Source organism: Silurus aristotelis (genome assembly GCF_946808225.1).
Source record: "Silurus aristotelis genome assembly, chromosome: 5".
Lineage (NCBI taxonomy): Eukaryota > Metazoa > Chordata > Actinopteri > Siluriformes > Siluridae > Silurus > Silurus aristotelis.
The window spans coordinates 27566131-27638219 of NC_139578.1; the positions used below are offsets into that span (position 1 = coordinate 27566131).

The 72089-nt window shown below is 37.5% G+C and overlaps 1 protein-coding gene and 1 long non-coding RNA gene across 5 annotated transcripts; both read right to left on the minus strand.

Annotated features, from left to right (window-relative positions):
- Positions 1–502: 502 nt before the first annotated feature.
- Positions 503–56839, minus strand: LOC310726845 (oxysterol-binding protein-related protein 1). Of its 4 annotated transcripts, none has more exons than XM_083542844.1 (16): positions 56670–56838; positions 52857–52942; positions 52714–52788; positions 52514–52625; positions 52342–52427; positions 52121–52265; positions 48119–48186; positions 47962–48006; positions 47613–47686; positions 45631–45694; positions 44044–44148; positions 41937–42074; positions 40563–40641; positions 40062–40159; positions 21361–21529; positions 19044–19205 (listed from the first exon to the last, which is right to left on the minus strand). In XM_083542844.1, the coding sequence occupies exons 1-16, from the start codon at positions 56689–56691 to the stop codon at positions 19171–19173; spliced, it is 1401 nt and encodes a 466-aa protein (XP_083398970.1). In that variant the 5' UTR covers positions 56692–56838; the 3' UTR covers positions 19044–19170. The 4 variants fall into 4 exon arrangements, with proteins under 4 accessions (XP_083398971.1, XP_083398973.1, XP_083398970.1 ...); XM_083542846.1 differs by lacking the exon at positions 19044–19205 and adding an exon at positions 34398–34468 and having other exon boundaries at positions 21375–21529; positions 56670–56839; XM_083542845.1 differs by lacking the exons at positions 40062–40159; positions 40563–40641; positions 41937–42074; ... (9 more) ...; positions 52857–52942; positions 56670–56838 and adding exons at positions 503–1109; positions 2996–3086; positions 3974–4097; ... (7 more) ...; positions 16091–16166; positions 34398–34889 and having other exon boundaries at positions 19038–19205.
- On the minus strand, positions 27252–28051 carry LOC310726938. Its single transcript, XR_014533888.1, has 2 exons — positions 27955–28051; positions 27252–27906 (listed from the first exon to the last, which is right to left on the minus strand). It is a non-coding gene; the product is annotated as an uncharacterized lncRNA (long non-coding RNA).
- Positions 56840–72089: the final 15250 nt, after the last annotated feature.

The following is a 72089-nucleotide window of genomic DNA, read 5'->3' on the forward strand; positions in this document are numbered from 1 at the left end:
TGTAAATATTGTTACGCTGCCATTTAAGAAACTGCAGCTAACCGGTTAATTTCGATTTCCCAGAATGAATCAATAGAGCTACAAAAAAGGTTATCCATTGCATAGTTATACAAATTTGTGCTTTTAGTTTAAATTTATTGTGTCTGAGAAACAGATAAATTAATGATAAAGATTGGATTTGTATATATATATATATGTAACTCTGAAATGGTTCTTTTTTGTGTGTGAACTTGCAGGGTTGGAAAATGGCCTTCGTATCTGTCACTTGGTTTAAAAATATCTGGATTTCACTCATAAATCATCAGCAAATAAAAAAAAAAAAAAATTAATCATAATGATTTTCCTGATTGGTCCATTTACAAACTTAATAAGCCTTCCATTATTTATACGTTCACATTGTTCTCATTAAGCACAAACAATGAACCACAAGATACAATTAAATAAATAAATAATATTTATACAAACAATACCCCATTTTAAACCTAAAACTGGGCTGAAGAGATTTTCTTTTTAATCTGTTTAGTTGAGGATTAAGGACTAAGTGTAGCCCACATCTGCAAACTCACCATAACATTTTTTTTTTTAATTCACAACAGATTTAATATGCTACAGAGATTATGAGGTAAATTGTAGTCACCTAAAGAAGACTAGGCTTGTTTCAAGTCTTTGACAGATAATCATCTATATCCTATTTCTATTTACAAGTTACCTCGCTACATCTACCTATGAAATCGAAAAACTCGATAGAATAATCTATATAAATCATTTTAAGTTTGCAATGCAAGTCTCTGGACAAAACAAAGTTCACCTCACACACTGCATTATTTAGGAATAACTGCCATGTTCCACCTCCTCATGCTTGAGTGTTGATATGACGGTGGTGAACATAAAACCAGCTTGTGGCTGCGTAAATAATTGACACTCGGCATGAATTGAAGTAAATAGTGAACATGCATGGTTTCTCTGCAGCAGTCCCTTTTCAGGGCAGAGGTTCAAGCGTTGGAGATTAGTATATGTCAGGTAGTTGGGAGTAGTTCCTGCTCCAGTAGCCCCCAGTGTAAAGCCAGTCTTGTCCTCCATTGTGTGGGTTTGCACCTTGATGGAACCACCTATGGGAATTAAAATGAGATGCTGATTTTCATAGAAATGTGTGTTTAAGGCTTTTTTGATTTGCCAAATATTCTTGCATGCTGAATTGCACATACAGATAAAGAGAAAGATGGGAAAAAAACACACTATTATTGTAGCTCCTTCATAAACCACTTGGCGGTGCTGCTAAACAGCAGGCACATAGATGGCTGTAGAAGTAGACCTACAGTAGGTGTCATCAGCGCAAATGAAAATTCTCAAAAAGACTGACGTAAACTGTTTAACACTAGGGAAAGTCTGGTAAAATCTCAAACATTCTACAATTCACAAACTCTAGCAACATTTACCAACTCTAGCAATGTCCTCGAACTCTAGTCAAGTTTTGGAATTCTAGTTTGATGCTCACTTTAGAAAAGTTGCTCAATTTTACTAGGAACTCACAAACTCTAGCAACATCCACAAAATCAGAAAAAATTCTCAACGTTCTAAAGTTCTCAACATCTATCAAAAGTTCCAAACGCTAGTTAGATTTTCTTTTAAATGTCTTAAAAGATTAAAAATCTGTCATAGTTCACAAAGTCAATCAAAAACAATTATATATTAATCAACTTCAAAACTTCAAACTTCAGCACAGTTCTCAGGTCAAACTCTGGTTCTCAAGTTCTAATTGAGTTCTTAAACTCTGGCAAATTGTCCAAATCCAAGAAAGTTATCAAATTTAGTTACAATTACAGATCCTAGAAAGACGTTGTTAAACTTTAGTTAAGATTCACAAATTCTAGCAACCTTTACAAAATTCTCAAACAGTAAAAAGTACTCTAGCCAAGTTTTCAATCTATAGCAATGTTGTATAACTCTAGTTAAATAATTGACAACTCCAAAATTCTTAGTCAAAGTTCCCAAAATCTAGTAGAATTGAAAAAAGTAATAAATAAAACTGATGACTCAAATTCCATATAGTTTTGTAAAAATATAAAACTATAAATGTCAGGTAGAATTCACTTTTAAAGTTTTAAAATTACAGTAAAATCCTTAGCAAACTGGTCAAAATAAAGCAAAGTGCAAAATTGAAAGGAAAAAGTTAAGCAAAGTGCTCAAACTCCAGTAAACTCTAGTAAATTGTTCTAATTAAGTTCTGAAATCCCAAATCCCAAACACACCTGGTTCAATTTGATTTAATAAATGATCACATTGACAATGGAGTTTGAGAACTCAGCTTTAATGATACAGTAATTATCAGGTCTAAAGCCTGGAAATGAAGAGAACATCAAACACACTGCTGAGGAGCTCAAACCTGGGGCCGAGGGACGGGCTTTATATTTGAAGCATTAAAAAAAATAAATAACAAAAACGTTAACGCATGTTTATTAATTATTAAAATCACATGTCAGTGAAACGCAGCTGGAAAACACAACATTAACCAGTGAAAAATTCACGTTCATATTACAGTAATATTTAAATTTTAAACAAACAAATGTGTACATAATCCTATTTATAAATGTATATCCTTATTATTAATTCAATAGCAGCCATAGTTTGCATACTGGACTCTTTTTAATGGGTAAATAGAGTGGAGAGTTCAATCACAATCTGGTTATTGTAGGAATAAAACCCCATTGAAATAAATTCAATGATGTCTTCCTTTTGACCAAATACAATTTTATGGATTAATATCTTCAATTGTTGGAATTTTTACCTCAAATCTCTATCAGTGGTAAAAATCTCAAGCTGGAGCATATAATATATTTAGCAAAAAAGGCTTACACAGTTATTCTGGAAGGATAAATGGCTTAAGCAACAAATCAGCTTACAACGCTGTTGTACAGAGTAAGCAGTGAATCATGGATGTGATTTAAGCGAAACACAGCTCGGGGGGGTTTATAGCACGGTCTGATAGAACACTAACCTCGTCTTCCACTCATCGTTGGATTTGGAGCGGTTTTTCCTCGCCACTCTCTGTTTTTCCTCCACTCTCTTTTTCTCAGCGCTGGCCAAATCTGAAAGCATGGAGAAATCATTTGCAGGGTGCGGATTTAAGCCCTATTGATTTTGATCCCAATTAAAAAAACAGCTAGAGTGACTGTTTCTCTGTAATTATAGTGAAGGGAATGTTAATTTTTTTTCAACAAATATTAGGAAATTATTTTCTTTAGCAATAAATTTTGTGTAAAATGAATCATTCTTTTTGCAATGTCACAATGAACACACAAATCAATATCCCCAGATACATCATTCATACTTATTATAGAGGGTAAAACTCATTTTATAGCCTAGTAACAAAGGCATTGCAAACCAAAAAACAGTATAATCGATTAAATCTATGCAATTAGATGCTTCTAGATGATAGCAGATGAAACCAAACGTAAATGAGATAATTGTATTATACCATATACAGTATACCTCATTTTTTATCCTCACTTGGTGCTATTCCTTTTTATTTTATTAATTTTTTCCTTTTGATCATTTTATTCAAACTATGTAAAAATCTCAGCTTATGTTATGCCCTAGACTACTGTATAAAATAAAGCACTGTTTTAGCACTATGCCGGTTTTCAGATCTACACTACTGTATCTGAACTGTGTGTAAAACACTATTGTGCTCTTTATTTCCTATATTATTTATAAATATAGTATATGCAAGTCTTGAAGCTTGTATAGTACAGCATTATGCTAGCTTTTTTTTACACGGTCTGAGTTCATATACAGTATACGCTGGTCCTAAGTTGTATTTGTTGGTTGATGTTCTAGTGATATATAATCTATATAATAATTCCCCAGCAGCAGGCACCATTCTCTTTAATACTTTTACAGTAAAAAAAATAAACTGGTCCTGGAAGCTTGTTTTGTTTTATCATTAGTTGATTTTTAGTGTGAAAGATTTTACCAATGTCTCCGTTCTCCTGAGCACGAATATCAGGCCGAAAGCGACAGTCTGTAATGGGGAGATTCTGCTTCATGTCTTCCTCCAGCTCATTCAGTTGCATAGCGAATTTTGAGAAGGCATAGTACTGAAAGAATGTAGCATAAATCGTCATAAAGCAGGTTTACATAGTCAATGCTGTGGTTCAGTTGTTCAATCTTAGGTCATTATGATATCTTGGATGATTTACTCTGACCTTATCAAAACATTTTCAGGATTATAACACTAATCCCATATCTTTCTCTGTCTAGACATTTTTAAATGATCGTAATGGCTATTTTTTAATATTCAATTATTGAATTATCAAATTTAGATTAAATTAGGTAAATACATTGATCATTCATTAATAATTATTAAATTATTACATTTAAATAAGCAAAAATTAACAATAATTGCTAGATGTCAATCAAAGTAGAAAACTTGACAGTAACACTAGTAAATAAATAAATGAATTAAATTAATCAATAAATCTAAAGCCAGAAATAATCTAAAATAATTTTACTGTATATATACTAAAATGCTTAGGCTGCATAAAGGCAAAAAAGAAAAACTGACCAGAGACCAGAAGTTATATTACATGAACTAAAACATGTGGGAATTAACAATTTTATAATAATAACGTACTTTTATAATAAGCTGAAAAGATTATGAACACTATTAGAGTTTTCCACTGTATTTCAGTACCTGAGCTGAGTTTTCCGGTCTTGGTGATATCCTCCAGATGAGTTCGCTGCCGGGGATGACCTGCACGGTCTCGGCCTCAGGAGGAGGCATCTCCTCAGCCTCCTCATCCACACTGCTCTAAAGTGGGGCAATGAAACCAATGGCAAATATTTAACTCCAGCTGTATGACTTTTTAAAACATTTTTAATTCATTATTGGAATAAAGTGTGGAAAAAATATATTGAGGGTAAATGTAATCCTATCCCCATGTCAAAAAATTAAGTATTAAATAATACATTTCATATTAAGACTATGCTTTAATATTTAAGTCAAAAATACATGGTTTGCGTCTTTACCTAGTTTTCCGACCTAAATCTATTCACTCCACACACTTCTACAAAGTCACTTTGGTTCTATTACAAATATTTCATACAAATAAATATACAAATAAGGCATTTTGGTTGTCAATAATACATCTTGAGAGTCCAATAAAATTAACCACATATCACAAACCCTCACCTGCTTGCTGACTTTCTTTTCCTCAACATTTTTCTTATCGGCTTTTTTGTGGAGGTCAAACGTAGCCGGGTCCACGGCGTACAGGCATTCAGTCCACTTGCCATAAATGGCACAGATTTTCTTTTTGCTGCAAAAAATATGCATCTTAATGTCATATGTGTATTGTAAAGGCATGTTGTAAAATCTATTTTAGTTAATAGGCATCATAATTGTTTTAATTGAAGCTAAAAGTGAGTGAAGACTGCTTGGGGAGAATTTAAATTCATTTACAATGAGCAGCAATTACAGTGTTCACAGAATTTAGAATTTTAACAAATTCAAAAAATTTAAAATTGACACTTTTAAAGATATTTTAAATATATGATTTCCATGGGAATTGTAAACTCCAAAGGTTTAACAAGTAGATCTGTAAAATACTGTATATGAGGAAAAAATCTCAAAAAGCTATTTGGATACAATTGCACCACTCTTATATTCTTAATCCTGATTGGCCAGAAAGTGTTGATTAATTTTCTATAACAGCAGCACTGATAGTAGTTCTTGTTCTTATATTCATTTTCTAAATTGTTGACAATTCTGTAGTTAACACTTATTCAGAGGGACCTGTATGATTTACATCAGCTATAAACAAGATTTAAACAACAGAAAGCAACTTGCTTTGTGTACATTCCATTATATTAAGTATAATTCAGAAAAGATTATGGCAAATTGATATAAATTAATATATTATAAATAATAATGTCAAATAAATAATAATTAATAATTAAATAAATATGAAGTATTAATATAAAATAAAATACAAATAATAAAAACAGTTAGAAATATAAAAAAAAGGACTGATATATATAAGGTTACACACAATTTATTTTTATATGTAATGTAAACAAACAATTTTTTTAAAAAGATTATTAAAAGACTGGGCTAAAACACAATTGTAATATTTCACCTTTTATCAAGTATGTAACCCTCCACTTTGTGCAGTTCTTTGCCAAAAAGGCCACATGACTTGAAAGTCAGGCAGCACCTTTCACCAGTTCTGTCAAAAGTCAAACAAAATATATTTTGCTTCTGGTGAAAAAGATCATATTGTACAAAAAGCCAACATTTTCATAGAAAAACCATCTTAAGAAATGTACTAACTTAAACCCCATGAGGTTTGGTGATAATTACACCAATAGGCCGAGCATTATCAGCTCTTCTGAAAGGTGTCTGGTTTCCTAATCGCACTGACATGAATTCTATTAAAGTAAATCATTCCTGTAATGAGTTTCTGTAACCTTGCATGCCCTTACTTATGGTTAATGACCTCCACATTGCCGTATTGTTCGATCCACAGCTGACCCACTATGATGTTATGGACACAGCATGTAGGATTGGTCCAAGTGTATGCTTCCTTTTGTCTGGGCACAGAAGAAATTGTATTGAACAGTTATTTTATTAATTCATTGTGTATTGGATCCACTGATTATGAAGAAAGCAGTTAGCAAAGTACCAAAAATGCCCAAATCTCCACCTACCTTTTAAGTCTACAGTCAATAAACCAATCATTCAGTGGCACATCCAAATATAAATAAAATGCATAAATAAAATCACTTGAACTTACTTGGGGAGCTCCAGAGTGATGATTCCACGAGGCTCAGCCTCCACACTTTTTCCCCAGAACTTCAGTTTGGGGTAGATGGAGCCATGAAACACGAAGTCATCATTTAGGCCTTCGGCATGGAATGCGCTAACGGGTGGGTGGTGGCTCACCTGCTCTGACATCCAACGAAAGCCCAGATCATCTCTGATATAAGCAGATAAACAGTAGAAGATAAACAAGGCTGGAAAATCAGAAACCTTCATACTACAATAAAGTGCCATCTAGATTTCAGAGATTTCATATTTAAAACCAAACAAATGATAACTATAAGGCTGGTATCCATGACATCAGCTAAATGGCAAAATAGATATGGGATATTAGGAAGTCGAGTCAAGAATGACCAGGTTCAACCAAATTAATTAACATATTTATTCGCCAAAAAGAAGCACCAAAGTAAGACTTTCTGCTCTATTTTTATATTCTTGTTTAAAAAAGGAAGGTATCCATCTGTCCATTGTACAATTTTCTGAAAACCCTTTCTATACTTACACTACAGGTAGAAGAACTGGGTTACCAATGTTTGTCAACCTTTTCAGCGCTTGTTCCCATTTCCCTGGGACACAAATTTGTTTTAATTTCAAGGGCAGGCACTCTAATTCAATGTCCTACCTTTTGTCTTATCCCTAGTGCCATAGATGTTTCATCTCCTCTCATGGCCACTGGCATTGGATAGTGCAGAATCTGTCTGATTGCCTACTTCCTTTATTTCCAAATAAATAAGATGACAATGCCTAGGACACAAACTGCAGCACTATGGCTCTCAGGGGACTCAGAGAAAGCTCTCTAACAACAAAGCAGGTCACACAGTCCACCGCATGAGGATATATTCACTGAGAATGCTACCCCAGCACTCCAGCATGTGCCGGATGTTATTAAGCTTGCCAATTAGACTCAGACAAGCCACCATGAGTAGTATCAGTGTCTGCCGAGGACACTCAAAGCAACCATAGGTGGTATCATTGTCCACTGTGGATGCTTTGACTGATTATATCAGATGCATCAGTGATCTCTTAAACCTTTTTGGCCATTCCAGAAATGCACTTCGACAACAAATGCTATTGATTAAAATGTTTTCTTGTTTCACTAAAACAAACTTAGGTTTTTGCCAGTTTTCTGTCATGAACACTTGCTGATCCTCTGAGACAATGTTGTGATAGTCAGCTATAAATTAGCTGTATAAGCTGTGTGACTTTGTCTGCTTGGAGAAACTCTTTGGGAAGGTCTTTAATCTATCAATGACTGGGCTCGGTCAGAGAATTATTGTACATCTGCTGTGGCTGCTCAGTGGTGGATGGATATGGTCTCAAAAATCGACAAACATACAATGGATTGGTGGAAAGATGGAAACCCAAATTTTAAATAGGTTTGACAAGATAAAGGTGGCAAGATTGGTCACTTTTCCCCAGTGGCAAGTCTACACATTGCCAGTTGTGGTTTCCCCCTAAAAGACTTTGAGAGTCTTCTGGGACAGGTTGACCTGGCACGCCACAAATTTTAAGCTTCAGCTAGGATTCTAGTCGATCCTTCTTGAATGCTTGCTTAGGAAGCAAAATAAACAGGAAGATTTATCACCCTCAGTCAAGTCACCTGTGGTCCCTGGTCAGCTGAGAAATGTAAATTGCCTCACAATTATTACAATGAGTTCAAGAGATTTGGAAAGCTCTGATGTATTGAGCTTGCCATGTATTATTGGAATAACCTGCTTGCCAAATGATAATTTACTTTTTGTTGCTCAGAATCATCAGTGGTTGTGAAGTTCTCCTCGATCTTTAGCTTGATAAGTCAAATCAAGTCAAGAAGTTTTATTGTCATATCAACCATATATAGCTGATGCAGTACACCATTTTATCTGTAATTTTGAATCAATAAGACCATATAACTGTTGAACCATCAGAATCTTCTTTGATGTACTTTATGAGCCTATCTGGAACTAATCGGTTTTTTCAGACCAGCTGTATATTTTCTACTTCCCATTTTTCTTATTTTAAGGTGCAAATCTCCAAGAAGTCTATTCTCCAGATTTGATGAGGTCAATTTCAGGTTTGAGGCTTGAGTGCAGTGGTCATCTCCAAACACCTTTCAAGACAGTCCCAAGATTCTATTTGTTAGCATTAATGTATATGTACACAAAACCTGGTGGTCAAAATTAGATTGCAGGGTATATAGTTTGCACCTGCAGTTCTATTAACCCTATAAAACCCTATACACCTTCCTAGACTCCACAGTAGTCTCACAATCAATTTGTAAAAAGTTAAATTAGGATTTTTTTTCAAGACATACAGTCAAAATGTATATTTTTTCACATTATATAAAAGAAATCCCAAAATATTTTTGCTTATTTTAATTCTAGACTAGACTTTTAATTCAAGACTAGAGAGAAGATTTTATATGTGTTTCAGATCTGACAAAAGTAATGTATGAAATCTCATCAACATTGAAATATTCTCTCCATTGTGCAATAAAAAATAAATAAATATGTGCAATACCACTTTTTTGTATTTATTTTTTGTATTTTTGCACAATGATAAAAACAAATAAATAAAAATATATATATATTTATATAAGAATGTGCAATACCACTTTTTAATCTTGTCTCGTTTTATTAAATTTTGTATTGTATATTATTTATCTTTTATATAAAAAAAATTGTGCAACTGAAAACTTCTGCCACCAAAACAAATTCCTTGAAAGTGCAAACATTCTTGGCATTAAAGCTCTTTCTGATTCTGATTCTGATTCTAATTGAAAAAAGGAAATTGTAATCGAATGCTTCAAAGTCATATGCAGTGAAATCAGTATAATATTTTTGGATATTTCTACCAGCTCTTTACTTCTAATGATGAACTACATCATATCCCCCCACTGAAATGTATTCCATGTACAGATTAGTAAAACTCTTTAGCACTCACCTGATTAGCTCATATGTTTCTCCCAGGAGTGGGTTAAAGGGCTTTCCAGTCCTCTCCCACTGTGATGCCACAGCAGAAACCGCAAATGCAGCAACACACTGTTCGACACAAAGAAACATTACTATACTGTTCTCATTACCTAACACACCTCGAAAATGGTTGTAAATATTTGAACACTACAATAATCTTTCGATACACATTCATTAACTGCAGACACGCAGCTGTCGTTATTATGCATCATCATTTGGTGCCCTTCATAAAAAATTTACAGCAGTTCTAGCAGTGTTTTATTACACTATCCAATTTTTTTTCAATATAACAGTCATGCATCCAGATATGAGTTTGATGTCAAGACTTTTTCTTTGCTTACGTTTTGTTCATTTTATGTTGGTGCTGTTGTGACAAAACTAAACATTTGTCAGGTAACTACCAGATGAAAACTACATTTCCCATCAGATATCATGCCCTTAAAATATGGATACACAGGACTCCAACTCTCAATACACACTTGCATGCATACAATCATGTACACATTTCTCCAAATGTTCATGTTTACACCCACAGATTAAAAGACTCACAAAGACTTATATCTATGGCATTAGGCAGACGCCCTTATCAAGAGCGACCTACATTCATCTCATTCATACATCTGAGCAACTATGGAGTTAAAGGGCCCTGCTCAGGGGCCCAAGAGTGGCAGATTGATGTGTTTGGGATGTGAGCTTTGGATCCAAAGTTCATTCAGCTCACGGCAAAATAATGAGTTCAGTTGACTTTATACTCTGGCGTTTACCAAGCCCTTGTTTTGTCCTTAGTCTTCCCAGTTTTTGTTCTCGTTTCAGTTGTTCATGTTTATATTGTTGTTTTGTCCAAATTATGTTGTTTGCTGATCAACTGACCCTCCTTTGTTTTACACTTACAATATTTGGACTACGTCATCTAAACCTGCATTCGCCAATTTCCTCATAACATCACAACAATGAACAGATTTCAAGGGTTTGTTCTAGATTTAAACAAATTCATTTTAGATTTTGTTTAAGCAGGAATTGTTTACTTCAATATTTAAATTCTGCCATTTGATTCAAGTCTATGAGAACAGCATTAGCCTCTGCAAGAAAGACAATATTTAGGCTTAACACACTTGTTGTTATGCGATTACAAAAAAATAATCAACAATATGTGCAACTTGCAGCAGTCATTTTTTATTATTACTAAAAAAAGACAGACTTTGGTCCTTTTATAGTTACATTTAGAATTGACGAACATCCAGGAGCTAGGAAATTCCAATTATCTTTTGCTATAAGATCTGTCCTTTCTTTCTATTTTTTTTTCTTGAACTTTGTAAGATTGAAAAAACCAACACATTCAAGATATGAACAATAACATTTACTTTAAATAACAAATTCTTTAGATTATGTGGAGTGTCCAGCATAAACGACGTGTCCTTGTTTAAATGGTAGGAATAGAAACGACATTATATTATATTAAAACAAGTGTTTTGAGTTAACCCTCGTGTTTGTTTCGCAGCTGGAAACAATTAAATATTAAAATTTTGATTAGTCAGAGGTGGTTTATGTTCTGAGAAACCCTTTTCCAGAAGCCATTTGTCTAAAAAAACAGCTGCTTTCCTGCCATTACCTTCATTCTATGGATGGAGTCTGTGGAAGCATTGGCTTGGTGGATGAGATATGTGTGCTCCATGTATTCTGTAAGGCGCTGCAGGAAACTCAGAGGCTCATTGAAGATGACAGGCATGGCGATTTTAGACAGTTCCTAAGAGAACAAAAAATATATATGTATCAATATTTTCAGAATACCTTGTGCTTTAAATTTACTTTGTGATTGGATTCAATCTGGCATGTTGATAAAGAATAATAATAATATAATAATAATAAAAACAATCTGTTATTTTAGAAAACTTTATAAACAGACAGCAGGTATGACTCATGTCTCTGCCTATAAATAGAACAAATTGCAGAATTGTGTCCAAACCGCAGCCAATTATCAATAACTACAATCTAAACTAACCTTGTTTTGTTTCACTGTGCACTGTACTGTACATGGCTGAAATGACAGTAAAAGCCGGATGTGACTTAATACTGTAAATAATCACTACAATACATAAACATTTACAGACAAAAAAGATTACTTTTTTTTATATATATAATTCTTAATGATTACAAACACGGCTGAAGGGAGGAAAACTCTATGCAGAGTTAACCCACAGAACTCTGCTCGACCAGACAACCTCCTGGCAGAGTGCTCAGGCAATGTGCAGAACAGCTAGCAGATGTCTTCACCGACATCTTTAACATCTACCTGAGCAGCGCCGTTGTTCCTACATGCTTTAAGACAATTACCATTGTCCCCCGTGACAAAAAAGTCTACAGCCTTCTGCCTCAATGACTATCGTCCCGTTGCACTCACACCCATCATAATAAAGTGCTTCCAGAGGCTTGTCATGAGGCACATCAAGACCCAGCGACCACCCTCGGTATTATCCAAACTGCTCCACGGATGATGCCATTGCCACGACCCTCCATCTGGCCCTCACCCACCTGGACAATAAGGACACATACAAACGAATGCTGTTCATAGACTCGATTAAGCATTCAACACAATCATCCCTCAGCACCTGATTGAAAAGTTGAGCCTACTGGGCCTAAACATCTCCCTCTGCAACTGGATCCTGGACTTCCTGACTGGGAGACCTCAGCCAGTCCGGATCGGAACAGCATATCCAGCACCAACACACTAAGCAATGGGGCCCCTCAGGGCTGTGTGCTCAGCCCATTGCAGGTGGGTATCATCAGCATTAACAACGAGTCAGCTTACAGAGAGGAGGTGCAACATTTAACAACCTGGTGTAGAGCCAACAACCAGTCTCTAAACATTGACAAAACCAAAGAGATGGTTGTCAATTTTAAGAGAGCAAAGAGCGGCCATTGTTTACTGATCATTGATGGATCCTCCATAGAGATTGTTAAAATCGCAAAATTCCTTTGTATTCATCTGGTGGAGAACTTTAAACTGGTCACTCAACACCAGCTCCATCAACAAGAAAGTCTAGCAGTGTCTCTACATTTTGAGAAGACTGAGGAAAGCTCAACCTCTTCCCCATCCTGACCATGTTCTACAGAAGGACTTTTGAGACACTTTTTAAAACCACTGCCTGGTTTGGAAACTGCACCGTCTCGGATCGCAAGACCCTACAGAGGATAGTAAGGACGGCCAAGAAGATCATCAGAGTCTCTCTCCCCTCTATCACCAACATTTACATCACACGCTGAATCCGCAAAGCCAACAGCATTGTGGACAACCCCACACACCCCTCACAAACACTCTTTACTCTACTATCATCAGGTAAGAGGTTCTGAAGCATTCAGGCCTTAAATCCAGACTGTGAAAACCCTCAAGCCATCAGGTTCCTCAACACACAACTGTATCGAACTCACATACACTCAACTGTGTGTTACTTAAATTTTACAACCTGAACTCAAACACACACTCAATACTCATTTCGATTTACACACATCCATGTATTAAGCACCACCCATATTATATTATTATAACTGTTTCCATGCTGTTTTGCACCTCTACTTGACTGCTGCTGTTGCTGGTTTGCACAACATTTTGTGTTTACATTTTGTGTTTATTTACAATACACTCTTGTAGTGTATACAGTTCTCTTTTGCACATTGTATAGTATAACATTATATAGTGGGTTCACTGGTGGTGCTATTTTGTTTTTTTGTGTATCTGTCCTACACAGTCTTGTGTTGTCTGTTTGCACTGTCTTTTGTCTGCACTGTTTGCACACAGTTGCACCAGGGTTCTGGAGAACGTTGTCTCATTTTACAGTGTACTGCATCAGCTTTATATGTTTGAAATGACAAAAAAAGCTTCTCGACTTGACTTGTTTTGTATCATAGAATAAAAAGGAAAACATGTATAAGCCAAAGATACACAATGTAATAATTATTTAGATAAATGCATTAAACCTAAAGTGCTCATAACAGCCAGTGTCACATTTCCTATATTTGCATACTGAACTCTAATTGGCTCAAATATTTCATGATGCAATAACACCTGCCTATTCTATTCAATACTGAGATTTTCAATTGACGTTTTAGCTCCTATTTTTTAAAAGTACACAAACCACCCACTCGAATGAACTACCCTGAAAGAACTAAATGGAATGTGGCAAAAATCTTGTGGACACCTGACCATCACCCACTTATTTGTGCTTCAAGAAGTGGTAGCTTAGCAGTTAAAGCTCTGGGGTACTGATTAAAAGGTCAGGGGTTTACGCCCCAGTATCACCAACCTGCCAATCTCTGTGCTTCAGAGGCGCTACAGTATATCATTGCTAACCCTGCACTCTGTCCCCAGCTTCCTAACATCACTGGGATATCCGAAGAAAGATTTTTACTGTGCTGTAATGTAGACATGACACGTTTAACTACCCCCCCCCCCCTTTTTTTATTGCCCACAAAAATACAATGTCCTTGTATGAAGTAGAGTTTGTCTTATGGTTTGTGCACAAAGCAAGCTCCATGAACACAAGGTGTATTAGGGTTAGAGTGGAAAATGTAAATGTCCTGCACAGAACATTGTCCTCATCCCCAATAAACACCTATTGAACTGGAACACTGGCTGCACCCCAACATCATCACCAAAACTTGCCAATGCTCTTGTCACAGAATAAAAATAAATCCACACAGCAAACTCCAAAAGCTAATGGAAATCCTTAAGGATGGAGGTTATTATAACACCAAAGGTGGACAATATCCGGAAATCTAACCAGAGGTACTTTCATACCTCATTTCTGAATCTAAATGTCGCCAAACTGCAGCAGAATGAAAGATAGCAGCCATTGTGTATAGCAATTTTGTGTACTTTCCTGATTGGTCTCTGCAGTGCTAATAATTACGTTAGGGAATATTACACTAAGACCTTCAGAGGCTCGTGTTTATTTTCTTGCGTACTACGAGTATAATGCAGCTGTATGGATTACTGTCAAACCGTCATGGTCGTACAGTGTCACACAACTTATTCCATGTAAGCAAATGTGTCCAGGATTGAATTTTTAATCAGTACGCAGCCTACAGGTGGAGTGTGTCAGGGCAGCATTGTCCCAAAGCCGTATAAATAAGTAACAAAACAATTAAGTCATAAATAAGTTATGTGTATGTAGGATGCACTGGAAACGCACCCTCACATCACAACAACGAGTCATTCATTGTTTCTTTCATAAAACGCCGTAGCACACATACACACACCACAAGAATTTGCCAACAGTTGCACATTTTTTTTATCCATTTAGGGTTACATTTGTGGAATGTGTATCATATACAGTTGTTTTTGTTTTTTTTTAAGTGCCGACATTAAAGACAAATGCTAATTTAATAAATATCATCACAGAAATCTTTAACATGTCAACTACGCCGTAACGTTTATTTGTAATTCGGGACACTGAGCTTCTGCAATTGAAAATTCATCAACACATTCTAACCAATTAGATTTGAGAAAAGATATCACGCTAAAGCATTAATTTTTTCATTAATACAAAAACTAATAATATATTAGTTTACCTCATATACACGTTCTTATTTTTATTTTATTTTTTTGAGAACTGCCTGGCAAGAACAGCAAGTATTTAAAAATAAATGAAAGTATAATAAAAAAAACGAATAAAACAAATGTAATCGATCAAAATAGATAAATATATATAATAAAACTAATGAAGTAAAAAATACATGAAAATATAATAAAAAAAAGAAATTAAATAAAATACAATAAAATGCATATAAATTGGATGCAATTTACAAGTTTTAATAAATACATTACCAAATAAATCAACAAACAAACAAATTATTTCAATAACAAAAAATCATCCTGTTGTTTCAGAAAGACTGATTAGGGTATTTCTTAACCCTTAAGGTCCACAGTAAGTCAATGGGATGGTTCCACCATTTCTAAATGATATCAATTCCATTTTTTTTTTTATCTCATTTATCCAACTGAGTATTTCAGGGATAAGGGCCTTTCTTTAGGGCCCAAAAGTGGCAGTTTGATTGTGCTGGGGTTTGAACTCATGAACCTTATGATCAGTAGTTCAATGTCTTAAATACTGAGCTACCACTTCAATCAAGACAAATAATATGAAACATATGGCTTCTAAATGACATTATAAAGTACAATTTAACACTTCCTTACGCATAAAGAACTTCAATGTATTGTTTTCTGATTGAAGGACATGCCTAAATCTTATAAATTGGACATTTTAGTAATGAAGAAACAGAAATTTGCAATATTCATGAAGCCTGTGATTGAAACTGCACTCACCATCCCAATGCATTTCTTGAGGATGCTCCAAATGCTCACATCATTTCTTGAGAACATTGGAGCCGGAAGAGATGTTCTGGAAGAAGCATGGTAAAGTTTGCTTCATTATGGATTGGAAAATCACAAACTTTTAAGCTGATACTTTCTCAGATAAAAAGCTCTTTAAAAATGAAAATAAATCCAAAACGTACAATATTTTCCGGCTAGTTTTTAAATCCATAAAAACTGGATTTAACCTGAAATTTTCCAAAATTCTTCCAACAGGTCTTCGAAGTAATACAAAACAGTAAAGATAAACTGTGGAAAAAAAGGGGAAGTACAATAAAAAAATAGAGTTTAAGTGTAGATATCCAAATAAAATAACAAATTTTTTGGAAAAACCTTCAAATGTGTTAAAAACAACAAAAAAATACTATTGGTAAACATTTCAATTTTAAACATAAATTAACCTTCAAACAAATAATACTGACAAAAATCATATAAAAGTTAAAATCTATTGAGGATTGTGATGTCAGATTGTTTTGTGGCAAACTTTAACAAAGCAAGGGGGTCCAACCTTTTGTGGAGGTTATCAAAATATCTTCTAAAGAAACTTTTATGATATATTTGTTTTACATAAATTATTAATAATTAGCTGGACCTGTTGTGGAAATGATGTTTTCTGAAACCGTGCCAAATATTAATTTTAGGCAAAATGCACAATAAATAATACAATGCTATATTTATAAACATTTTCCCCAGAATGTTCTGGCAAACCTGGTAGCAACTCTACCATGGTCCGAGCCCGATAGGTGGGACCTCTGCATTTGAGGATACCAAAAAAATACAAATGTATTGTTGTAAGTTCAGCTTTTACCTTAAGTTTTAAATATAGATTTATCTAAAAATATTACTAAAACAAAAAAGGGTATGTGAGTATAGGAAAATAATCCAAGCAACAAATTGTTTTGTTGTCATCGATTATCGAATAGATAGATACAACTTAAAAGGCAGATTTTTTTTGTCATTGCATAGTACAGGTACACAGCAACTAAAAGCAGTTTAGCATCTCTACCAGAAGTGCAAATGGTAGCAAATAAAGTGAAGATAACCTTAACATGCTGACACTGGAGACTCCTTACAAAAATTGTACAGTTACAAACAGATTTAAAAAATCAGTTGATTGAAAGCATATAATTATTGGTGGATATGGTATAGTTTTCAAGGGCACACTTCAGATAATGATACATAACAATGCATATAAGAAAAAGACAAATGCTTTAACGTCTACTTGGAGGTTTTCAGGATATAATTACAGAAATTGGTTAAAATAGAGTTAAGTCTGGTTCAGTTTCTCAGTGCTGTCATGTGGAGATGCTACAGTATTGGCAGCTGTGATATTGAGCTCCTTGCTTTCTTGCTAATTTAAAAGTTTGAATACTCACCAGCTGGTTGCTGAAATATTCTAACTGAACAATCTGATTCTTATGCTGGAGAATGTTTCAGAGGTTTACTTTCAGTTTCTGGAACCAGGCAGGAATGGGAAAACTCGTACAAATATTTAAAGAAAATGTCGCCGATTAGACAGAAAATGTAATTACAAAGAATTATATTATGTAATAAATACAAAAATCTGTACAAAAACAGACTAAAATGAGCACCGGATCACAAATACATACATACTTTTTTGTAACTTTGTGGTGAGGCACAGTTATTAGTTTTGTGTTGTTATTTTGTTCGTATAGATCCATACATAAGGAAAAACATTAAAATGAAAATTAAAAAAAAATATTATATTTATGCATGACTGTATGCATTTCATTTCTCAGTGATATTTTCTTTTCTTATAATAATAATAATAATAATAATAATAATAATAATAATAATTCCCTATAATAATAATAATAATAATAATAATAATAATAATAATTATTATTATTATTATTATTATTATTATTATTATTATTATTATTAATATAAAAATAATATTAACTTAATAAACAATCTAATAATTTATTGCTTCATTTATTTATTACTAAAATGTATTGTAACAATAATAATTTAAATAATTAATTAACTTAATCATATCCTTGTATATAAAAAAATAGATATTATGTAATTATTATTAATAATTATGATAATATATTTTATATATTTAAAATAATTCTTAGAATATACAGTGCAATTACTGTTCATACTGATCAACCTAACAATTTTTTTCAATTATAAAATAAAAATTGAATTAAAACAGTAAAAGCCTGTTAGCTTTGGAATGTAAGTTATGCTTAATTATTTTCCCTGTTAGGGTTCGACATGGTCAGACAAAAGTGTACCAGTATTGAGATACGTTTTGATGAATAATACAAAACTATTTGATTGGCTGAGTTGCCTTCGATAATGTTGCCTGCTGAAAGATGCAGTGATTTGAACACAGACTTACAAAAAGACTCACAAACTACACTAATGCATCATTTGGTTTGTTTCATAAATACAGAATCATTAATGTATACATTTGTAGATATATCTAGCTGCTAGAAACCATTGAAGTCTATACATAGGACTTTTTTTCAGCTATAGTGATGTTATGAATTTACTGTTTAGATACGAATGTTAGAGTCAATGAGACCCCAGAAATTTGGACTCCAGAATTGAACCTGTTGCAGTTTTGACCATCAGTAATCTGGGGTAAATCCATCGTAAATCAAGCGACGGGTTAAAAAAAAGGCCTGTATCAGGAAGCGGATCTTGTGCTTTGGAAACAGTTACCTGACACCAAGACTACTGATCAGCTTGCGGTTAATTCTCATGCAAAAAGCATGAGGACTGTATGTGTATGCAGTTAAATCTGCAAATAATAATCTATAAAATACAAACTAAATGCATCTAATGGATGAGCGAGTGTAAATCCTTACACACACGTCACACAAAAGCCAAACAAGCCTTAATCCTGGGAGCTTTCCAGACTCACCTGTATTTCTTCACACCGTTATGCTGGGTCTTGTCTCCATGGCGCTCCTCCCTAGACATGGTGGCAGGAGTGAGAGCTTCTGTTTTTGTGTAGAGATGAGACAGAAGATGAGCCGAAGTCAGAGGACACTAATTCAACGTCCTCTCACACCGCTGTCCCACTCTGACTCTGCAGAAGGGACAAAACGGATAGACGACACACAGAGACACATACAGCTGTGTCAGTAACGTAGTTACTGCACACTGGGTCACATGGAACCCTCCCTTCCTTACGTCCCTCCTTTGCTCACTCCCGAGATCCCTTATTCCCTCCCTCCTTCTGTTCTCCTGGCGCACCTGTGGAACTCCACCTGAGGGATTCGGTTCCAACAGAAACAGCAGCCAGGCAGCGTACCTCATCCATGAGAGTGAGGGAAACAAAAATCAAACAATCCTGCCATGTTGTATTAGTTGCTAAAATTGAATCGGCACTTGACATTTAGATTTGAGGCATTTTTTAGCTAAGTGTGTGTTTACTGCAGTTTAATGATGCTAAAGAGATGCTTGTCATTAGATTCCTGTTGATGGTCAGTTATAACTAATCTATAGCCTAAAGCAATTCCATAAACATTTATTTTATAAAAATGAAAGTAAAATCAATGTTGGAATATTTTGCTTTTCTTTAAATTTCCTTAAACATTACTTAAATTTACATTTAGATTTATGGCATTTGGCAGACGCACTTATCCACAGTGACTTACAGTGACTATTATAATCTAATTCATACAACTGAGCAGCTGTGAGTTTAAGGGCCTCCCTCAGGGACCGCAGAAGTGTCAGCTTGGTATGGCTGGCATTTAAACTCACGATCTATGGATCCAAAATGCCTTAACCACTAAGATAGCTCCTTTCCATTAGAGCAAAATTCTAATTATAGAGCATTCATATTAATTGCCCAATCAAACAGGATAAAGGCATAAAAATGATAAGAACTCAATACTAAATAAAGAACATTGAATGATTGAATACCATGTAATAAAATATGGGGGAAAAAATCAGAAATCTGTTGGTGATCCATTGGCTAAAGACCCCACATTAAGAACCTATTGCCCACAAAGTGAGCCCTAATGCCGTCATGACGTCATTGTTTGTTCAGTTATTCAATCCTATACTCCATCCATTTTAAAACCTTAGAGATCATTTCATATCGAGTTTCTTTAAAACAGCAAAACATTTCCTTTTGGTAGGAAAAGTATGGTGAAATTAACTTTTCACACTGAGACATCGAGAGCTATTTAATATTTGTGAGAATATCGCAGGTCTGCATGTGCTCACATAATTTGCATCACACAAAACCATGTCTCATAAGATCCTGAAGGAATAAAACCATCTCTTGTGTAATGGCGATTTAATACTCAGATGCTACACACTCTGCATTAAGCATTGTTTCATGTTGGGTCTCTCTTGTGCTCTTTTCTGGCCACATGCTTAATTATCAAATTGTATTCTATTCGAAGCAGCCGTTCCTTTTACTTCTGTTCAATGAGAAAAAAACAATAAATAGTTATTATCAGAGAAAGACATAATCAGGGGCTTAAAAGGTTTACCTGCAGCTTTACAAGTCTTGTTTAAAGCAGCTAGCAAACAGGAAAAATAACATGTGAGTGTGCTGTCGGACTACAGACATTTTTTATTTACTGTCAATAAACTAGCTGGATGTCTGATTTGTAAAACTTAGATCCAGTTTTAGATGCTCTACCTGTGGTGTACCCTACTACACTTTTCTGGCCTCAAGTTTCTGAATCATACAGATTATGGTCAGATTGACCCTAGACATATACGCATTTAAGCCTTCTCTTGACAGAAAACAACAACATAAGTAATGTACAGTATAGAATGGCTTATAAATGGTTCCATTGGTTTTATTCTCTGTAAACAGTAAAGTGAGTTACTGTATATATTTACAAAATAAATTCTAGTATTTAATTGACATTGTGTACATTTGCAGTCTGAAATGTGTCTATTGCTTATAGGCTGAAAGAAATTCTACAAAATCAGATAAGGGATGTTTTCCAGTTTGGTTGTGTTTATTGCATTGATGAAAAGGTTCATTCTGTTACATATAAATATACACATCATGGATTGGAGCTTTGTCATGAGCAGAAAACCATTTTACTGGAAGCTTTAATAAATCCTATAGCCATTAATGCATTAATTTTTGCACTATTATCAATGTACTTTAAGCAAATTATGCCTTAATTTTTTAAAAGAATAAAAGACAGAAATAATTAGAAGATTGCTGTCTGTTCAGGAAGTGGTAATCCTCAGGACTGGAAATCACTCACCAGAGAGAGCATCGTAAAATTCATCTTCGGCAGGTGCACTTTGAGTCGGCGATTTTCTGCCGCTGGAAAGCTTTTGCTTTAGTTGGTCATGCTCTGTCGCCAACTTCTGCAGAGCATCAGATAGTATCTTGTTTTTTTCTACTTCCTGTTCTAACTTCACACTCCACACCTAAATGATCAACAGGATTGAAAAAGAATTATATATAAATATCAGAACACGCTATTAATAACAAGTCAGAGGCAGAAATGGCCTAAATCCAGCAACAGTAGAGCATTTTATCAGCAGGATAAATCAGTGATATAATTAAAGATAAGGTACTTAGCCCCTGGCACAGTGCACTGAGGAATTTGGCATGGGTATGTACTGAATCTAGAGAAAAGCTTTTGCAAATATTCTCGCATTTATATATATATACACACACACACACACACACACACACACACACACACACACACACACACACACACACACACACACACACACACACAGTAAATTTAGTTGATTGTTTAGTTGAGGTCCCACAATTAACAATGCATGTCAGAACACAAACCGAACCATAAGGTCCAGGGAATTGTTTGTAGACCTAAGGGACAGGATTGTATCGAGGCACAGATCTGTACAGTACAGAAACATTTCTGCAGCATTGACTGTCCCAATGAGCACAGTGACCTCCATCAGCTGTAAATGGCTTGTGTTTAATCTGCCCAAGTTCTTCCACACCACCTGTACATATCAAATTCAAAACACTGATGCTTGCCTACAAGGCCAAAAATGGATCAGCACCATATTACCTCAGAGACCTCATCACACCACGCACTGCACCACGCTGTCTGAGATCCTCCAGCACAGCTCGACTGGTACCACCTTCTCTCAGAATGAGAGGTAAGTATACGTCAAGGCTCTTCCCTGTTCTGGCACCGAGGTGGTGGAATAAACTGCCCTCAGATGTCTGAACTGCAGAGTCCCTGGCTATGTCACTTGACCTACCTCTTCCTGAAACACTTAAATTAGCACTTTCCAAATTCGCTTTGTAAAAATCAAGAGTTGTAGTTTGATTTATCTTAAGTTTGTAATCTAGCATACCAGTGTCGATTTAATCATTGCTAGAGACTTAAAGCACCTTTATACGTCAAGCTGGACAAGGGCATCTGCTTAATGCCACAAATGTAAATGTAAGGGTAAATGTAAATGGACAACGTTTGGAACCACCAGTACTCTTCCTAGAGCAGAGCGCCCGGACAAGCTGACCAATCAAGAGAGGGAAGAAAGGCCTTAGTCAGGAGATGACCAAGAACCCAATGGTTACTGTGGCAGCGGGGGCGTGGCCGGGCATTGGTTTGTGAATGGAGGGCAAGGCCAGGAGGAGAAAAGCAGTAAGAATGACATGCCTGAGGAACTTTTATCTAATTAGTGTTCTCTGTTGCAGTGAGAGGAGGGAACAGATAAAAGGAGCGAGAGAAGGGCGCTGGAGAAAATCCCTGCGAGATGCCAGTGTGCACATGTGGGTGTGTATTTACGTTAAGCTGTAAATTAAACGGATCTGTTTAGAAGTGGTCACTGTCCTGAGAGTATTCCTTTCCCTGAACCTTTGGTTCACCTACACTTTTGCTGAAACCCAGAAAGGAAAGCAGGACTAACTACCATGGAATCTTTGCTGCAGGGTGAGCTGGTGAAGGCGCTCATCAGACCCAACACCAAGACCTCCTTCAGGTGCACGCCGAGCAGGAACAGCGGTTCCAGGAGCTGATCTGAGCCCAGGCGGAGGACCGGAAGGCGTTACAGAGGGCGCTGGGCAGATGACCCTAGTGCGATGCAAGGCTTTGAATACTGCATGTCGGGTGAAGGTGAAATGTGTGCATGGGAATATCCACGAATATCCACTTGTAGCAATCATTGTCCGATTCGGGGGGGGGAGAAAAACATGTATGAAGTGTGGAGTGTGGAGGCCTTACCAGTCACTATTTCTGGGAACGAATTAAGTGGATGGGTCCTGCTATGAGGCCAACCAGTGTAGGATGTGCACTATGTTGGTTGGGGAGGCGGTGCCTGGGCCATCGACGTCAGCTCCGCATTTAACAGACCCAATGAAAGAGGATGGCTCTGCCCTCCCCTTAATCGGATAAATTCCCCTTGGGGATATTCCCCTGGAGCAGACACAAGAAGAAACCCTCCAACACGCCTTCAACCAAGTAAGAGTAACCAATGGACAGCAAGTCCAGCCAAGCTTTCCTATCCCTACTTCGCAGTTATTAAAGATAAGTTATAAGCAGGACACTCGATCCAGAGAGGAAATGACCCAGTTGTTGGTCCCAAAGAGCCACAGAGAACTTCTATTACGGTTTCTGGGGCTGGCTTATCAGAGGTTTGTACCTAAGTATTTGGACATCACCAGCCCGCTGACAGATCTCACTGAAAACAGAGCCGGTCCAGTGGACGGAATTGTGCCAGCAGGCTTTTTCTCGGGTAAAAGCTGCACTCTGCAGTGGACAGTTTTTACATACTCCTGACTTCTCGCTCCAGGTTTTGTATTGCAGATGGACACAGACCCCCATCCACCAAATCCTGGTGCAAAGTTAAAATGTGTGCATGGGGATATCCACAAATATCCACTTGTAGCCATCACTGTCCAATTTGGGTAAGAAAAACATAGTGTGGAGGCGGTGGTTAGTCCCCGCCTTACCCATTCACTAATTATGGGAACGAATTGACCAGCATTTCCTAGTCTGTTTAGGGAAAAAAAAAAAACCTGCTCTCTGCTTTTACATGCGCCTGACTTCTCGCTCCCCTTTGTATTGCAGATGGACACATCGGACATGGGGCTGGGGGCCATGTTGTCCCAGGTGATGGAGGGGGAGAAGCCCCCGGTGCTGTACATTAGCCGCAAAATGTTGGTGCGTGAAAGCCGGTACAGCACTGTAGAAAAGGAGTGTCTGGCTATCAAGTGGGCGGTTCTCACCTCACCTTACTGTCCTTAAAGTGTTCCTTTCTACAGTTACTCTAAAAGAGAAAAAAATCTCTGTGGAGAGAGGAGAACCTCCCAGAACCACAACAATCTCTGCAGCACTTCACCAATCAGATTTGTATAGTAGAGTGGTCAGACGGAAGCCACTCCTCAGTAAAAGGCAGATGACAGCCAGCCTGGAGTTTCCCAAAAGACCATGAGAAACAGAGATTGTACTCTTTGGCATGAATGCCAAGTGTCATGTCTAGAGGAAATCAGGTACTACTTATCATGTGGCTAATACCATCCCTACAGTGAAGCATGGTGGTGGCAGCATCATGCTGTGGGGATGATTTCAGTGGCAGGAACTGGGAGACTAGTCAGGATCGAGGGCAAGATGAATGCAGCAATCTACAGAGACATCCTTGATGAAAACCTGCTCCGGCGCTTTGGACCTTAGAATTGGGCGATGGTTTATCTTCCAATAAGACAACGACCCTAAGCCCACAGCCAAGATAACAAAGGAGTGGCTATGGGATGACTCTGTAAATGTCCTTGAGTGACCCAGCCAGAGCCCAGACTTGAACCCGATTGAACATCTGAAGCTCTGAAAATGGTTGTGCACCGACGCTCCCCATCCAACCCGATCCAAATCATCAAAAATCATCAAAAACGTGAATAAGAAGGGTTAAGTAATTCATAATAAAATATTTAAGATATAATATTGTGCTTACTATAAAAGATGGGTAGAGAATGTCTGAAAGGGAAAAGGATGAAGAGCCTTTAAAAAAATTGTCTTTAAATCCTTTAATTAAAAATTAATTATTCTATTTTCCAAAGAAACTAAAAATATTATTAATAATATAGGGATATTATTCTTTCTAAATGAGCAAAATATCCTTAATGCCATTTTTCATCATTCTGAAAAGGATAAATGAGCAGTGATGATCCAAACACGTGTGATGTGTGAGGTGAGTGTAAAGCATTCTTGAAGCCACACAAAGTATTTACCAGCCATCTGTAATGGTCTATTTACAGCCGTCTCAAAAGCCCTCTGAGGTCATGATTTCGAGATATGAATATTAAAGCACTTCAGAAATGATTCACGTGCAAAAGACCAAAAACTGAAGTCATAAATGTCAGCCATTGACGCACAGCTGACTAACACCGTTCAATGACTTCAGCATATCATTTACAAGCGCGTCCTATATCAGTCAATCAGACAGCTATTCATTCTGTTAAGCACCTGACACGTGAAACCAAAATAACAGCAACGTGTGTGGTGCATCAAAGTGCTGCTGTATGGCTCTGGATGTTTGGGAGATACATCTTTCCAATTCTTTCAGTTTAAATTATGATAAGAAGTCAATGGTTGTCCAGAGTGATGTTTCTTCATAGTGAGTGACAAAGTAGTGAGAGACTCGGGTCCCTCATCTGCTCCAGTTTCCAACACAGACAACTGAACACCCAGTTTTTTTTTTTTAAAGAGCCACACGACTACTGGTCAGGTTACACACCTGAGAAACCTGAGCCGAGCCTTTCACAATGCCTTCAATCGCCATTCACAAGACTCTTGTTGATGCTGCATGCAGTTGTTATAAGATAGTGATGAGACCTCCCCCTGGATATCATCTAATCGCCTCTAATGCTTCTTGCAATGTTATTTTACATGACGTAGTTTCTTGGGAATAATGGATTAATTAATGTGGCTAATTAACATTCTTTTAGGTCTAATGTTTGAGCTTAAAAGTTTGAGGTGATAGCTGGGTTACTGATCAGAAGGTCGTAGGTTCAAGCCCCAGTATCCTCTAGCTGCCTCCTTGGGCCCTTGAGCAAGGCCCTTGATCCTCTGTGCTCAAGAGACACTATATCATGGGGTCCTAACATCACTGGTATATGTCAGGAAAAGATTTCACTCTGTACACATACAAGTAAAAGCCTATTTGCCCCTTTTATTTAAATAAAATTGTTTAGTTAGAAATTCATAGAAATACATACTGACAAGACAACAACAATGCTAGAATGTTCTCAATTGTGTTACACTTTCTCTTCGGTTCATAAAAACAGACTATACCTCACACTCAAGCTGGTTGCTATTTGATCGCGTCACCAGTAAAAGTCTTTTCACAGTGTTTTTTTTTTTTTTTTGTGCTATTTTTGGCCGGATTATTTCGGTTGGCAAATATTTGGTGCATCCCTAATTCACACTGGCTCATAAAACCTCTACATAAACACCCTTTTCCAGGGAAAAAGGCGCATTTATGCACACCATATTATATTGATTGTGACTTTTATTATACAATTTAAGATATGATACTAAGCAGATATTAAAAAAAAAAATAAGAATAAGGGTTTACTCCAAATTTCTGAGTTTATAAAGATGTACAACCCTTTCTTGTGGGTCTAAATGCTTACAGGAATGTGAATTGATGCCCAATATATTATTCTATAGAAAAGACCATAAAAGCTAGCCAGTATTACACCCAAGATAAAGTTCTGGGTCAATGCAGGACACAATGCTTGTGAAATTAATGACCATCTACAGATCTGCATAAAGAAAAACAGCTTGAAGAAGCTTGCTAGATCTGGCTTACTGTGCTGGACCGGCTACTGATAAATGCACAGAGTCACCTTGAAGGAGGCGATGGATTGAAACAAAGAGCTGTAAATCTGCCTGCGAAAAATGAGATAGCGAGCGAATCTGTAAACCAAATGTGGGCAAGGTGGAGAGAGAGAAAAAAAAAGTTCCATTTATAGATTCTCTTATCCTAGCATGTCTCACACCTTTGAATTAGGTTTTTGACTAAATTATACATGTCTTGTGCAGTCTCAATCAAAATAAGGCAAGCGCATGATAACATTTAATATTGAATAGATTCTTTCGATGCAATGTTTATTCCTGATTCCTTTTTAATGGGGAAGTCTAATGTTTCAATGAAAAGCTAGATCTTTTTCTTTCTCTCTCTCTCTCTCTCTCGCTCTCACACACACACACACACACACACACACACACACACACACACACACACACACACACACACACACACACACACACACACACACACACACTCACACAGAAGCTCACATGGCATGAATGAAAGCCAGACAATCCAGTCTGCCATGTTTCATTCTCCCGAGCCTGAATAAGGAAGCCACATTTCATAATAGACCCGAGCCACAGATCTCTCAGCTTTCTCTTGCCTCGCTCCACTCGGGCTGCTATTTTAAGCCTGCACTTTACACTTTCATTCACTATGAGCTGAAAAGTGAAAAGCAATCATAAAACTATAAACAGAAAGATCCACTTTTGGGCCGGTCTAATCACCATCAAACTGAAAAAACATGTGAAACCTCAGGGGTGCAGTGTTTTGGGATATAAATTCGATAATAAGCTGACCCATGAGTCACATTTCTGCCAAAATAAACCAACAACATCAGGTTCTAAAACACTTTATTCATCGTAATTTGTCAAAAATACAAATTGTCATTTTTCTTTCTTTCTTTCTTTCTTTCTTTCTTTCTTTCTTTCTTTCTTTCTTTCTTTCTTTCTTGCATGTTATTTGTTAGCATGCTTGTTTAGTTTTCATTAGCAGTTTGGCCCCTCCTACCTACCTACCTACCTACCTACCTACCTACCCACCCACCCACCCACCCACCCTTCCTTCCTTCCTTCCTTCCTTCCTTCCTTCCTTCCTTCCTTCCTTTTCCCCATGTTATTTGTTTGCATGCTTGTTTAGTTTTCATTAGCTGTTTGGCCCCTCCCATCTGTCTTATTTTCCTTCCTTCCTTCCTTTTCCCCATGTTATTTGTTTGCATGCTTGTTTAGTTTTCATTAGCTGTTTGGCCCCTCCCATCTGTCTTATTTTCCTTCCTTCCTTCCTTCCTTCCTGCCTTCCTTCCTTCCTTCCTTCCTTCCTTCCTTCCTTCCTTCCTTCCTTCCTTCCTTCCTTCCTCCCTTCCCCCATGTTATTTGGTTGCATGCCTCTTTCTTTTTTATTAGCTGTTTTGCCCCTCTCATCTGTCGTTCTTTCTTTCTTTCTTTCTTTCTTTCTTTCTTTCTTTCTTTCTTTCTTTCTTTCTTTCTTTCTTTCTTTCTTTCTTTCTTTCTTTCTTTCTTTCTCTTTCTTTCTTACATCAATAAACAGTTCCTTTTCTTTCCATATTTCAAGTATTGAATAACATTCTGATGTTTGCAAAGCACTGACACTGCACATAAACATTATATCATCTCCTTACAGAAAACATCACAACATATTTCCCTTTCAGAAACTTGAGCTGCATCGAAAACACTTTGGAAACACACCCGAGTGTTCACGCTCTGAAATAATGTGTGTAATCAGTCAAAAATTGGACGCTGGCCTTCACCGGTGGGGTGATGTCACGACCAGAAAGTATAAAACGCACATCGAGTGAGGCGAGTGCCAGCTTCTATTTGTTCACTAAGCGCTCTGTTTGTATGTGATGAATTGTCTGTCAATTGTTCATCAAGAAAAAAATCCTGGCAGCGGAGTACGGTAAGTCAGTTTTCGAGAGAGCCGGCTGCATGTTAATGCCATTGCTCCACTTCCGAGCGGCACTCTCCGAGAAGAGAGCTTGTGTCCCTCGCAATCCTGGCCCCGCTCCCGCTGAAGTTTCTGTGGCTCACAAATGGTCCCCTTCTCCAACCTCACCTGCTCGGTGCAGCACTCGCTCACAGGCCCGGAAGCACGCCTTTCGGCAATTTCATCCCCCTGCAATGAGAGGATTAGCTCTGCCTCTCTTCCTCTGAGGAGGAGGGGGCACGCTTTGGAAGCTAGACTTGAGGAGCTATGGAGTTGGGGTTAAAGCTAGGTCGGTTCTCGAGGAAGCTGACTGCGCACTTTCCATGCAGATTAGCTGCACATCCTGTGCATGACCTGCGCATATTGAGCTGCGATCATTGTGCTGCGCACATTCTGCTCGCGTTTCTATTTGATTGCTCCACTCCAGGAGAGCACTCTCCCGGAGGGGGGGTGCTCACACTCCTAATGGTAAAAATGTAATAAATAAATAAATAAATAATAATAGTAATAATAATAATAATAATATAAATAATAATAATAATAATAATGATAATAAGCCAGTGAGCATTTTCAGGGGTTGTGACCTGCACCGTAGCCAAGCTACATAACTTGGCAGGCACGTAGGCATGGCCGCATGACATTGATCATACGGAGGGCATTGCCCCTCTGTGAGAACCCATGGGCCACCACTGAAGGGGACTTATGTACAGAAGGCCAAGTGGGATAACACTGGGCACAGCTGCCATGAGTCCAAGCAGTTTCTGGAACTGCTTCACATTGAGAGGCTGTCCTTCAAGGACCTTCCTGATAGTCATAAGAATGGCCACAATGCGGGCAGGGGAAAACTGCACACGCAAAGTAGTCGAATCCCATATGACGGTGAGATAGGTGGGTCTCTGTAATAGAGAAAGCACACTCTTCCCGGCGTTCAGCCAAAATTCCAAAACCTTCATGTGAGCAAAAATGACATCTCAAAGACGGACTGCTAACTGCTCTGATCAAGCTAATATCAACTAATGGCCGATATAGATGAGGATGCGGATGCACTGAAGTCTCAGGGAGACCAAAGCCGAATCGACACATTTTGTGAAGGTGCAGCGTAAGAGGGCAAGGCCAAACGGAAGAACCCGATACTGGCAAGTTTTGGCCCTGAAAGCGAACTCCAGAAACTTTCTGTAAAAAGAAAGTATGGATACATGAAAGTACCTTTAGATCTACCGTGACAAACCAGTCTTTCGATCTGATTTGAGACATGACCTGCTTTAGGGTCAACATCCTGAACTTAGGTCTCACGAGTGAGCGGTTTAGCTGACATAGATCCAAAATAAAATGCCACCCACCATCCTTTCTGGCATTTATGAAGTACCCCTGTAGAACCCAGACTTTCGTTCTGATGGGGGGGAACACCTCAATGGCCTCCTTCCTCAGGAGAGTGTTTACTTGTCGTTCCATGAACAGAGTCTGCTTGGTTCCCACTAGAGTGGGAAGAACCCTATCAAAATGGGGCGGACAAGACTCGAAATGAATCGAGTAGCCTCACTCTACAGTGGGCAGGACCCACTAAGACATGTCTGGCAGAGCCAGAGGAGACCGAGGAGGATACCTGCTGGAGCTGGCCGTGCCCTGAAGCAGATTCAGTGTCAGGGTTTGTGGACCAGGTCCCTAAGGGGGCCAGGGCAGGGCAGGGCAGGCACCGGATACTGCGGTGCAACAAGCCCCTTCACAACCGGATACCCAGAATGTCCTATGTCAGGAGTTTTTCGCCTTATTGAAGATGACATTCTTTAGATCTGTCACTTCACGGGTCTCCGGCGCAGAGCGCCACACAGGTTTCCTGACAGGGGAAGTACGAGACGTGATGCTCTGTTTCTGTACCTACCGATGGGAGGTGGTGAGTTGGGTTTCGGGCTGCGCCTGCCGAGTAGCCCTATGAGAGAGGCGTGGGAGGTACTGCTGGAATTAGATCTAATTCCAGCAGGTATTAGATTATGTTCACTATACATCAGAAAAGTCCCTGTGAATGAGCTGTTACTATAGTAACAAGAAAGTCTTAGAACAATGGTTTAATATTAATTTGTTTTGCCTTGCAGCCAGCACTGTATTTCTTTTACATCAAACCTAACCACTGTCTGTCTTTGGTGGGACTACACTTGCCCCATATGTTGGCATTAAAAAGCTGAACATTTTTGCTTTAGCTAAAGATAGAACTCAGCTTTGGGCTAGAAATATGTAATGCAAAGTGTGATCTGAAGCAACTAGAAACTAGTTTTTATAGGTCTACATTGAATAAATAATACAATTGCACAGCTTTGACATGTCAAACCGTGTATAAATCGTAGAATACAGCTTAAAGCCAAATGTATTCAACGTTCTCTGAGGAAAACTGTCATCTGTTCAATTCCTTGCATGAGCTGGTGTGTAACTGCATCAAATGAATGTCCGAATGAGAGACAGCACACTCTGACAAGGAGACTATTCACTCACAGAAGAAAGTACAATCATTATCATGAACAATCTGTCTGTTGTGAGGAGCTGAAATCATGGAGGTGGCTACAGATGAGGTGGCTTGTCATGTGATTGCGTGAGAAACAGAAATGTGGCTTGCAAAAAAAAAAAAAATTGCAAGTGTTTCTATATAGTAGTTAGTAGCTAGTTACTCTTTCACAATATTAGACGTTTTAGACAGACAAAACAACTTGCAGCCTGGGTCATATGGAGGACGAGGACAGGAAGCGGTATGTCTGCACGTTCCTAAGTACACAGACGCTCGCATCCCCCGTCTGCTCGGCCTACATACAGCCTTGTTACCATGGTGATTTCACACCTGGAAACAGACTACATTAGAATCAGCATGAAAATTCTTCAGTGGCAAAGGGTCTCAGATCCCACCAGCTTATACTGCCTATATTACTGCCATATGGACTCCTATTACTCATCGGATAATGCATTTATATTATATGCCTAAATATACCTACTGTATGATGAGTTTGTTTCTGATAACTAAAGATGTTTTATAACTAATACAAATAAGCATGAATTTGAAATATTCTCATCATCTGTTAAGGGAACAACTATGACTTACTATTTTATGATTTTGCACTATTGAGTTTGATGCATGAATGAGTTTTTATTTTCTCAACATTAAACATTCATTTCTCAAATAGGACCATAAATTCCATAATAAGTCTGTGTGATGAATTAATTTCAGAATATTTACTGGAATTCTTCGCTTCTGATCTCATATTGCAAATCTCAATACAGTGCTCAGCAATTACATTTAAATATATATACATGTTAAAGTATACATTTCCCATTACTCATTACTGAACATACTTTTTACACCTCGTACTTACTAAGTAAATGTGGGGAGGTGGAACTTAGTAGTTAAGTCATTGGACATCAGATCTGAAAGTCATGAGTTCAAATCCCAGCCACACCAAGCTGTCATTCTTGGGCCCCTGAGCATGGCCCTTAACCCTGTAGCTACAGAGTTGTATGAATGCAAGTCGCTCTGGATAAGGACGTCTCCTGAATGCCGTAAATATGTATGTATGATGTATAAATTATGACTCAATATTGTGCATGCATTACATTATTAAGAATACATTTCCCAGTATGTAATGTAGTATGAATTGCCTCTTTATTCTTGTTTTATTCCTAAACATTGTTGGGGTTTTGGGTACTTCTAAAGGAGCATGAATGCCTGGATATTTATTATCTATACTTTTCAAGTACTCAGTATTGAGTAGGGACTTTCAGCTAATATATCATTATACATGAATTATGTATTTCCCACTACTTTTTACTTAGTATACATTTCTATTATTTTTGTAGAATATGGATATTCTATTAATCATTTCTAAGTATATATCTAAGTATATATTTACAATTTTCTATTACTTATGATTGATTACATGTAATACTCAATATAGACTTATTATTGAGTGTGTAATTTCAATTTCAAATAATTGAAATGACATTTCTCATGAATCAGCATAAATTGATCATCACTTATTTACATTTATGGCATTTGGTAGACGCCCTTATCCAATGCAACTTACTTTTAGCACATTTATACAACTGAGAAGCGATGGGGACAAGGGCCTTACTCAGGGGCCAATGAGTTTCACCTTAGTGTGGCTGGGATTTAAACTCACAACCTTCAGTTACAGATTAATAGATTTCTCTATTAATCAATATCAAGTATATATATATAGTCATTAGAAGGGATTATAAATCTTAATGGCTTTGAATGGATTTGCGTATACCTTTCATAACCAGAAGAGGACATATATCTTATGTTGCCAGATGCAGTGTATACACCTCCCCTGCCAACTACTGAAGCATGAATCTCTTATTAACAAGTGTGAAAATAAATCACTTGTTAGTCAGTGAGGATTATAAATCACCTCTCAGCCAGTGAACGAAACAAATCACCTAATAACGAATAATACCTCTGGTGCCTGCGTTTGCTATTAGCCTGAGCACAGCATGAGTGACCCAGGAGCAAATCCTATTCATAAGATGAAAAAAGAGGCAGTTAATAAACAAGCTGGTGATATAAAATAGTGTAGAACGCTGAAACACAAGAAAACAGTTTAGAAGCTGCATAATTAAGGTAAAGGGGAACAAGATGCAGCGAGCACATGTTCAGCACAGGGATTATGGTTAATGCAATTAAGATTCTACTACAGCATGTACCCACCAGACACAACTTGTTATAATCCATTCATAGTGGGATCATGGCAAATTGTCCAGACCTGTTACTTTAAGTTTAATCCTAAACCACAAAACATTTGGCTTATTTGGTGCTTAGATTTTTTTGGACATCAAAATGGACTATGATCCAATGGAAAAACAAATCATACTTGTGAAATGGTTATGTATGTAACATGGTAATTCATGTTGATCATTGCAATAATTCAGATACATTTTAAATAAATGTAAAACACAGTAACAGTGAGCCCACGGGATACACCCTATATCTTCCTTTTACTGTTCTCGAGCATATTCACAGCTGCTCCAAGTACCCTGACTGATCTGCAGACTCTAGAGAGCATGTGCTTTAAAGCATGAAGAGGAAGTCTATTCAAAGCAGCAATTTACTAAAAAATAGTCTGATTCAGTGCACTGCCATGGCCATGTCAAGCTTGAATCATATCCTCATACTTCTACTCGTTAATTTCTCCTACACTGACCTTGACACATAAGCCTGACTGACAAACGATGCCATCAATCCAGTTATTGATGTGATTAGAAATTCACAAAGCTTACATGCGTTACTTATTCTTTCTTTTTTTTCAATATTCTATTTGCAATCTTGACTTTAAAAATGTTTTTGTTTTTATGAGAAAAATAAGCTAGAATAAGTCATGAGATCTTCCCTGTGAGAAAAAAAACTAGGACAGGCAGGACAAGTGGGACTTCCACGGATTTCATCAATGAGAACAGATAGTAAAGCCAAATCAGCAGACAGGATCAGCATCCGGGGCTGAAGTAGGAAAGCCGAGAATAAAGAATATGCGTAAAAAATGCAGAGTGCATCCAACTGTACCTTTTCAGATATCCAGGAAAGCTGTCACCTTTTTTTCTTCTTCCCGTTGGTGTCACTGAAGCTTGGATTGGCTGGTGCGATGGAGATTGTGTGTATGTGTGTGAGACAGAGGGAGAAAGAGAGAGAGTGAGATAGGAAGGGAAAAAGAGAAGGGGAGAGAGGGAGCAAGGGAGAGGCAGAGAATGTGTCAGATGGACAGAATAAGTATGAGAAAGAGAGCGTGCTTCACTGCTCCCTTAAGCAAAAGCAAACAACTATACAAGCCTGTTTGTTTTTATGTGTGTGTGTGTGATAGAGAGAGAGAGAGACAGAGAGATAGAAAAGATGCATGGATCAGCATAAAGAGAGTAAGTGCCCTGGAAGAAGCGATGCTTAATGATTAATCCAGCTTGATGATGATTTTCCGAAAGAACGTCAAAAGAAACTGTGTGGACATTTGCAGCTATAGCAGAATTTGGGTTCAGTAGAAAAATATATTTTTTGAAAAATTGAGAGAACTCAGAATTAGACTCAGAATTAGAGAGAGATCAGCACAAGAAGATCAGCAACAAGAAGAACAATGAGTCAGCTTCAGAAAAAAAAGTACAATGAGAGAGAGAGAGAGAGAGAGAGAGAGAGAGAGAGAGAGAGAGAGAGAGAGAGAGAGAGAGAGAGAGAGAGCGAGAGAGAGAAAGAGAGAAAGAGAGAGAGCGCGATATCTTAACTATACACCTGGTCATAAATACAGTTTGTGCTTTTTGAGCATTGCCCCTCCACATGTAGTCACAATTTGCACTTATAATCCCCTGAACTATTCTGGGAAGATGTTTCACTAGATTTTTAAGTGTGCTTGTAATCATTTGTGTTCATCAGCCACAAATGTGTTATAAAGTCAGGTACTGATGTAGGTGAGGAGGCCTGAGGTGCAATTGTTTTTCACATTCATCCCAAAGTGTAAAGATCAGAGCTCTATAGCAGGCCACTTAAGATCTTCCTCTCTGTCTGCACAGGGGCATTGCCATGCTGAAACAGGTTTGGGTTTGCAAGTTTAAGTGAATGAAAAATTTTGTTATAGCGCATCCAAAGGCGTCCTATACAATTGTGTGCCTTTGGCTTTGTAGTAACAGTTTGGAAAACAAAACACATTTAGCAGAAAAGGTCTGCTGTCCCAATACATTTGTCTGTATAATGTAAATCTATAAGGAAATAATAAGAAGTAGATCAGCTATAGGGACAGAATGAGAAGTAGATCAGCTATAGGGACAGAATGAGTGAAAAATCAGCTATAGCGAAAGAATGAGAGAAAGATCATCTATAGGGACATAATGAGGGGTAGATCATCTATAGGGACAAAATGAGAAGTAGATCATCTATAGGGACAGAATGAGAAGTAGATCAGCTATAGGGTCAAAATGAGAAGTAGATCAGCTATAGGGTCAAAATGAGAAAAAAATCAGCTATAGGGACAGAATGAGTGAAAAATCAGCTATAGCGAAAGAATGAGAGAAAGATCATCTATAGGGACATAATGAGGGGTAGATCAGCTATAGGGAGAGAATGAGAAGTAGATCAGCTATAGGGACAAAATGAGAAGTAGATCAGCTATAGGGACAAAAAACCAGCCATAGCGAAAAAATGAGAGAAAGATCATCTATAGGGACATAATGAGGGGTAGATCATCTATAGGGACAAAATGAGAAGTAGATCATCTATAGGGACAGAATAAGAAGTAGATCAGCTATAGGGTCAAAATGAGAAGTAGATCAGCTATAGGGTCAAAATGAGAAAAAAATCAGCTATAGGGACAGAATGAGTGAAAAATCAGCTATAGGGAAAGAATGAGAGAAAGATCATCTATAGGGACATAATGAGGGGTAGATCAGCTATAGGGAGAGAATGAGAAGTAGATCAGCTATAGGGACAAAATGAGAAGTAGATCAGCTATAGGGACAAAATGAGAAGTAGATCAGCTATAGGGACAAAATGAGAAGTAGATCAGCTATAGGGACAGAATGAGAAGTAGATCAGCTATAGGGACAAAATGAGAAGTAGATCAGCTATAGGAACAGAATGAGATAAAGATCAGCTATAGGGACAAAATAAGAAGTAGATCAGCTATAGGGACAGAATGAGAAGTAGATCAGCTATAGAGACAAAATGAGAAGTAGATCAACTATAGGGACAGAATAAGAAGTAGATCAGCTATAGGGACAAAATGAGAAGTAGATCAGCTATAGGAACAGAATGAGATAAAGATCAGCTATAGGGACAGAATAAGAAGTAGATCAGCTATAGGGACAGAATGAGAAGTAGATCAGCTATAGGGACAGAATAAGAAGTAGATCAGCTATAGGGACAGAATGAGAAGTAGATCAGCTATAGGGACAGAATGAGAAGTAGATCAGCTAAAGGGACAGAATGAGAAGTAGATCAGCTAAAGGGACAGAATGAGAAGTAGATCAGCTATAGGGACAAAATGATAAGTAGATCAGCTATAGGGACAGAATGAGAAGTAGATCAGCTATAGGGACAGAATGAGAAGTAGATCAGCTATAGGGACAGAATAAGATAAAGATCAGCTATAGGGACAGAATGAGATAAAGATCAGCTATAGGAACAGAATGAGATAAAGATAAGCTATAGGGACAGAATAAGAAGTAGATCAGCTATAGGGACAGAATGAGAAGTAGATCAGCTATAGGGACAGAATGAGAAGTAGATCAGCTAAAGGGACAGAATGAGAAGTAGATCAGCTAAAGGGACAGAATGAGAAGTAGATCAGCTAAAGGGACAGAATGAGAAGTAGATCAGCTATAGGGACAAAATGATAAGTAGATCAGCTATAGGGACAGAATGAGATAAAGATCAGCTATAGGGACAGAATGAGAAGTAGATCAGCTAAAGGGACAGAATAAGATAAAGATCAGCTATAGGCACAGAATGAGATAAAGATCAGCTATAGGGACAGAATGAGAAGTAGATCAGCTATAGGGACAAAATAAGAAGTAGATCAGCTATAGGGACAGAATGAGAAGTAGATCAGCTATAGGGACAGAATGAGAAGTAGATCAGCTATAGAGACAAAATGAGAAGTAGATCAGCTAAAGGGACAGAATGAGAAGTAGATCAGCTAAAGGGACAGAATGAGAAGTAGATCAGCTAAAGGGACAAAATGATAAGTAGATCAGCTATAGGGACAGAATGAGATAAAGATCAGCTATAGGGACAGAATGAGAAGTAGATCAGCTATAGGGACAGAATTAGATAAAGATCAGCTATAGGGACAGAATGAGATAAAGATCAGCTATAGGGACAGAATGAGAAGTAGATCAGCTATAGGGACAGAATGAGATAAAGATCAGCTATAGGGACAGAATAAGAAGTAGATCAGCTATAGGGACAGAATGAGAAGTAGATCAGCTAAAGAGACAGAATGAGAAGTAGATCAGCTAAAGGGACAGAATGAGAAGTAGATCAGCTAAAGGGACAGAATGAGAAGTAGATCAGCTAAAGGGACAAAATGATAAGTAGATCAGCTATAGGGACAGAATGAGATAAAGATCAGCTATAGGGACATAATGAGAAGTAGATCAGCTATAGGGACATAATAAGATAAAGATCAGCTATAGGGACAGAATGAGATAAAGATCAGCTATAGGGACAGAATGAGAAGTAGATCAGCTATAGGGACAGAATGAGATAAAGATCAGCTATAGGGACAGAATGAGAAGTAGATCAGCTATAGGGACAGAATAAGAAGTAGATCAGCTATTGGGACAGAATGAGAAGTAGATCAGCTATAGAGACAAAATGAGAAGTAGATCAGCTATAGGGACAAAATGAGAAGTAGATCAGCTAAAGGGACAGAATGAGAAGTAGATCAGCTATAGGGACAAAATGAGAAGTAGATTAGCTATAGGGACAAAATAAGAAGTAGATCAGCTATAGGGACAAAATAAGAAAAAAAATCAGCTATAAGGACAGAATGAGAGATAGATCAATGACAGAGATCAACTATAAAACCTTGAGTACAACAAGAGACAAAGTACTGAAGGTATACAAAACTGAAGAAATCAGTAATAGGAGGATTGGGGTCCAATAGAAGCATATAGTAACATAAAAGAATCACAGAGATCAGCTATAGGTGCTGGAGTACAATTAGAAAGATCAGTTATAAAGAGAATATTTGTAAATGCAAAATCAGACTAACGTTACTGTAGCTGCACCATGACATGAACATCTCTGGCCCAGGGTTTATTACCTTTTTAGAAAGCTGGATATTTTGTTTGCAATAGGAGAAGCAGCCATTACAGTTGCAAGCTGGTGGTATATTTAGAGTGGCTACATTTTGGATTTCTATTCTTAGTTTCTTGCCATTTTTCTACTTTCTAACGCCTCCGCGTTTTAGCACCATAATCATATTGAACAGGAGAACCTGTGAAAAATGTGCATGCTTCACGCTTGCCAAACTTTCTATTCTATTATAAGGCACTCAACAATCCCACAGTATTAACTCCTGCTTGTGAATGAGCTATTAAAGCAAAACAGTACTTTCAAAATAATTACTCTGTGACACTTTGGGGGAAAAAAAACACTTACTTTAAATAATGCAAGTATTTTACATTAATATTAAATTGCAGTAAATTGGTTATTTACCGATCTTAAATTCTCGATTCTGGTCGAAAAAGTACAGGACACTACAGTGGACAGAGGTCTTCTAAAAAATATATAGATCAATTTAAAAAATGTGGTCTGTTCTTACATGTTGTTCGCTGCTCCTGCAACTGTAAACAATCCACCTCAAATATTAGACTGTAATGGTTCCACTGATGTAAAAAGTGCTTACCATATAAAGAGTATACCTTGTCCTAAACTATAGACTTTCTGTCAAACCATTTTCCTCTGCACCTTCTACCTTTCTCTCATTCACAAAATCAGCAAGGCATTTCCACCCACAGGACTGACGCTCATTGTCTATCTGTCCGTCCGTCCGTCCGTCCGTCCGTCCGTCCGTCCGTCCATCCATCCATCTATCATCTGTCTGTCTGTCTGTCTGTGTGTCTGTCTGTCTGTCTGTCTGTCTGTCTGTCTGTCTGTCTGTCTGTCTGTCTGTCTGTCTGTCTGTTTATCTATCTGTCTGTCTGTTTATTTGCCTATATGTTTATCTGTCTGTCTGTCTATTTGAGTTCAATAAATTTTTATTTGTCTAGTGCGTTTAACAATAGACATTCAGTCTCAAAGCAGCTATTACAAAGACAATAAATATCAAAATCCGTCCCTCCATCCGTCCATCCGTCCATCCATCCATCCATCCATCCATCCATCCATCCATCCATCCATCCATCCATCCATCCATTCTCTACGAATGTGCACTGTGTGTGTGTGTGTGTGTGTGTGTGTGTGTGTGTGTATGTGTGTGTGTGTGTGTGTGTGTGTGTGTGTGTGTGTGTGTGTGTGTGAATGTGTAAAAATCCCAGGAGACTCAGCACCTTTTGAAAAACTCCAACCAGCAATATCAGTCCCCAATAACCATGATTAATCCCAGACTGATATGCGAATGCGGCACTAAAATTATATTTGTGGTAGAATTACACACATTTTTCTGATTTTATATTCTCGAGCTGTATGACCGGCGCGAGTGTGATTCACGGTTCTATGGTTATAAATTGTCGCGTCATGACGTACCTCTTCACGCTGGGACAGGAGATCCACACAGTGCCTCAACACTGAATTAGTCTCACTGCATAGCTCACATATCTCTCTGGCCTTGAGGAGCTCTGGGCCTGTCAAAATCCCCCCACCACCACACACACACACACACACACACACACACACACACACACACACACACACACACACACACACACACACACACACACACACACAAAAAAGAGGTTAGTCAAAGCTGTCAGTCAGTGTTATTACATAAGGGGTTGTAATTAGATGTGCAAACATGTGTGCACTAGATACTGCTGACAGAATTGCGTGACATAAACTTAACCATATTAAAAAAAAAAAAGGAAAAGAAAACTAATTATAACACAGAGCTTGTGAATTTTTTATAATCTAAACGCTTTAAAAATCATCCAGTCTAAAAAGGGCAGGTTTAATCTTTAATGCTCTACTTTTTATAAAATTTTTATTCATACAGTTACAACTCAGCGAGCTCCTGAAAAAGTCTCTTACTGTTGTTGTCCTCGTTCTTGAGCATAGAGACGAACATGGTGACCTGGGATTCCAGCATCTTCTGGTAACTTTCAGCTGCCTGTGTGAAGAGGACAGGCACAACTCAACAAACTACATCTGGACTAGGACCCAATAATCATGTGTGAATATAAAATAAATATACAAAACCTTACACTCTGAGGTGCGATGATATGTTTTAGTCATGACATGAATTAATTCTCAGAATATTTTAAGAGAAAGGTTTTTTTTTATTATTATTATTTCGGATTCATAAATATTGCATAACAAGGTACAATGCTGTGTATCAGTCAAAATAAATAGAAAATTGGTATACATTTTATTTTTTTGTGAACAAAATGTACTAGACCATGTACTTATTTATCTTATAAATGAACACATTATAAAATTATATATATATATATATATATATATATATATATATATATATATATATATATATATATATATATATATATATATATATATATATATATATATGCAATTAAGAAACAAAGCCTCTAACCCCAAAAAATGAATTTTGAAATAATAAAGGGCTCCATAGACGCACCTGAGGTAAACCAATACTAAAGCTCCAAAAAAACCAGCTAAAATGACAGATTTCTGTTGTATATTTCTTTAGAAAAGCTCTTTTTATTGGATATAATGTGCTTATAAAACGTATTAGATTAAATATGTGTATTAATCCTTAGGATGTGCAAATCTTTTGGTGCTCATTGTGATTAATCGTAACATTATTAATGACATCTTTACAATAATGCAATTTTATAGTGATATAATATTTAATATTTATAGTACATTGTTAGTTAAACATTATATTTGTACTATTTATTTATAGTAGGTTATGTTTGTATAGATATAGATGATGTAGTTATAGATTTCCATCCCACGTTTATATAATTATTATTTTGGATAATTTTTGCTCAATAATGCATTAGTGTGAAGTATAAAATAAAGTCAAATAAAATATAATGTAAAAAATGTAATATAACTTAATATACTACATTTCTTACATTATATTTTATTTGACTTTATTTTTACTTTAATTGTACAGTAAGCAACTGCAACCTAAAAAATTCCTTGTGAGATTAATAAAAGTATTCTGATTATTTGAAATGCCCAATTTAATAATATCTTCACATTCTCACAGAGGATAGCATTAAATGATTAAGGCCACTACTCAACTATGAGTCTAATAGTGATTTTTTTTTAAAACAGCAAATTTGATTAATAGATGCATTTTTATTAATCTGCTGGTGACTTTATTCCACAATGTTCTGTATTATTTATGTAATAGTGAAAGAAGGATGTATTTATGGAATACAAAGAGCCTACGCTGAAAAGAGAACATTTTACCTCAAGAGACTGTGACAGAAAGTGTGCCAGGTCCAGTTCTTCAGCCACTTCCTCTACTCCTGCCTGCACAGGTGTTTTATCTGAGCTCCCACAGAGGGCGCTGTACATGGCATGCTCCTCGATAGCATCCACCCATTTCTGTTAATACATTCAGGATAAATCAGCTTAAAAGTTATTGATTGTCCACTACTTAAATGCTAGAATGAAAAATGTGCGGGTTCTATTTTTTGCTGACACAAGCATATTCTGCTGGTCTAACTTTGAAATGTTGCCTATTTGCCTGGGCATGAGTCATTACAATCCTGTTTGCACCTAGGTGCTATTTTTTTCTCTCGGAAACAAATGTGCTGGTACTGATGCAAGTGTGTATGTGATATTTTTTTAACCCCATAAGCTGATTTTTTTCTTTGCATTCATCATCAACTTCATGCATTTTCATAAAGTTTTTTTTTTTTACTGACTCATTTCTAGCGACTACAAAATGTGAAATCAGCCAATTAAATGTTATCAGCAAGATCATTAATATAATAAAATAATTAGATGATTGTTCTCTTCATGTTATGTCTTCTATGTTATAAGAATGTTACAATGTTACTGTCCAAAAGGCTTTCCCATGGCAGTAACGGAACCGATCTAAAACATTCCCATCGCAGTAACAGAAGCAATTTAAAACATTCCCATAGCTGGTACTTAACCAATCTTAAACATTCTGATGGCAGTAACAGAACTGATCTAAAACATTCAAATGGTAGTAACAGAACCAATCTAAATCATTCCCATTGCAGTAACAGAACCAAACTAAAACATTTCCATGGCAGTAACTGGACCAATCTTAAACATTCCCATCGCAGTAACAGAAGCAATTTAAAACATTCTCATAGCCGGTACTTATCCAATCTAAATCATTCCCATTGCAGTAACAGAACCAATCCAAATCATTCCTATGGCAGTAAAAGAACCAATCTAAAACATTCCCATCGCAGTAACAGAAGCAATTTAAAACATTCCCATCGCAGTAACAGAAGCAATTTAAAACATTCTCATAGCCGGTACTTATCCAATCTAAATCATTCCCATTGCAGTAACAGAACCAATCCAAATCATTCCTATGGCAGTAAAAGAACCAATCTAAAACATTCCCATCGCAGTAACAGAAGCAATTTAAAACATTCCCATTGCAGTAACAGAAGCAATTTAAAACATTTCTATGGCTGGTACTCAAACAATCTAAAACATTCCCATGGCAGTAACTGAACAGATCTAAAACATTCCCATGGCTTTAACAGAAGCAATTTAAAACATTCCCATGGCAGTAACTGAACCAAACTAAAACATTCCCATGGCAGTAACTAAACCGATCTAAAACATTCCCATGGCATTAACAGAAGCAATATAAAACATTCCCATGGCAGTAACTGGACCAAACTAAAACATTCCCATGGCAGTAACAGAAGCAATTTAAAATATCCCATGGCAGGTACTCAAACAAACTAAAACATTCCCATGGCAGTAACAGAAGCAATTTAAAATATCCCATGGCAGGTACTCAAACAATCTAAAACATTCCCATGGCAGTAACAGAAGAAATTTAAAACATTCCCATTGCAGTAACTGAACCAAACTAAAACATTCCCACGGCAGTAACTAACCCAAACTAAAACTTGAGGCACAATCCCTCTATAAATGTTAAACAAATGTGTAGTTAGAGAAAACATCCCCATATGAGTAATTATATGTTCTCTTTCTGTGATTTAATTGACTATATTTATATAATTATAATTTCAGCACCACCTCTTTCATTGCCTGAGCTGCCACAAAAATATAGAAACAAAATAATTTTTGTTTTGAAACAAAATAATTCAAAAGCCTAGAATTCAGAAATGCAAACGTAATCAAATTTACATTTTAGCACAGCGTCACTTTCATACCATTTCATTTTTACATTTTTATACCAGCACATGGACACTTTAATGACAATCACAATCACTTAAATCTGGGTCACTTGAATCTGTACTTCTGTCAATCTGCACTTAAAAATCAGATCAGAGCCTATGCCTATTGTACTTAATACTGACCATTCAGCAAGAATCACAGAAAAATGACTCACTTTCCTGGTGATTTCCGGTTCAGCGCATGTAGAGGACACTTTAAAGTGATGCGCACTGCCGTCACAACACCTGAGCATGAAAAAGTATTTATCCCAGGCTTTTACCTGTAAAATAAAACACCATTCTTTTAATACAGTTATTAAATTCAGGTAAGACAGACAAAATATGAACTCAGCATTTTAATAACGTTGCACACACACACACACACACACACACACACACACACCTATACTATATTTCCAAAAGTATTGGGTCACCTGGTCATAAGAATGGTATGTGATTTTTGAGCATTGCATTCCACATTTAGTCCCAATTTACCCGTATAATTTCCTCCACTTTTCTGGAAAGATGTTCCACTAGATTTTGGAGTGTGGTTATGGATATTTGTGTTCATCAGCCACAAGAGTGTTACAAAAGGCAGGTACTGATGTAGGTGAGGAGACCTGGGGTGCAGTCAGCGTTCACATTCATCCCAAAGGTGTTCAGTAGAGATGAGTTTAGAGCTCTATAGCAGGTCACTCAATATCTTCCTCTCCAAAGCATGTAAACCAGATCTTCGAAGAGCTCACTACACTAGTACTTGCCCTTCGTAACACCCTTGTGGCTGATGAACACAAATATCCATATGCACACTCCAAAATCTAGTGGAACATCTTCCCAGAAGAGTGTCAGTTATATTAACAGCAAATAGGGACTAAATGTAAAATGGTATATTCACAAAGCACATATGTGTATATACTGTATATATATATATATATATATATATATATATATATATATATATATATATATATACACACATATAAGCAGTACACCACTTACATCAGCAACCATTTTAGTATCTTCTCAAGGGACTATACTTTTTCCTTTAGCTGCTCCCATTAGGGGTCGCCACAGCAGATCTCCAAAAATCTGATTTGTGAGCCGCATATTTGATTTGGCACATGTTTTACGCTAAATGCCCTTTCTAATGCAACCCTCCCCATTTATTCGGGCTTGGGACCGGCACTAAGAGTAACACTGGCTTGTGCAACCCTAATGGCTTGTTTTCTCAATGGATATATATTAGAGTAGTCAATGTGCAGCTTGTGTAGCAGTACATATTTACTGTCCTCTAAAAACAACTCAACATACAGCCATTATTTACAAAAAAAACTGGCAACAAAAGTAAGTACACCCTAAATGATAACAGCTGTATGTCATAAATTGTGACTATGCAAAGCCACACGTCCTATTCATCATGTTCCTGTTTTTGTCTGCTTGACAGGACCATACGAATGTGTGTGTCTTGTATTAGAGCAGTTAAAATTTGGTGCTTTGAGTGAAATTCTCTCATACTGACCACTAGATGTTCAACCAAGCACCTCATGGCACCAGTTTTTGACATTAAAATTTATTGTATTTGGCATTTCATCTTAATAACTGGACTGATGAGAGACACCTTCACACCAGCCCTTTTTTCAGCGCTACATTTGTTGGAATAAAACATCTTTGCAGCGGACTCACAGGACTCGGCAGGTGTGGGTGGATGAGTGTAAAGTTTGAGCACATACACTGCTGAGCTATTATGTTCTTAGAGCACTTACCACACACTGAGCCTTCATAAGAGGCTTACAACCCTGCCTACGATCTCCACACGCTGCATCCGACCTGTGGACACGACCAAGGAACACAACATGAACACACAAGTGAGAGAGATTGAAATAACCCCAGAATAATAATGTGTCTAAAGTGTTGTATGGATCCAGACAGCTCCATAAAGTCAAATTCAATACATCTGATTGAAAATCTGATTGAGCTTCATTGCATAGATATATGCAGTATTTTGGAATTTAAAATCCTGGTTTGTTTTGGGCGGAAAGGTTGAAACACAACATGATTAAATTCATCCCTGATTTTATTCATCCTCGATTCAACTTCAATTCAACTCACCTTAATTCAGTTAATGCCAGATTCACTAAAACGACTCAGTTCACTTTGATTCAGGTAAACCCAGATGGTTAGACTGTATATTTCTTGGGGGCATTGGTGGGCAGCCAGGGACAGCAAAGCCTTCTCTGCTGGGCTAAACACTATCAGAAGCACTGACCTACATTTACAATATAAATTCTAATATTTGTTTCATGGAATTGTATTAATTTATTCCCAATAGTTTATTCTCTTCATTTCGTAGTGTTTCTCTTGGCTGAACTGCTTCCAGTATGTGTATGTACTGTAGATGTTAGATTTTTTGTCCAATCAGATTTCAGCCTCTTTGTGCTGCCATGTCAATCTAATCTGCACAGAGCCTTCAAAGTCAGTACTGCTGGTCTTTTTTTTTACCATAGTCTTTATAATAAATAAATCTGATTTCAATCAGATTTGAAATTCACCTCACAGGGCCAGTTAGCTGGCCCAGTGTAGCATCAACATTTTTCTGTCCTCTGATTGGTTGGTCAGAGGGATACTATTACAGCCAATTTCGATTGGCAAAACACATGTGAAGCTCTCTACACATAATTAAATCTGAGTTAGACTTTTTTATCCCTACAAAGAAAGAAAAATTTATTTGGTCACGACATTCTTAAAAATACATTTTGAAGAAAAGCTAGACATCGTGAGGAGGTCGGCCAACCCCGAAGCTAGCTAGCTTGTCTCAGCCCGGGAAAGGGTTTGTTTACCACTTCCAGACCAGTGAATACGAGTGGTACCACTGGATTACAGCCTCTGAGGAGCAGTGCACATTTTGAGTCTGCATCTCTGGTGAGTAGGTTGTATTTTATTTACCTTTTTTTTGTTTTTGTCATGTTATTAGACAAATATTGATTCTGAGCTGCTCCAGATGATGTAGGTGGCACAGTTGAGGTTGTAGTGTAGAGGTTTGGAGTCTTAACTGGGTTTCTTGCTTTAATAAAATAATATTCACCCTCCGTATGTGAAATGTCTCTCTCTCTGTAATGCCACGCTTTGTTATATTGCGTTTTTGTATTGTATTGATGGTTTCTATAATTGGTTCTATAATTGCGATGTGATAGTGATGTTATTAAGAGGTGAATTAAGTCGGGTTTAATTAAGTCCCCACTAAAGGCCCAGGTACCAAATACAGAACTCACCACTGCTTGGGGGTAAAAAAGTAAAAAAAAATCTTTGTCCCTTTTGTCTTCTGTTTTCTTAAATAAAAAAAAAAAAATAATAAAAAAAACAGAACAGTGGCAAAATACCGATTTTCTCAAAATATATATTTTTTGCTTTTATTAATTATTTTTGTGAAGCCAGTATTTAATGATGATGATATTAATAATAATAATAATAATCATTATTTATATTATTATTATAAAACACAACTTTTCTAAATGTTATTCTATCACCAAAACATCCATAGACTCACACTGACAAAATGTTCTTTCCTTTCTTCTCATAAAACACTTTCTAATCAAATTTAAAGACTACTTTTGACAAGTCAACATCAACGGTTGTCATGATTATTTATTTTTCATTTTCTTTTTAATCACTGTTGCATCAAATTACAGTATGACTGACCAATTGAAATGCATCCTGTAAGGAACAGGTTTATAATGAAACTACTTACTGGTTACAGTACCAGCTCACAGTCCCGTTCTCCAGAACAACCCAGTGGGAGTTCCAGCTCAGAAAATCTGACTTCTGCGAGAAGAAAAACTCAAGTTTTTTTTTTTTTTTTTTTAACAAACTGAGTTTGCAGCATATCAGTAATTTAGCCATGATTTTATCTGTGCCCATAAAATGGCCTGAGATTTTCAGGAAGGTCTATGGAGGAGCTCCTGGCTACCATCTTGTGGTTGTGAATGGGATGACATGTTTTAAAGATTGGATTGATTTCTCTAAAATTACTAATACTTCCTTTATGTACATTTAGATTATATCCAAGTTACATAAGCATTGAACAAATAGGTCCTTACCTTCCACAGAAGCCCTTCAAACGTTCTAGCTGTGATACATGTTGTCTATAGGAAGAAAATAAAGAGCATAGTTATTTAATTATTGATTGATTTATTAAAGATTAGGCTGCATTTCTAGGGTAGCATTTAATCCATTGTGAGGCAAATATGCACGTACATTTTCTTGACATTTCTCCAAAAAGAGTCTCATTTCATTGTCACTGGCAACATCCAGCACAGATTGGCCTACAAGACATTACAGAAAAACAGAAAAAGTGTAACACAATGCATATGAAAAACACAGTGTCGCAAAGAACAACACAACTCCAGCTCCCAGCAAACACCACAGCACACAAACATGACAGCCACAGACATCACATCTCGTAGTGTGTAACACTCAAAGTCGACAAGCTACTGCTCAATTTTACACACACACACACACACACACACACACACACACACACACACACACACACACACACACACACACACACACACACAAAACACAATGTATTGCTCAGTATCTGTTCTATACGCCTGACTCACCATCAAGTCTTCTTGCTCTAATTGCTATTGTGGTTTTTGATTCATTTATGCCCAACGTTTTTGTGATTCTCCACTAGCGCAGTCTGCCGTGTTCATTCTTTGCTTAATGACACACACAAATTATCCAAGTAAGAAAATTCAGAAATAAAAATACACACAAAGAGTGTCACACTAGTCCCTTTACTTCCTTTGTGAGTATGTGAACTGTTGTAGAAACAAAAGAAACGAAGCTAGTTCCTTTTAATCACTGATGATATACTGTAGCAGCTAAAAACATTTACCCCCTTTCATTTTTTGGACCTTTTTGGTCTGATTCATCCCTATGGATAGATTTCTTTTCATCTGGAGACCACTTGCTGAAAAAGGTCCTTCATAAACAGTTTAAAGATCCATGAAGTTACTGTGGAGGGTTGAACTTAAGAACCATGAAATTGGATTTGGACTGTAATTACTATAAGCGGTCTGCATTTTTTATTTCAATTCAATTCAGTGAAATTGCCATGTAATTGCCATCACTGAATTGTACACCTCAACAATAAAGGAACTCAATGTATGAACATTTGGTGCCACCCAAATAAGGATGGGTTCCTTTTTAAATCTGGTTCCTCTTCCTCATACCATCTCAGGGAAGTTTTCCTTGCTACTGTTGCTACTGATTCACTCATTTAAGATAAACTTAAATGTACTCATTTAGAAATGTTAAAGTTCCCTTACAGGAACTTGAGTTGCGTCACAATGCTTTGGGAATGCTTCCGCGTTGCTCACATGCTGAATCACGTGTGTAATCCAGCCAATGTCAAGACGCAACGTCATTGGCAGGGTGACGTCACAACCCGGAAGTTACACGATGCACATACAGTGGAGCCGATGCTAGCTTCTGTTCGTTCAGGTAAGCGCTTTGTGTGTGAATCTTTGCAGGCATGAGCTTGAAATGTCGTTTGCTTCAGATAGGATCATGTGCAGTCGGATCATGAGGGGTTTGCATTGTAGCCATACAGCCTCCAGTGGTCTGCCTTTTTTCTGGGATCTGCACACTGAGGTGTCCAGGTCCTGGGACAGCCTGTATGCAACCTGCCTCTTCACCCCATAAGCCTCGCTGTATGCGAACGTAGTGGGATGAAAGAGTGCGGCTATGGGACGATGCCACGGGTGGAAGAGACGCACCCAAGCCCAAAAACAGAGCGTTGCCACCCAGAACCCTCTAGAGGGGCCCAAGGGCCCTCGGCGACACTCTAGACCCAAGCCCAAGGAGCCGGTGGACTTAAGGGTCGTCCCCAGGCCACAGCCAGCTCCAGCAGGTGTCTTCCTCCACCTCCGCCCGGTCTCATAGTGAATGGACGGGCCAGAGACTAGGCTTGACAGGCTGGTTCCCTTAAGAGACTTCCTGGCAGCCTGGGGAAGCCTGCCAGACACATCTCAGTTTGCCTGCACACGGTAGAGAAGGGCTGCTCGATTCAGTTTGGGTCTTCGCCTCCCTGTGCCCCACTCTGGTGTGGCCCGAGCAGGCTCTGGTCCTGGAATAGGAAGTACACACTTTTTCAAGGAAGGAGGCCTTCAAGGTGGTCCCTCATGTACTCAGAGAGTCCGGCTTCCACAGCCAGTATTTCGTGGTTCTGAAGAAGGATGGGGGGGTTGCGTCCGATTCTAGATCTATGCTCCTTATGAGGCTCAGGTTCAGGATGCTCACTCTTAAGCAGGTTGTGCCCCAGATCAGGTCCGAGGACTGGTTTGTCACGATAGATCTAAAGGACGCATACTTCCACATATCCATCCTTCCTGCTTACAGGAGGTTCCTGAGGTTTGCTTTTGGGGCAAAGCTTACCAATATTGGGTCCTCCCATTCAGCCTGGCGCTCTCACCTGGCACCTTCACAAAATGCATGGATGTGGCTTTGACCACACTAAGGTTTTGCGGCATCGGCATTTTGAACTATATCGAAGATGGGTTTATATTAGCTCAATCAGAGCTTCTAGCAATCTGACATCCAGATGTTGTTCTTACCTGTATGAAGGAGCTGGGGTTAAGACTAAACACCAAGAAGAGTGTGATTTCTCCAGTACAGAGAACCACCTTCTTGGGTGTGGTGTGGGACTCGACCGTTATGCTGGCACAGCTGTCTCCCGCTCGGATCAAAACTATCCTCACAACAGTCAAGAGGGTGAGAAAAGGTCAGTTACTCAATGTGAAGTAGTTCCACAGGCTGCTGGAACTTATGGCAGTAGCATCCAGTGTGATTTTACTTGGCCTCCTGCACATGAGACCCCTCCATTGGTGGCTCTGAGACAGAGGGTTCTCCCGAAAAGGCAATCCACTCCATACTATCAAGGTCTCATGGCAAGCCCTTTGAGCCTTAGATATGTGGAAAGAACCTGCATTCCTTTTTCAGGGCCCTGGCCTGGGAGCTCCTTGTCATTGCGTAATGCTAATAACAGATGCATCCCTCACAGGGAGTGGCCACTCCACCCAAGGTCAGTGGAACAAGCTCCATCTCATGTGGCACATAAACTGCCTGGAGATGCTGGTCATGTTTCTGGCTCTGAAACACTTCCTCCCAGACCTGAGGGATCGCCCTGTGCTGGTCCATACGGACTACACATTGGTGGTCTCCTACATCAACCACCAGGGGGTCTCCAATCTCACCCAATATATAGGCTGGCACAGCAGATTCTCCTGTGGTCCCAGGGGAAACTGCTCTTATTGAGGGCTGTCTACATCCCTGGGTACTTAAATCGGAGGGCAGATGCCCTTTCGAGGCAAGGACCGAGGCCCGGAGAAATGGAGACTCCACTCCGTGGTGGAGGAGCAGTCATGTTTCACACTCTCTGCATCCCTGCCGCACTTTCCTTCTCATTTGCAGAAGCTAGCGTCGGCTCCACTGCATGTGCATTTTGTAGATTCCTGGTTGTGACATCACCCCGCCGGTGACGTCGCGTCTTGCCGTTGGCCTGTTTACACACGTGATTCAGAGCGTGAACGATGTGGAATCGTTCCCAAAGCCTTGTGACACAGTGTCTCGTTCCCTCAGGGAACTAAGGTTACATATGTCACTCTTATTTTATTTGTCCATTGAATACTGATAGTTCTTTTACTTTGTGACATTATACTGTTTGTTATTAATTGATGACCCCTTTTTGAGAGATCGCTTTACTACTTTGTTTGATCCGTGTTTCATTCTTGCATGTTTAAGAGGTTGTTGTGTTGATGGTTAATACAGTGTTCAAGTGTACAATTTTATTTGGATTTTAGGAAATAAAATCTAACAATCTCTGTTTTTGGCTTTTCACTAACATGTGTTGTGTTTTGGTGTTGAGGACAAGTGCATCTTTAAGCTTAGACTTTGAGCCTAAACTGAGACTTTTACTCAAATCATATTGGAATTGGTGACTTTGAACTTGTAATCTAAGATTTGTAGAAAGGTATCAATACTTTTACTTAAGTACGATTTTCAAGTACTCTTTACATCCCTGCTATCTTTTATGTATTAAATAAAAAAATACATATTAGTGAGTATTATTATTATTATGATGATGATGATGATGATGATGATAATTATTATTATTATTATTATTATAAGAAAATAAATGTAAATGTGTAAAGACTTATTTTTAACTCTTTCAGATTCAGTAGAACGTACCATTTTTGTTCATTGCACTGTAGCTGGCTCCATTCTTCACCAGCACATCCACACACTGTTTATGCCCCCTGTAGGCTGCAAGATGTAATGCCGTGTCCCCATTCGAGTCCTTGCAGTTGACGTCTGGAGGTCTGTTTTTGCTAAACTATTTGAAAAAAAAAAAGGGTACAAATTGATATGTCATATTCTATATTTCATATTACATGACCTCACCAGCTCACCAACTGGGCTACAGCATCACAATCTCCATCTCTTGCTGCATTCAAAAGTCTCTCCTGCATCTTCCTGCACTCCCTCCTTTCTGCAGCTGGAGCAGATAAATCCGATCAGGATGGGAGAAGTATTTGGTACCAGTGCTAATCGAAATCTAGGCTACTATGACAAACTGCCCACCTTCAAGCATAGTAATGACTTCATCATCGTCTGTGATGTCCCTGGGGGTCTGAGCACATCCGTTGAGTAGCGTGGCACATGCACCGTAGCGTAACAGCAGCAGAACAACCTCCTGTGTATAGAAAGTGACTCAGATCAGGGGTGGGACTGAGAGAAAGAGAGAGAAATTAAAAGAGAGAAAGAGACAGAGAGTCACCCACCTTTCTTTCACTCAGGGCTGCAATGTGTAGAGCTGTGTCCCCGACATCATTCTGAACATTCACTTTCACGCCGCTCTTCACACACACACAATAAATAACATTGTCCTTTTAATCATTTCACACTTTCACATTGTGTCTCTTACCTTTAACAATTCCTCAACAATATCTTTCTGGCCAAAGTAGCTAGCCAGGTGAAGTGTCGTCCATCCACCATTAGACTGGGTTTTTCCTGCAGGATTAACGAGAATATAAACAAAAAGAGATAGATAGATAGATAGATAGATAGATAGATAGATAGATAGATAGATAGATAGATAGATAGATAGATAGATAGATAGATAGATAGATAGATAGATAGATAGATAGATAGATAGATAGATAGAGAGAGAGTGAGAGAGTGAGAGAGTGAGAGAGAGATAAACGAGTACACTGTTGTATATCATATTTACATGCACAATATAAATATACAGCAGTAATTAAGATTGCATGCTACGAAAATCCTCTTATATTGTTCTAAAAATGAAGGAACAGAGTTTGGTAGTAGCTCAGTGATCAAGGCTCTGGGTTACTGATTAGATGGTGTGGGGTTTCAAGCCCTGGTATTGCCAAGTAGTCACTCTTGGGGTCCCTGAGTAAGACCCTTAACTCTCTCTGCTCCAGGGGCACTGTACCATGACTGACCCTGCTCTCTGACCAAAGCCTGCTAACATTGCTGGGTTATGTGAATGAGGAATTTTATGGTGCTGTAAAGTACATGTAACAAGTATAAAGCACCTTCCTTTCATTTCTTCCTTTAAAGGTACAGATGCTAAACTTTTAATTGGAAGGTCATGGCTGGCACTGTTTGGCTTTGAGCAAGGTCCTTAACCCACAACTGCTGACAACATAAGAACATAAAGGTAAGTCATTCTGGATAAGGACATCTTATCCATTGTAAATTTGGCGTTTTCAGTTGATTTGGCTGTGAGAATCTTCTAGAAAATGATTCAAATTTAGCTTTAGAGAGGGGATGAAAAAGAATGTTTAATAAACACCAGCCAGGCATATTATGACATTAGAACATTATGATTGGCACCTGTTAGGGAGTGGGATATTTTAGGCAGCAAGTGATTATTCTGTCCTCAATGTTTGATGTTTTAGAAGCAGGGAAAAAGGGCAAGTGTAAGGATTTGATTAGTTTGACAAATTGTGATGTCTAGACGACTGGGTCAGAGCATCTCCAAAACTGCAGCTCTTGTGGGCTGTTCCTGGTCTGCAGGCCATCTATCAAAAGAGCTCCAAGGAAGGAACAGTGGTGAACCGGCAACAAAGTTGTGGGCGGGCGAGGTCCTTGTGGTCCGATCCAACATACATTTTGGCAGCAAAATTTGGGACCAACACAACAAGGACCAGCTTTCGTTCCCCACAGGCATCAATGAGCCCTGGCCGCCCATGACCCTGTCGCTGGATCACCACTGTCCCTTTCTTGGACCACTTTTGGTAGATAGAAGAGCTGCAGTTTTGGAGATGCTCTGACCGAGTCGTCTAGACCTTACGCTAAATCTGATCCAACAGACAAGCTTCTGTAGCTCAAACTGCTGAAGAAGTTAATGCTGTTAATGCTGGACTGGTCAGAACTGTTTAAGCAGCAAAAGGGCGACCAACACAATATTAGGCAGGTGGTCATAATGTTATGGCTGATCGGTTTATAAATATGGCAGTTACTGTATATAGTGTATATGAATATATAGTGTTTCAATTTGTTTCAACATGTTTTAATAGTGACAATTTTCTGCGATTGTACTGTCTTACTGTAAATAATTATAAAACCTGACTTTCACTAGATGTGTATTTAAATTTGATATGTTTATTTAAAATGTTTATAACTCTTAGTTTTAATCAGTTTGTAAATGGCCAGTCAATACACATACATACTGTATCTCATAAAACATCTTGTCTCTCAAGGAACAATACTACAGAAATGAAACTTGGATATATTTAAGAGTAGTCAATGTGCAGGTTGTATAGCAGAACAGATTTACTTCCTCTGAAAATAACTCAGCACACCGTCATTATTGTCTAAATAACTGGAAACAAAAGCGACACTTGCTGCAGCAGCAAAACACCAGCAGAACAGGACTGAGCCATGTTTTTTTTTTTTTTCACGTATTCATATATTTTTTATGTTTATGCCATAAACATTCTTTGTTAAGAACAGCCTTTTCCCTTCGGCTAATTCTGAATTAAGACACTAATTGCTAACTGCCAGCCTTTACCCAAAGTCACGTAACGATGCAGGAAGCCCATGCAAGAAAACAAACCACCAAGAGCATGAACCTGGACAAGATAAGTGCATCCTGATCGTGAGCAAAACAGACCATGTTGAAAGACAAACAAGAGACAAAAGGCGCAGTGAAACGTGTGTTTGAAAACAAGTGCTAATTATTTGTGAAGGTGAATCGGATGTTTGATAATGACACTTAATGAGGTGTAGTGGCTGGTGGAAAACATAGTCCTTGTCAATTATTTTGACACCCAAAACACTTGCATATTATTGTGTCTGTATTGTTTTAATAATTTATAATCACCCTCTTGGTGTCACCTAAATGAGGATGAGTTCCACCTTTTGAGTCTGATTCCTCTCAAGGTTTCTTCCTCCTACCATCTAAGAGAGTTTTTCCTTGCCACAGTCGCCCCAGGCTTATTCGTCGAGAATAAATACACAATTTACTTATATTTCAATTTCTGTTTTATAAAAAAAAACTGGTTTAAGACAATGTCCATTGTAAAAAGCGCTATAGAAATAAACTTGAATTTAATTTAAACTTTATTATTACTGCATTCATCAAGTTTTATATTATATATTTTATATATTATTTGTTTTTCTTACCCCCCATTATGATCTACCAACATTATGAGCGGTAAAGTGAATAACACTGATTATCTCTTCATCATGGCACCTGTTAGTGGGTGGATTTATTTATTAGGCAGCAAGTGAACATTTTGCCCTAAAAATTGACGTGTTAGAAGCAGGAAAAATGGGCGAGCGTAAGGATTTAGTGTAAGGACTAGACGACTCGATCAGAGCATCTCCAAAACTGCAGCTCTTCTATCTATTAAAAGTGGTCCAAGAAAGGAACAGTGGTGATTCAGCGACAGGGTCATGGGCAACCAGGGCTCATTGATGCCCATGAGGAGCGAAAGCTGGTCCTTGTGGACATTTTGGCAGCAAAATTGGGATCAAAACAATATTAGGCAGGTGGTCATAATGTTATGCCTGATCAGTGTGTATATAACGCATACATCATATATTTACTTCTTCTATTCAATATACTGTACTACACCATAATTCCCATAATCCCATGCGTTTTGCTTTACTGGTTGGATGCTAACTGCATTTCATTGTCTTAAGCCAGATATATCACTGATTCCTTTTTACTTTTATAAGAATTTACGTACTGTCAATTTCGTACATAAAATTAGCTCTAATTATTTTCATACTTTCAACAAAAGTTTACACCACAAGTGTTTTTTGCAATCTCATGAAACAGGTCTCGGGTGTCTACTGTTTCTTACAGTTTCTATTTTTACTTGCACTAACCAACACGTTCCTGTTTGCATGTAGTGTATTAAATTAATACAGTTGCAGTACATCTACTGCCATTCGATTACTCAAACGTCCGCCTTCCTTTAGTGGTCAATAATTTAGTCCTTGCTAAACCAGGGTCATGAGTTTCATAGTAAGAGGTTTTGAAAGATTTTTTTAATCACCACTTCCCACTGAGCTCCATCAACTTTAAAAGTCTCAGGATGATTGTTATGACATGTATATCTGAGACACGCAACAGAGTCTGAGTTGAAAGAGTTGAAAATATAAACTGCACATCACCCCAACAACCACACGTAAGCACACATACACATCTGAAGCGGAATTTATCTCAAAGCACAGCATATGGTAATCGTAGTAATGTCCTTACCATGACTATGAGTGTTTTCCATTTAATATTGTATCTTCTACAGGTATTACTGGTGACCTTTAAATCAATTTTGGGAAATGATGAAGTCCAGAAAAGCAAAACAGATGTTAAAGTTGCAGTGTAAGGAAATCTCGATACAACTTTACAGCAGGTCAAAGACTGTGTATATTATATATCTGTCACATGGTTTCTAAATAAAGATTAGAAACCTGACCTCAGGACTTGGCTGGATGTCTGGTTGTATTTTGTTTTTGTTTGTTTTTTTCTACTGCAGTACATCCAGTTTATCCCAGTACTATACCATTAAAGCATTTAGGAAAGACAGGATTTATGCAAGTGACACTGTCAAGGCATCAACAACTGCCATTTGAGACTCTCCGACAGAAACTTTTGGACAAATAAACTCAAACGCTCACCGTTTTTTTATTCCAAATGTGTAGCCTAAATCTCATAAATGTGTGTTTAATTAATGTTTTAGCATGTTTGTTTTCTTGTTTAAGAGATATGTTTATTCAGTTTCACTAATCTCTAATGCAGCATGTCATGAAAGTGAAAAAAATGTTGATTCGCTCATATATATAAAAATTTCAACAAAAAATTATATAAGAAAAAAGGTTGAGATTGTGACCACATTTGTAAAGGCTTGATATGCATTTGCCTGTTCATTATAAAAATAAAAAGAAAAAATATCTTTTGACCACTTTATGCAATAATGTATCTCATGACATACAGTGATCATATGAACTTTATTACTCAACTACATTTTGTGAAAACAGTCGCTCCTTTTAATTTATGAGGACAAAACTGGTCAAACATGCAGCAATCCAACCAATCAGGGTCGAGTGCATGCTCTGTTTTAAACTTGTTTTGATTGGCGCTTGGTGAAATCTACTAATCACCAACATACAGTTCAGCATCAGTTCAACAGCAAGCAGAACATTCAGAGAGGAATAAAAGATGGAAGAGACTCCTGACTCGAACTCGCCACAACAACCGTGACCTTTTTTGCACAATTTTTTGTAAGTAGTTGAAAAGAACATTTTAAGATAGTCCGCAACTTGCCGTTAGTTAGTCCGAACTGCGAATTATCGGTGGTTGACTGTGCTTCGTCCAACACTGCATTCTGAGAAGGCTGAGAAAAGCCCAAGCTTCCACCACCAATCCTCACCTTGTTCTAGAGAGGGTATCAAGAGGCAGCTGTTAGGGAATTGTGACTTTTTGGGGGAAAACCCTACGGTGGGTAGTGAGTACAGGGTATATTTACTGCATCACAGTTTACACACATTTACCCTACATACAGAGATATTGTGGATGAACCCATGCACCAGGACCATACACCCTTCACACATGCTTTCCATCCTATTGCTGTCTGGCAATATGTACCCATTACACACTGATTGCTCATGTGCACTAGTCCTGTGTGTAGTTGTGGTTATGTTTTAACTAGTTCATTGTTGCCTCCTGCAACTGGGAAGTGTAGTGTATGAAACCTAGTGCAAAAACAGATTTAGAAATGTGAACATTTTTATTTTAAACATTTAATAAATAATAAACTAGAAAACAGCAAAAATATTATATGGAAAAATGGGGGTCACACATACAAAAAGAATCCAATAAAAAGCAAAAAAAAAACAGTCTACAACTGATGTGAGGGGACACGGGACTTAAATACGCACAATGCTAACAGGACTCAGGTGGATGCAATAGGAGCTAATTAGGGACACAGAAACAAAAATGGCGACATCTGGTGGGGATAAATGGAAAACACATACAAAGAAAAACAAGCTGGAGACCAAAATGCCTCAGATCAGACAGTGCAAATTTCTGTTCGGTTCAATTCAGTTCAATTAATGTTTATTTGTATAACACTTTTAACAATAGACAATGCCTCGAAGCAGCTTTATAGAGATATAATGTGATAATAAAAGAATGTATAAATTTTTTTTTCAAAAGCCTCCATTTTCACAGTCCACACTGTGATGCGAAAATGATGTTTTCAGGTTTATCCAGTTTGGAAGGCGTTTTCAAAAGCATACATTTTCGTTAACTGAAACTTAGTGTGGACAGAAGCCTAAAATGGAGGGGAAAATATTTTCAAACGAAAACTTATCATTGCCTGAGCGTATACTTCACTAAGGCTTTTTGTACAGTGTGGGTGTGTGGGTGTGATTGAGCCCAGAAATGTACAGTCAGATGCTGGGGGATTGGGAATGTGACAGCAGATCTAAGGCCAGGAGCATTAATAGAGCTGCTAGATTACACTCTGTGCTTGCCAGGATCTTGATTTATAACAATTATTATTGTAATTATTATACATAAGACTAATACATTTCCACAAACAAATTCTAAGAAAGTAAGTAACTGTGTGTTTGTGATGTACAGAACAATTTCTCTGGTAAGATGCAATATATTGCAAAGATAAGGAAATGATAAAGGATAAAGTCTGTAATCTCTTCAGGAAGAGATAAAGAAGGGGCGAGGTAGCTGCATGGCATTGTGGGTAACATTGGAATCTGTTAAGCAAAGGGAAACTTCTCCAACATGTTGAATTTCAATCACTGAATCTTGGACAGCATTGAAAATAATGTTACTTATTAAGATTAATAAGCACATTGTCCTTTTTTTTTCTTCCTTCAAGTAAGTTAAATTTTAAATCATCTCCAATCATCCCTTTCTCACTTCATCCTTCATTTGTGCTGGGTCTTGCAGTGCTAAAGCTCTGATCACTCTTGTCTCACTGATCAAAGTAAGCTTCATCCCTGTGGAAAATGTCCCTCCTCGCCATTTCCCCTCGTTTTCTCAGTCCCTTCATCACTGCCTGTCATGTTGCTCATTTGTGGTCAGATCTGAGCTCATGCAGCTGAAGTTCCCCCAGGGTGGTGTACAGTACGAGCTCTGACAAGAGTCACGCTGGGCTTCACTTGTGTGCCATTTTGATTGTTTGATTGTTCTTCATAGGAAGTTGAAGTGCTCTCCCTGTGCTAATAGGTAAGTGGAAAAAAGCGACCACATGAGTTTGACCGATGCAAACGGAAGAGAATTCTGGTATTTGAACGCAATTTATTAGCAATTCTCTCTGTACAGCTAATGTCAGAATCATTGACATCATTTATGGACATAATCTAAAGTATATAGATATTTAAAAAATCTCATGTGACAAGCAAAAATTCGGAGTTAACGCATCTGTATAACTTAATTCTGAAACAATATTTTTGATAAAGTAATTAACACTTTTTTAAATATAGTATATTTTTGTATATTTAACTTCAGAAAGTTTCTCAAAAAAGGTTTACAGGAACTAAAGGTGAATTCAAATCCCCAATTAGCAAGGTGAAAGTGGCAAAGAAAAACACCCTAAGACAAAAAGGTTTCTGGTCGGAGACAAAGGTAATATGAATCAATATGTGCTTTATCAAGCATTAAACATAAAACCTTGCTACTGTCAAATTAGCAGTGGAGCGAGTAATGGAAAATAAACAATTGCAAATCTCCGTATTTTCTTTACTTCAGACGAAAACAAATGGAAAAATACAATATTCAAGAACGACATCTTTCCAGTTTTAGTCCTCATTGTTAATAAGCTCTAACAACGTAGTGTTCGGATTAGGGCTACATCTACACTAATCCAGATACATTTGAAAACCCCAAACGTCTGAAAACGCTTACGTCCCTGTACTGCGCGTTAGCAAAACGTAAGACGCTACGACCTGTGTTATTCTGCCTGCCGTTTATTCACTTGAAAGCTCTTTGAAACATCGTGGCAATGCAGATTTATATCGAGCAGAAAATGCTGAACATGTAAAACCCGTGAAGGAGATGGATCACAACATGCAGAAGAACATATCAGCGTCCACTTCTGTCAACTAAGAACAGAAATCTATGAATGCAGTGAACACATACTCATAAAAACTAGAGAGTTAAATATAGCTTAATTGTTATTGAGGTAAACCAATGATTAGGTAAGAATTTGGCAACAGTAGCCTGAATCCATTGACCAAAGTTGACTTGTGTGAACAGTTTAGTCTGGTGAAGGTGGTGATATAACTGTTTTAAGGAATGTTTTCTTCGCACACTTCAGGCTCTTTAATGCCAATCAGTCAGCGTTGGATGCCACAGCCTATTTGAATAGTGTTGCTGACCATGTACATCACTTTCTGACCACAATTTACTCATCTTTTAATGAATGTTTTCAGGATGCACCATGTCACAAAGCAAAAGACGTCTCCGATCTAATTCAAATAGAGCACGGTTGGAATGTGGTAGATGTTTTGTATGCTAAAAAAAAATGCTAACATTTTATGATGCAATCACATCAACATGAACAAGAATCTAAAAGAAATGTTTTGCGACATCTTGTGGAGTCCAAGCTGCATTTAAATGCTTCTTATGACTAGCTGTTTGGCTCAAACCCTGGCGAATCTTTTTCATTTTCTTCTAAATTAAACTGGAAATGGCATTCCTGAATGTTGGGAGAATAGCACTACTTAGGCCAGAAGTGCAGGACTCTATTTCTAAAGAGGCTTTCAGACAATTTTGGCAAGATGATGACCTTATTGTCTCTCTCTGACCCACCCAAGCCCATCTCCCACCACACAACCCTCCTCTGTGTGCACCCACTCTGTGTAAAAGTGTAAGATGTAATGAGGGTCTTCATTCTGTCTGCCGTGAGCTTTAAAGACCTGTCCTTAATTTGTCCAATTGTGGAACACTGTATCCACGGAGTCTATTTGGGGAATAATGCCTCACTGCTTTAGCGTTTATATGCTCTGGGTGTCACTGGATTGTTATCTCATGCCCAATTCCTTGCTTTTGTATTTCTTTGAGAAAGAAACATAAAAAAAGATCTACAGTATTATTGTTTCTATTCAGAAATGTACTTAAACGCATACAAACGATATTTCGCAATCAGTGAAAGTAAGAAAGAACTGGCTAGCATTACCTTATTTCTGTGATGCGTCCTTGTCAGTGTTAGCTAAGTTAGGATTCATTTTGAGGACAACAAATTCTTCTGGCTGGTCTAAATGGGCTTGTGTAGTCATAATGCACATGATGATTAATACAACTGTAATTGAGGAGTCTTTACACTCTTTGAAAATCTGATTCTGGGACCCTTAGAGATGCCTCAGTTAACTCTCTGGGGAACATTGAATTGGTATAAGGTATAACTCTTTCAGTGTTTTCTTCAATGTTGAAAAACTTTTGTTATTTGACCAAAGATAGCCTAGCACAAACATAGGTAGCTTAGCTCTACCTATTAACTGGTATAGGATTCAGGCTAGCATCTAGCTTTTTTCGATTGAGCATTTCAAAATCATGCTAATGACATTGTTATTCATTTTACATCAATGTAAAACCCTCAAATTATCAAAGAAATAATAAACACATCTGCAATAACAACCTTTAGCAAGCTAATGACCACCAAGTTACACATCACATCGTTCCCTCTGACATTTTAAGTCTCTGAAAATAAAGCCAATCACATTATATAAAAATGTTCTGATACATTTGCCACATCATATACATCAACATTTGCATGACATTGTACTGTATATGTCAAAATGCTAATTTTGGAAGTGAATTCTGACATTTTAATGCTAAGCAAACAGCTTAATTGACGGCTATTCCCAAAGCAGCAGTCATTATGCACTATTCATGCTCATGATGAAAAAGTTAAATTACTATATTTTACATGAAACTCTTTTCATCATACCAGCCATCAAATCATTTAGTAATACGGCTCATTCTAACCGCAGCGTTCAGGGCACTTAGAGTCCGGTCATGTTAATTAGCTTTGAGATTATTATAAGCTGTTACACTTCTTTAACATTAGACACTGATGTTTAATCCGTTTCACATGACAAGATAATGGGAGCTAATGTAAATCTCAGTGGATTATGGAGATGGAATCCTCAACAGGGACCATTTATAGAGAGAACGAAGGATGAATCGCTGATTAGCATATTAGTCTCAGTTAAAAATTTTCATTGGGGAATTTACGCTTTTTCACATTTTATGTTTAATGCTCTGTTAAATTCAAATCAATTAATAAGTTTAGCTACTGTTATTATAATCTTTTAAGACCTAGAAAATGTAAAGTATAAAATAAGAAAAAAATAATTTCATCATTGCAAACAAAAACATTTAAATTTTATATTATTTTATATTAATAAAAAAAAAAAACCCACTTGGGAAATAAACAACTTCTGTAGATTAAAAAAAAAAACTTGCAATATTAAGATTAGGCACTGTACCTAAATAGTTTTTACAATAAAACTATGTGCTTTTCTTTCTGACCGTATGTAGGTGATATTTCTCACGAATCGTCGCAGGAGTGTGCGATTAAATATTAAAAGAGCAGTCGAGTGCTATAAAAGATCAATAAAGCGACAGGGTGTGGTCACACCAAAACCAGCAGACCACGGTGACATTTAGCTGTCAGAAACATGTGCAAAACATTGTCATTGCCCTTAAATTTAATTACGATCAGCAGCAGCAGACCGCCAGGAAAGGAGGCGAAATGTCAGCACCTCAGCCGGCGCCGGAGGAGGTCCCACCTGCTGAATGGGAGATCATGAAGGCAGAAAAGCCCAGCAGGCCTGTGTCTCATTAGCTCATCAGACTATAGTAATGGCTAAAAGGAAGAGAGACAATTGCATAATATCCTGACACCTTAAATTATTGACGCTTGTATAGGTTCACTCCTCGGGCATCAGTAAATCTTTCTTTAGGGGCTGTGTGATTATTAGTGATACAGGAATCAAGTACAATGCTGAGGACTCTGTATGGCAGGTCTGTGAAATTATGTGAAATTTTATTGAAGTTCTATTTATTGTGCAGATTCCAATTTATAGATGGATTTGTGGTTTATGGAAAATATGGGGTAAAGCAGAGGTGGAAGTAATGAAGTACAAATACTTTGTTGCTGTACCTAAGTAGATTTTTCTGGTATCAATACATTACTTTTTGGACAGCCTTTTATTTTCACTATCCATTTTATACACAAATATCTACTTTTTACACCATACATTTTTAATTCAGACTGGTTACTTTAGTTTTAATCTATTTGGTGACATGATCAATATTTTTTATTTTATTACATGTTTTTTTTCATCCCATCAACCTTTTTCCTGTCATTGTGTGCCTTTTTTAATCTACCACTAGTGTATCACTTCCTGGCTCTCACACACCACAGATGTAGGCTAGTTTATGAAGATAACAACGAGCACAGCAGAAGGCAACAGAAGTATGGGTAGCGATGTAAACATGACTGAGAACAGAGACATTCCTGATCACCTGATCATCATCATCTTTTCTCTGCTTGTGTTCTATATGGTGAATGTTCAGCCTGAATACATTCATTAAGTAACAAAATTAGAATTTCTTTTAAATTAATATATTGATCTAATGTGGGGTTTATTTACCAGTTTGACACTAAAACAGGTAGTAGCAATAGCTACTTTTACTTAAGTACATGTCAGAGCCTAAACTTCTTTACTTCAACTTGAGTGTAAAAGTGTAGTCAGAACTTGAACTTTTACCCGAGTCTTTTAAAATATCTGTACTTCTACTTTAATGAAGAATGTGTGTACTTTTGCCATCTCTGGGGTACAGGGAAATCTGTTACCCCAAACTGTTACCACAAACTTAGAGGCACACAACTGTATAGGAGGTCTTTGGATGCAGCTCGATGAAATAAGGTGCATTTGGATTTGAGTGGAAAATCTCCTGCTATAAAGCTCTGACCTTAACCCTACTGAGGAACTAGAATACTGACTGCATGCCAGGCCTCCTCACTTCAACCACTTCAACCATTTGTGCTCATTCACCTTGCAGTTGAATGAGCACAAATTTCCAAAATCTAGTGGAACAACTTCCCAGAAGAAGAAAATTATTTTAAAAGCAAATGGGAACTAAATGTGGAATGACATGTCCAAAAAAGTTCAAGTTCATTTATATAGCACTTTTCATTTTGGACATTGTCTCAAAGCAGCTTTGTGAATTATGTGTGTTTATCCCTGATGAGCAGCCTGGGACGACTGTTGCAAGGAAAAACTCCCTTAGATGTTATGAGGAAGAATCCTTGAGAGGAACCAAACTTCAACAGGGAACCCATCCTCATTTGGGTGATATCAAGAATGTGATTATAAATCTTTGAAACAATACAAAACACTGGAGAGTGAGAACTAACATGAGCACCATAGTGTGTGATTATAATTAATGTCCTTTCTACAGTCTTATACAGTCATTTGACGTTGTGGATCCAGGAGATAAAATAGCTCAACTTTTGAGATCATGCCAGAGCCTTTAAATGTAAAAGAAGTCCAATGTCCAAACTCCACATGAAGTGGGATCCAAATGACACTGATACGTCTCTAGATGGTACAGGATGTTTGTAGGGCATCTACTTCTTTAAAGGTCCATAATCTTCATGAGGTGGGAGGTGACTGGAGCTGGCGCAACCTCAGGATGCCTCGAGATGGGGAGAGAAAGAGAAGCAGTGGAGAGGAATTAGCGTAGCTGCTGTTCATGATATTAACAAGCACAAGTTGATAATGTGCATGTGATCAGATGTTCTGGAGCACAAGGTTATGATGTGAGACGTATGTTATGTGTAGGCTTTGCTAAAAAGATATGTTTTTAATCTGCACTTAAATTGGGAGACTGTGTCTGAGCCCCGAACACTGTCAGGAAGACTATTCCATAGTTTAGGAGCTAAATGTGAGAATGTTCTACCACCTTTAGTGGACTTCGCTATTCTAGGAACTACTAGAAGTCCAGAATTTTGAGATCTCAAGGAGCGTGAAGGATTGTAGCATGTTAGAAGACTGGAAAGATACAGTACATGGGAGAAAATCCATTTAGTGTTTTGTGAATAAGTAGCAGTAGTTTGAAGTCGATTCGAAACTAACAGGTAGCCAGTGTAGGGACGATAAGATTGGGGTTATATGGTCATATTTTCTCGACCTTGTGAGAACTCTGGCTGCTGCATACTGATATATCTGTAGCTTTTTTTTTTTTATACATGATGCAGGACATCCACCTAATGCATTACAATAGTCTATTCTGTAGGTCATGAATGCATGGTGAGCTTCTCTGCATCAGATATAGACAACATGTTTCTTATCTTAGCAATAATTCTAAGCTGTTTTTTGTAATTTGGGTGATATGATTTTCCAAAGACAAATTGCTGTCTAAAACAACTCACAGATCTTAACCTGTTGAACTAGTAGAAAATATACAGACTATTATAAATGATTTTCTGTTTCTTGCATCCTGTTTTTAACAATTTACTGAAGCTTTCAATCACTTACAGATACAATCATTAATAAACCTGAAGGTGCTTTTTCCAGAAAACCATGATGTATATGTATATATATGATATGTCTGCTATTTCTAGTTGTTAAGTCACCGCCAGAACTACTGCATCTTTTAAAAAGTAATCTAGGGGAAGATTTCAAATGATAAGGCCTCCTAAAACACTTTCTGCATTCCTGCATGAGACATTATATTCTAAATTCCAGGAAAAAAATTCACAGAATGTAAAAACATTGAATTATTCTCTTCCTCTTCTTCTTCTTCTTCTTCTTCTTCTTCTTCTTCTTCTCTTTCTTCTTCCGGCTTCTCCCATTAGGGGTCACTACAGCGGATCATCCTTCTCCATACCCCCCCTGTCCTCTACATCTGCCTCTTTCACCCCAACCACCTGCATGTCTTCCCTCACCACATCCATAAACCTCCTCCTTGGTATTCCTCCTCCCAGGAATTTTTGAGTTACACATTACCATTAGGAATTTAATTTAATATCTGCATATTCTCTCACCATTCACAGTTTTGGCCTTTGCTTTTTTTCCCCCTTTCGTTTCTCTTTTGACTTTAAAACAAAACAAAATGAAGCCTGTCATGCCTCACAAACTCCAGTATCTTGAAGACTTTCATGCGTTGAAAAAAGTTTTCCTCTGCCTGTGATGGAAAGCGCTGAATCTGGAGCCTCGTCTGTGAATGTTAAATAAAAAATCTTCTTAAAAGAAAACTTTACCAGTGAATAAAACACATTTTAAAATAGCCTTTATGCCAAATGTCTGCCATTCAAGTATCTGTGTATTGTGTTACAATAGAAACAATCTAGTTTTGATAGAATTTTTATACCTTCTATTTAATCAGAGTCAAAATTTCCTGGAAAAAATTCTCCTTGACAATAAATTACTTGGAAACCAGTCGTTGAAAAAGTTTCTAAAATACATACGATTAGTGTGAATGGTAGCACTTGAAAACCATGAAAGTCGCTTCAGTTGATATAAACATTTTTGTAATTATGAACTAGAATCGAATTCTATGAAGATCCTGGTTACAGAAGTGCTGTTTTTTGACCATATAGTACACAATTATAGAAAGGAGTTGTGTACCAAGGTGGTATTAAAAGGTTTGAGACTAATGGCGCTAACTGGTGATTCGCTACCACGTCCGCGATTTCATCATGGACGGCAAACATGAAATTCTGCGTGAAACTGGCCAAATCTGTCACAGACACTTTTTTTTTTTTTTTTTTTACGTGACACAAGTTTGACATGCGGCGAGGTATTTTTAGCAGCTCGTGCGCTTCAAGATCATTAAAACATCACTGGAAGATTACGAGAGATAAAGAAGATCATTAATGAGCTCAGCCCTTGAATATGTTGAAACTCTTCAGCAACTTGTGCATGATGATCGTTGGAGAACAATCCACATGATCTCACTTTCGCACTCTATTCGCAAGATTTGGCTCCTGCGGACTTTGCCCTCTTGATGATGATCCAGCTCCAGCAAGTTTGCCATTTTGACCCCATTGCGGAGATCCAGCGTGAATAGCAGAAGATGCTTGACACACATTAAAAAGATGATTTCCAGGACACCTTTCAGAAGTGGCAGGAACGCGGGGAGCGCTGTATTGTTGTGCAAGGGAACTATTTTAAAGGTGATAGTGTGTAAAGGTAGATAAAGGAAGTACTTTCTTGTAAATAGAGACATTTTGATACCACCGCGTATAATCTGAAGTCACCCAGATGAGACGAGTCTTTTCTCACTAATTTTGCCTCTTGCTCACTCATTCGGGATAAATGCATATAATTAACCTTTATATTCTGAATTTCTATATTTCTGTAAAGCTCTTTTGGGGCACTGTTAAAAGCATTAGGCAAATAAATTAAACTGAATAAATTGGTTTCAGATGTTACTATAAATTCTATTACTATAATAATAATAATAATAATAATAATAATAATAACTTTTGACATTTGATTTCCTTTACAGTGGCAATATGATTTCCTCTTCTGCTACTGATACTTGTGGTGTCAAATTCATTGTCACATTGTTTTCCTGCTGCTGCCGCTCATGATGATGATGATGATGATGATGATGATGATGATGATGACGATCTTCTTCTAGGTTCTTCGGAAACCTATTTACTCTGTGACTACTGCATAAGAAGCCTAATTTATCAAAGCAATTCCACCTGCTTTTGAAAAAGGGTTTTAATGTTGGTGTTTTATTAATAAAATGACTCTTAAACTAATGTCTAAAAGGAGAAAAAAAATTCTCCCTTAATAAAAATAGCAAAAAAAAGCAGTCCTTCCTTTTATGGCCCGGAGTTTGGGCTTCTTTTACGTCTGTCTTCGATTACTGTAATTAATGTCAGCATCAGTCAGTGATACTCACAGCGTGTTTGTCCAAAACCCTACTGCGATGTTATTGATTGCTGCTTAACAAAAAGCCCTGCTATTAGCACAGTGCTTTGCCTCCAAAATCTATTTCCGGGTTTCTTCCTTTTAAGGTTTAATTATGTGTATCTGAAGCTTCTCGTTACTGCATACCTTCATGGGTTGCCAGTTTGTTTCCAAGTCCACGTGATGTTCAATCCTTGTGCAATGCGCAAAAGCTGCTTGGACTTCTAGTCGTGTTTTTGAGATGGGATATGTAGCTAAACAACTTTACTTTAAACTCACCTGTTTTGGATTCATTTGTTTAAACAATTTATAGTTCTGAATATCTGGTCTTGTTTTAAGCCCTGAGTTGTTATCAGTGCGTGTTTCATTGCACTCGATATTTGTGTTCATAAAACCCGCTTCAAATGGCAGATTGTATTTCTTTTATCAAGGCTCTGTGAAGGTTGACTTGATTGGGGGGGGGGTCTTCAAACTACAGTCCTCTTTGCTCAACCCAATATTCTCAGTTGTGATATATTAACCCTTGTACATTCTTTCTAACATCTCATGTTGTTTCCTTTTTGTACTTTGACATTGTTATTTGCAAGCTGTAAAGATAAAGAAACTGGATGGAAAAAAAAACTGTACTTTTTGCTAAAATTAGAAATATGATGTCGTTACAGGATGCAGAAAAACTAGTTCATGCTTTTGTTACATCTAGATTAGACTACTGTAACGCTTTACTGTCTGGGTGTGTGAGTAAGTGCATAAATAAGCTTCAGTTAGTTCAAAATCCAGCAGCAAGAGTCCTCACTAGATCTAGAAAATATGACCACATCATATTGACCACAACGACCACATTATAAAATACTACTACTGACGTATAAAGCACTTAACGGTCTCACACCGCAGTATCTGAGTGAACTTCTTTACCAGTATGATCCTCCATGCCTACTTAGATTAAAAGGTGCAGGCTATTTGTTGGTACCTCAAATAACGAAGACAACAGCAGGGGGCAGATCTGTCTATTATAAAGCCCCACAGTTATGAAACAGCATTCCAACCAGTGTTCGGGACTCAGACACAGTCTCAGTGTTCAAGTCGAGGTTGAAAACGTATTTATTCAGTCAAGCCTTTGATCAGTAGATTTTTCTTAGGTAAAGGCTCAGATCTGGAGGGAACATGGATATAAAGTGTTTGGTGATCTGGGATATTTGTATGCTGTCGTCCCCTCACTCTCACACGTTCACTCAGGTTCTCTCTCTCTCTCTCTCTCTCTCTCTCTCTCTCTCTCTCTCTCTCTCTCTCTCTCTCTCTCTCAGTCGAGTTAAACATGCTCCTGAGGTTCCAGTGACCACTGTTTCTGCCCCTCTCCCCTCTATGGATCTTCCCACTTCGTCCAGGCCTGCCTCTGGATAGTGTTCTCTTCGACTGGAGGCCACTCTGTGCAGCTTGGGACGGTTTCTCATCAACACCTTGGGTGGTTCCATGAAATTCCGGAGTAAGAACGGGAGCTTTGAGGATGGATTTGGACTGTAGTTAATGTTAACAGTCTGCTACACTGACTCAGGACTACAGTTCGCTTCTGATTACCATCACTGTACCCTGCAACATCGTATATCTGCAATAAATGGACATTCAGTGCAACCCAGATGAGGATGGGTTTTTCCCTCTTGAGTCTGGTTCCTCTCAAGGTTTCTTCCTTATGCCATCTCGGGGAGTTTTTTCTTTCCACAGTCGCCACCGGCTCACTAATCAGGGACAAACTTACTTATAAAGAACATATTTACTTTAAATCACCACATTATCTGTGTAAAGCTGCTTTTAGACAATGTTCATTGTTAAAAAGCGCTATACAAATAAAAATAAATTGAATTGAATTGAATTTAATTTAATTGAATTGAATTTAATACTTTGTTGTAGGGTACAATATGTACAATAGCACCAATGGTTTAAAGTTTTCTAGCAAATGTTTTCTAGCAAATTCAATTCAATTCAATTCATAGAAGGTATTACGCAAAAGGGTTATATACGTCTCTTCATTCATGTATCTAGGAGAAAAACAGGAAAACATTTTTTTTTTTTTTTAAACTTACATTTTTCTTACATTTCCTGCGGCAAAAATTGTTTGATGAGAACAGAATGGAAAAATATATTTTTTGGCCTCTGAGCCTGACTTGAAGATGGCAGTGTATTATATGTTGTCGAGTTACAATAGACACATCACAATAAGTGTGTTTGTTGGAGATATATATATATATTTCCTGCATCAGTAAAACAAATGTTTAGTGATTAAAAATTGGTGTTTATTATTATTTATTTTTTTATATCTGAGTAAAGAAAGGCTTTAATTTTCCCTCTTTTATTTACATTTTTTAAATTTAGTGCCATTTATAATTAATTTTTGTAAATGTTAGCATTAAGGATGACAGCCCTATATATATATATATATATATATATATATATATATATATATATATATATATATATATATATATATATATATATATATATATATATATATATAAAATTAAAATAAAATATAATTTATATTTTATTAAAGCACATCTAGACAGATGTTCTGTAACCACTAGTTCAACAGTAAAAGACCTGGGAGTTATTTTAGACAGCAACTTGTCTTTCAAAAATGATATCAACCAAATTACAAAAGCAGCCTTCTTTCACCTTAGAAATATTTCTAAGATAAGAAACATGTTATCTATATCTGATGCAGAGAAGCTCGTCCATGCGTTCATGACCTCCAGAATAGACTACTAGGTGGATGTCCTGCATCATTAATAAACAAGCTTCAGTTAGTTCAGAATGCGGCAGCAACTGTTCTTACTAGGTCAAGAAAATATGATCATATAACCCCAATCTTATCGTCCCTACACTGGCTTCCTGTTAAGTTTCAAATCGACTACAAACTACTGCTACTCGCTAATAAAACACTAAATGGTTTATCTCCCATGTATCTCTTCAGTCTTCTAACACGCTACAATCCGCCACGCTCCCTGAGATCTCAAAACTCTGGGCTTCTAGTAGTTCCTAGAATAGCAAAGTCCACTAAAGGTGGTAGATCATTCTCACATTTAGCTCCTAAACTCTGGAATAGTCTTCCTGACAGTGTTCGGGGTTCAGATACACTCTCCCAGTTTAAGTGCAGATTAAAAACATATCTTTTTAGCAAAGCCTACACATAACACACATCACATCATAACCTTGTGCTCCAGAACATCTGATCACATGCACATTATCAACTTGTGCTGTTAATATCATGAACAGCAGCTACGCTAATTCCTCTCCACTGCTTCTGTTTCTCTCCCCATCCCGAGACATCCTGAGGTTTGGCCAGCTCCAGTCACCTCCCACCTCATGAAGATTATGGACTTTAAAGAAGTAGATGCCGAACTCGCAAACATCCCAAACCAGATTTGTTGTAATAGTTTGGAAAAGAACCACATATAGCAGGAAAGATCAGGTGACCCAACACTTTTGGAAATACAGTGTATATATACTGACAAGATTACAAAGAAAGAATTCTGGAAAATGATGCAACCTAATGTGTTATCTGATTTGGTTTTCTTTCCTTTCAGCAGTAATATTAAAGCATTTTTAAAAACTGTTTTTTTCCCAAATGCCATCTGGTTTGTAAATGACACCTGTCCATTGAAGTTCCCCCCTGCCTAGAGCCCACAGTGTGCTCTGATCTTGAGAAGTGTCAACCTACCCCATCTTCCCT

Bases quoted from the DNA above. Each gene is read 5' to 3' on its own strand.
- LOC310726845 (XM_083542844.1), bottom strand. From the start codon at position 56,691: ATGGAAAACACTCATAGTCATG. The intron at 40,642-41,936 runs GTAAAATGTTCT...CTCTTCACACAG, and splicing joins TTCTGTCACAGTCTCTTGAG to GCAGCTGAAAGTTACCAGAA. The intron at 21,530-40,061 runs GTACGTCATGAC...TTGATCATTTAG, and splicing joins TCCTGTCCCAGCGTGAAGAG to GTGTGGAGTGTGAAGTTAGA.